This window comes from Miscanthus floridulus, chromosome 8, assembly GCF_019320115.1.
Source record: "Miscanthus floridulus cultivar M001 chromosome 8, ASM1932011v1, whole genome shotgun sequence".
NCBI classification, from domain to species: Eukaryota; Viridiplantae; Streptophyta; class Magnoliopsida; order Poales; family Poaceae; genus Miscanthus; species Miscanthus floridulus.
The window spans coordinates 15,546,385-15,615,244 of record NC_089587.1 but is presented as its reverse complement, the minus strand read 5'-3'; the positions used below and the strand labels follow the sequence as shown (position 1 = coordinate 15,615,244).

Below are 68,860 nucleotides of genomic sequence, written 5' to 3'. Positions count from 1 at the left end.
GTGAGGGGGTGAGGCTGTGAGGGGGTGTCATCCACCTTTTATATCTAGGGTTAAGTTGATATTAGGCCTAGGTTGTAAGGTTTATTGGGCTTGTTTGTGAATTTTGGTTCCTTTGGTTATTTTGGTTAACCGAGCCCAGGAACCAAAATTTGATCAATTAAATCAGTTCCAAAGAACTGAGAACTGAACAACTAACCCAAAATTTTGGTTCCGGTTCTTTCGGTTTTGGTTCCGGTTCTTTTGGTTCGGTTTTCGGTTCTTGGTTATTTTTGCCTAGCCTTACCCCTAGGAGGACTGCCAATGATATTCTGTCAACAGTTGGTGCGCCAGGTAGGGGTGTGCGTGTTGTTTCCATGACGAACAAGATGCTACACTTTTCAGGCTCTTCATCCTCTCTAAAGTCTGGCTAGATCTTTATAGTCGGATCGATCTCCTAGGTCATCAATGTTGACAGAGATGGAGAGATCATCAAGCCAGTGTAGATCGATTATGCGCCAACCACACCAACACCTACAATGGCAGATCCGATCTCGGAACCGCCTCTGAGGTCGTTTTCACCAACAACTCACCACTTGCTGCCCCGCTACTCGAGGAAGCAGGTCGGCAACAATGATTTGATCACATCCATCGATCAAGTTGGCCAGAAGCTCACCGACTGCCTCTCCCTCATGGAATTGGCTCTGACCACTATGGTTCAGTGCCAACCACCTTCCGGTTCTGATCTATCAGAATCCAATCGGCAAACTCCAAGGGATACAACCACCATCCATCAGGATGCCCTAAGGGACAAATTCACCGATCAGATTGGAGGCATCTATCCTCTTGTTGACCCGATCACCGACTAGCTCTCGCTGACTATCAACATGCTGCAAATTGGCCAACATGCTAAAGAATCCCTCCACATTATCCTAGAGGAAAATCCAGACTCTGAGTCCTAGGGCTCTACGGAGATTGTTGCCAAAACCGCTGCCATCCAGCGTCCTTTTCCACCCTTTCGTGGAGGCAGGATTTTTAATGTCAGCATCGACAGCCCTCCACGGGATGGAGAAACCGATGAGGGCCACACAGCTCGCGTCAACAGAAACACCACCCATGCGCCTCCAACAGACGCAACACTCGACAACAAGATCGGAGTCCAGCAATCTAAGAAAGCTAAGTCAAGTCGCTTCCTAATTAAATATTATTATTATACTTCCAGATATATCCATATGTATGCATGATTCGGTTGGAAGAAACCTAATCACATCTTGTTGTTGCTCGGGATTTCTAATCAGATACGCAAGATCATTTCCATGGATCACGACAACCAGCAATCAGGAAAGACGGCCGGCGATAACACGATGTGGAGCAGTGTTTCCACCAAAGATGCTAGCAACCTCACGTATCTCAGGCATGCAAGGAAGATCTTGGACTATGCCCTCACCTCGATCAGACATGCTCGAGGACTTTGCCTCCCCACGTGGATTGACTTTGTCAGGCTCTAATTACGTTCGTTCGCCTATGGCTCCGCGTACCCGTCTGACCTATCAAACGAACCATTCGAGCCGTCAAGCGAGCCACTAAACGAGCTGCCCACGTCGTCGACCAGTAACATAAGGATGACATCGCTCGGACTACTCGCTCCAATCGCCTGCTGCGTCATAATGATGACAACCGTGACCACCGCCATGATGATAGTTCGGAAAGCTCAAGGGCCAGGTAATTTCATACACGCCGACCAGATAACGCCATACGCCACCGACCAGATGTTCTGTCTAAAGCTAAGTCATGCTTTAATATTTTTCTAAATATTTTATATATCTTCTAATGTTTCTCCGAGTTGTTTTCTCCATAATTATTCTCTAAACGGCTTTTTTCTCCGTGTATACCATCTTGAAGATCACACATGCTTTCAACTCAGCAAATCCCTGAACAGTCATGTTGATGCTTGGATGTTTCCAGAGACGGCCCTGTCTCTGGCTTCTCCCTACACGTGCACGAGCACCTACCCTCTGCGTTAGGGGTGGTTGGAAGTGGCTCCTTAGCGACACCCTGCTCTTCCTACACGCACACAGGCTCCGCGCTCCACGTTATGGTTAACAGGCTAGCTAGGGCTGGAGACTCAACTACACACTAACTGGTCGGACGGTTTATATTAAATATAAACACATCTTCAGAATAACACTAAGTGTTTACACCAACTGATCACCGAGGTACATACGCTATTTCATCACCATTGAGTTTATATATTTTATTTTTACATCATATACTATATATTATACACATTTGTTTCACAGGGGCATGGCTCGGTCAATGAGCTTACGCTCAAGGACTAGACAAGATGATCATCGTTCGGGTGGTTGGACCACCTATCGGACGGACTTCACCGCCAGCCAACTGGTCGGATTGCTTGACACTCACTCCTGCTCGGCATTCACTTTGCCGCCGATCAGTTGGTTGGACTGCTCATCGCATGGGCTTCATCGTCAGCTACGCTGGGGGCTCGCTCGCTACGTTGGGGACTGCTCGGTATTTGGATTCTCTATGCAAGCGTCACCAGCTAAGCCGGGGACTCCTCGGTATCTGGATTCTTCATGCAAGCGTCTCTAGCTAAGCTAGGGACTCCCTTGGTGGTCGGATCTTGCTACGTCTCATCGGTGTGCTATTAAGTTGCTCCATGCTGTTTAGATCAGGGTATTGATCTTGGGTAGCACATCTAGGGTCTTATGAAGTACATGGCAGATGACGTTGGAAGCTTTCATTAAAAATTTCTTGACCCTGCTACAAGATATCTTCAAAATCTTCTAGTAGGCTCGGGGACTACGTGTGTACACATCATCTCGCGATGATTGTATTTATTTCTATACTAGTTTCCAGTGACATTGGGGACTGGGCCAGCACCAGAAGACTACTACTTTAGACCCTGGCATCACGTGACCACGTCACCTACTATTAGGCTCGAGGACAAAGTGGGCACACTTCACCTTACGGTGAGTGTGCTTTTTTAATCTGTTCATTGGAAGACTCCGTGCCTCCTGAAGTTGAAGAAGATTATCTTCCTTTATCGTAGTCGGACTCTAAGTGGACACACTTGGTTCACAGTGAGAAAATTTTCGATTTTGAACTTGAGCTCCTTACATCCTCCTAGCAAGCCTTATTTGGGTAAGCCGGGGCTCGGTCGGACAGTTAAGCTGGTCGGTTATGGTCTACAACTACTCGACGACTCATTAGGGTGGTCGGACTATGAATCTGACTGCTCGACTTTGTTTACACCTGCTCGGATAAACTCAAGACGATATTGAACAGCGGATACAAGGTGCTCGGGGACTAGCTGTGGGGGGTACGACCCCGAATACCCATGGCAGACTACATGGGCTACGCCGCTAGGGATGGTCCAGCCCATAAAACGAAGACTTACAGTGCACGGTACTGCTCGTGCGCGTACCGTAAGACATCAAGGGCGATTTCCTGAAGATGCTATGAGATCTGTTAGGATATGCTTGATCCCGTGATTCCTGTAATTTGTTATTACTTACCGGTTATCTCCTAAATCTAACCGACTTGTAACCCTACCCCCGGCTATATAGGGCGGGTAGGAGACACTTCAAAACACACACAATATAATACGATAGCCAATACAAACCAACAGACCACAGGAGTAGGGTATTACGTCGTGCAGACGACCCGAACCTGTCTAACTCTTGTGTCTCTGTTGCCTTCTTGTTCTTGATTACGCGCACCTCTGCCGATCAATCTACTTTCATGGGATACCTCTCGGATGACTGCCGACGATATTCTGTCGACAGGTTATCTATGCATGAAGCATATTGCTCTTGTTTACTCATATTATAATTCATTAAAGAATGCTAAGCCAATATTTTGAAAGATATAGTATTATGGTACTGCATACCATTATTAAACACACATTTATGAAAGGTGTGGTCTGAACAGTGAAGTTCAAAGGATGACTTTATGAGGGGGAATAATTTGAGTGAATCTACCTTGAATGTAATTAAAACCAATAGAATTACAAAGATCAAGTAGATCATATTTGCTAAAATATTAAAATTTATGCATAGATCATGAAGATAAATATCTATTCATAAAGAATAGAATATCCTGAAGAATACGTGACAAGAAGGTTAAATGTTGTATTCTTTTTCTCTATGTGAGTTTTTATTTGAAGGTTTCTCACACAAGATTTTTAATGACACAACATGTGCAATGTAATTAACGAATGCGATGTTCTCTTTTCTCCAAAAACTGTTTTTTCCACTGGATTTTCAGATAGAGTTTTTAACGAGGCATATGCATATCGCGGTAATCGTTCAAGGGGGAGTATTGTAAAACATACGGACTCTATCCTAGAAGGAAAAAAGAAAAATAAATTCTAATACTAATCCGTTTGTATGTAGGGTCTTACCAAACTCTTATGCCTTGACAGGACTACATATATGTAGGAGCTCTATATTATAATTTCTAATACTAAGATGAATAAAAAATAGTCTCCCTATCTTATATCTATTTAATTTTCTACTTTTATCTAAAGAGACGAAAAGAAAAAGGTCCGAATCGCTGCCAACCTGTTTTATAACAAGCAAAACGTGCATCAACGATCCGCACGCAAACGCTGCCCAAACCCTAAACGGATCCATCCGAGCTCCACGTCAGCAGGGCCCCGCTCCCCTGCCCGACTGCCCCTAGTTCCATTCAATGTGCCACGGGAATAAAAATGACGACGATGACCCAGAAAGCCAGAAGCCTACAGCCTACTCCTCCTCCCCCTTTCTCCGCGGGCCTTTCCCCACAAATCCCAAACCCCTTTTTCCTTCCCCTTTTTCCCTCGCCACCACCGCTCACCTCACCAGTCAGTACCCCCACACAGTGCCCACTCTTTCTCTCTCTACCTTTTTCACGCCCGTTGCTTGCACCCCCACGATCCCTCTCCTCCCTCCTCCTATCTCTTCCGCTGCCTGCCAGCCTTTCTCTCACTTCGCCGCCACTCCCCAGTCTCTCTCTATCTCTCCACTCCTTACAGCTAGATTCTAGAAGCCAACAAAAACAGACGGGGGCAGAGCGCAGAGAGGGAGGATCGTGCTCCGGGAAAGCAAACCTCAGAGAATCCACCTCCCCCCCCCCCCCCCCCCCCCCCCCCCCCCCCCTCTCTCTCTAGATCTACGCAAGCCGCCTCGGTATCCGCGATCGCCGCCGCGGAGGCGGCTGATGCGTCCGTGCTGCTCTGTGGCGGTGGTGCTGCGGTGCTAGCTGGTCGGTCGTCCGAGAGCCCGTTCTGCCCCCGACCGAGCGATGGGGGGCGGCCGGTGCGTCCGCCCCGGGGCGGCGCCGGTCCTCGTCCTGCTGCTGATCGCCGCTGCCGCATTGCCGCGGCGGACGCGCGCGGTCACTGACGCCGGCGACGGTAATGCGCCCTGCTCTGCTCGCCTCTCGTCTCGCTTCCTCCGCTTGATTGTAACTTGGCAGTTGGCAGTTGCCACCAGCTGCCTGCACGGGCTGCCGACTGGTTCGTCGTGCTCGCTTGAATGTTTGTCTGGTTGGGTTTTGCTGTTTGCGCGGTGATGATTGGAGTTTACTGTCGCGGAATGTGATGGAATTCGGATGCGTACTGACACGAGAAATCGGTGGGTTTTGTTTTGGTGCTGTAGTACTGTTGCACTGGGGATTGGGTGGGTGGGCGCTGAGAAATGCGGATTGATTTGGTTGCCCTGCTTGATTAAGCCGTTTCGGTAGCGCGGGTTCGCGGCTTTCTGGCTTTGTACGCGAGGGATTGATGGCGGCGTTGAATTCGTGCACGCATGCCTGTGGAAGCAACCAAAGTGATGGGATGATACGCGGCGATTGGCATGTGCTTTATGGTCCTGGAGGGATTTGGTGGCATCGGCTTCCTGTGTTATTATCAATTTATTATCGTCATCCGTGGATAGCAACGGGGGAGGAGCACGACTGCTTCCTAGAGATTCAGTACCTGTTGAAAATAGTCAAGGGCAAATAAATGTAGTATGATTTTTTGAAGGTTACCTGTGGTACATTGGGAACTTTTTTTTATCTTAGAGCGTGTTTAGTTGCCTAAATTTAGGAATTTGGGTTACTGTAGCACTTTCGTTTTTATTTGACAAATAGTGTTCCATCGTGGACTAATTAGGCTCAAAACGTTCGTCTCGCAATTTCCAACCAAACTGTGCAATTAGTTTTTTTTTTCGTCTACATTTAATACTCCATGCATGTATCGTAAGATTCGATGTGATGGGGACTGTAGCACTTTTTTGGATTTTGGGGTGGGAACTAAACACGCTCTTAGTGGTGCACTTGAGCTTACAGTCTCAGGAGTTGGTAAGTGGGGAACACAGGCTGAGCTCAGAGTGGCAGAGGGCTGGGTTTCTGGTGAATGTCAAAAGACTGAATGTCTGCTTTCACTGGCAATGTGCTCAGTACCTATTCAGACAGAGGTCTTAGCGGCAGAGAGTTAATACAAAATGTAAATGACTAAAAAGGGTTAGTTCATGACAGGGTGCTCCATACATGTTTTATACAGTTCTGAATTTTGTTTGAAGTAATTGACACCCTTAACAAATAAAGCCCTTTGGTATACATGTAGATTGCTTGACTAAGTATGGTTGCATACTTAGGCATTTGCTGTGTTTATAATGCCTCGTCATCAGTGTTTTCAAACGACAAATCGGCCCCTGGACATCGATTAAGTGAAGCGATTCATTAGTTTCCCTAGTCGCTAGTTGCTCGATCAGATGACTAAGCGTCAACTAGTAACGACTAGTTGGTGCTTTGCAGTCGAACAATCAGCCTGTAGAAAGCAACTTGGGCTTCAGTAGGTTAGCCTGGTAGCGTTCAAGGCCCATACCACCACCTATATATACTCGTTAGATACTGGATCCTCTAGTTTTGACCTAGCCGCCAGCTGAATCAAGCGAGCGTGAACCAATGAAGCTTTAGGTGCATCTCAGAATCTCAGAGGTTGTAATTTTCATAGGGCTGCTCGAGGTGATGATCCCAGTAGGAAAACAGCAGCTTCTGGTGATTCTAGTCGGCCTAAAGTGCACAATTCCCACTGCAGTTATGCAAGGAAGCGTCCGAGGAGGATGCGCTTCTTGGTGGCGGACATGATCCCACTTTTCTAACTCAGGAAGATGAAGATGAAGAAATGGAGGAGGGTGAATCTGGAGGCAGGATTGAAGAGGGGAAGGGGCTTTCCAATTGGATATTGCTTTGGATGGCTGAATGTGGATATGCTGCATGTGCTGCAAACTGGGCTTTTGATGACGACGATTGACAAGCTGTTTTTCATAGTTTCTTTTGGTATTAGTTACTATCATGAACTTTTAAGAACTTGTTAGGTTATTAAGCACTTTAATGTGCAGCAATAAGCACTCTTGTTTAGCACTTGCATGTATGGTTGGCTACCTCTTATGCTGCCTGGATGCCAATTGCTAGATGCTAATACGCTATGCTAAGTGCCTTATTTAAGCTGTGCTGGCCGACCTGTCGACGAGCCCAAAACTAATAACGACTAGTCGATGCCTAGTCACAATTAATGACCTAGTTGGTGCCCAGGCGACTAGAGTCCATATCACGATTTGAAAACATTGCTTGTCATTTGCTCATTGCTTTACTTTCAAATGCAGTTTCTGCTATAAATGGACTTTATGTTGCACTTGGATCACCAAAGCTGCCTGGATGGTCTGCTAGTGGTGGAGATCCCTGTGGTGAGAGCTGGCAGGGTGTCACATGTACCGGCTCAAGTATAACCTCAATGTATGCCAGTTATTCTATATGTCACCTTTTGCCAGTAAGACTTTTCTATTTTGTGCTTTTATCAACTCATTGTTTGCAGAGTTTTCAATGCTGCAAATTTGGGAGGACAGCTAGGCAGCCTGGGGAACTTCACTTCAATAACTGAAATGTAAGGGCATGATCTTCGCAATTTTCTTTGCCAATGGTAATGGCTGTACCAATTCTAATGTACTGTTTACACAGGTGAACAGCGGACACTTTATATACTGGTATAAGTTATGTTGTACCCGTATCTCATCAAGCTTTGTGATTGTTTGCTTTCTTGTCATTGTAGAAATCTTAGCAACAACAATATCGGTGGAACCATACCGGAAGATCTACCTGTCACACTGCAGAATTTGTATGCGTTATCCTTACTCTTGAAATTTTCTTTAGTTCTGGTTAGATGATGGGATATTTTGTTCCTTGCTACTGCAGGTTTCTCTCAGATAACCAACTAACTGGAAGCATTCCAATGTCATTATCAAAACTCCATAGTCTAACAGCCATGTAATTCCTTTTTCCTTTTCTTTTTCCTCCTAAACGACAGGACCATACATTACTGTTTTCTACTTCCATCAATTAATTTACTAAAGAGTCAAGATCCTCGTTTACCAGGTCACTGAATGATAACCATCTAGATGGAAAACTACCAGATGCATTTGATTCCCTCACGGGACTTGTAAATCTGTATGTTCTCTCTCCCTCCCTCCCTCCCTCCCTCCCTCCATGCAAACTGCTTGATGATACCTGACCTTTGTTCACAGGGATATTTCTTCCAACAACTTCAGTGGTTCATTACCACCTTCATTGGGAAGCTTGACATCACTGACTACATTGTAATTCTACAACTGTTTTCTTTTTATTTTTACCCTCTTACCTTGTACTTACTCTTTCATGATCTTCTATTGCACAGGCACATGCAAGATAATAAACTATCTGGGACCCTTAATGTCTTGCAGGATCTCCCCCTCAAAGATTTGTATGTCCACACCCTCTTCTTTGTTGTCAATTAACTTGTTCATTTATTCATCCTAATCTACAAATTAAGCAGAACATCTGCAATTATTTGGTCAGTTACCTACTGGGTTAACAAAAAAAAATGCCTGCCTCCAACTAATATTCTCTAGGTCTATTGCTTTAAACCAAAACTACAGGTTATGATGATAAGCGACTTAAATTAGCTCTAGATTTGCAATGTAGTAACTCTATGCTGTATTAGCGAAGCCACCTTGAATTTCCTCGGCAAAGGTCCATAGCCTTTTAGTGCTCTCTAAGGCTTTCAGGCTCAGAAGTATAGTGTTCACAGAATAGTTGTTGTAAATGCACATTTAGCATAGTTTTGCTAATTGGAAAAGGAAAAAAAAACATTGACAGAGTAAGTTATTTCACTGTTTTTTGTGGAGCCCTTTGCTAATATAACTGACAGGAAGCTGAGCTAGCTCAGTTGGTCAAGGCCTCAAGGGTGTGGATGTATGCCCAGACCACCCAAGTTGAAGTCCTCGTCGAGGCAAATTTGGGTGCCTATTTTCTTCTTAATTAATTAATTAATAATAAAATAAAATAAAATAAAATACCATCCAGTTCCTCCTAGGTTGGTCTAGGCTTTTTAATATAATTGACCAGTTCTGCTTTTGGGTCCAGTTATTTCCCAGGAAAGTGGATACATAACAGTTTGTTTCTTGCCTACCAGATTTCTACAACAAACAGCAGCCTTTTGCATGAATTATATACCAACATCCCTTTCACATGACGCATGGGACATATAATTGTTTTCTAGTCTAAATCCAATTGATGTTAAATTCACACTCCAAATAATTTATTATCCTAAATGTTCTGTCATGCATGCAATATTAGTACCTCTTTCTGATAATTTATGTACCTCTAAACAGAAATGTAGAGAATAATATGTTTTCTGGACCAGTTCCTCCGAAGCTGCTGAACATACCAAACTTCAAGTGAGATACTTTTCCTTCACCGATTGCAAACTTCTTGGTGCAGCCCAATTAGTCCTGTTTTTTTCTCTATATTCTGTCCTATCCTTCAACACTTTGATCATTGGACCGGTTACATATAACTCATTAACTTCTTTTGCCTACAGAAATGATGGGAATCCTTTTAATACCAGCATAGCTCCCTCTACCTCCCCCTCTTCAACACCTACAGGCTCTACACCAACACAAACACCATCGTCCTCTTCATCCCCTTCAGGATCTCCTCCACCATCTAGTGCAGCATCAAACTCTTCTAGTGGATCTACTGCTCGAAATAGCAACTCTCCATCATCCAAGAAGAACAAGTCTTCAACCCTCAGAACTGTTGGATATGTTCTTCTTGCTATTGTGCTATTCATAGTTCTAGTGCTGTTGGTAATCTTTTGCCTGTCCAAGTATCAAGAAAGACAGTCTAGACGTGATTATTCCGCGGCTCAATTAGGTAGGGTGCATCAGAGGATTGAGGAGCCAAAAAGCAAGCAAGCTTCGGTGCAGTCTAAACATGAAGCCCAAAAAGGTCAACTTTCATTGATCATTCTGCAATGTATTTATGTGTTTTCTTCTGTTGTTTTCATATCATGATACATGGTTTTCAAGTTTCACTAACAGGTTCATCTGAGGTTCCTGAAAGAAAGAAGCCCCGTGAAATAAATTTAGCTGTACCAGGTATATATGCTTTCAAATCTGACCAATCAATTCTTTTGTTACTATAATGCTGTTTCAAGTATAGATGTGCATACTAATCATGAACTGTTGGCAGTTGCCCTTGAGAAGCCTCCTGAAAAGAGAAAAGAGCATGTAATTAATTTGGAGCGAACAGAATCAGAGATCTTTGCTGCAGCGCCTCCTCCACCTCCACCTCCACCACCACCGCCCCCAACACCGCCACCGCCACCTCCACCGCCACCTCCAAAACTGCCATCACCACTTCCCGTTGAAAAAGTAACTGTAAATCCCGTTGTACGTTCGGAAAAAAGAGTTAGCACCCCGCCAAGGACTGGTCCCTCGACATCTGCAACATCCTTTTCTGTGGCATCACTTCAGCAATATACAAATAGTTTTCAAGAGCAAAATTTGATAAGGGAGAGTAGATTGGGAAAAATGTATCTGGCAGAACTTCCTGACGGCAAAGTATGTATCAAGTATTGCTTCTTTTACTCAGCGAGTGATTTATGCTGAATCTTCTTTTGTCCTATGCAGTTACTGGAAGTTATGAAGATTGATAATGCTAATGGAAGAATACCAGTAGATGACTTTCTAGAGTTGGTTGCTCGTATATCAGATATTAGACACCCTAACATTCTTGAATTAGTTGGATACTGTGCTGAGTATGAACAGCGGTTACTCGTGTATAACCACTTCAGTAGAAAAACATCACATGATGTACTACATGAAGGGGAGGATCTAGATGAACCATTATCCTGGAATGCTCGCCTCCAGATTGCTCTTCATGCAGCAAAAGCCTTAGAGTAAGCTGTATTCAACTTAGATATTATATTCATGACCTTGTTTGTGTTAAAGTTTTTCAAGAGATGCCATCACAATCTGTATATTTACTATTCACGCTTTTCTTTCAGGTATCTCCATGACACCTGTGAACCTCCTGTAGTACACCAGAATTTTGAACCAGCCAACGTGCTCCTCGACAATAGATGCTCAGTACGTGTTGCTGAATGTGGGCTGGCAGAATTGATGGCGTCTGGTTCTGTTACACAGGTAACCTCTTCTATTCAGCTTTGTAGTAATCAATAATACAAAATTGTGGCTGAAAGAACTGTACTCATGGAGCATAACACCTTCATGGTGCACGAACATGCACAGAGAGCATCCAAACATTGAGAATACTGATGCATGTATAGCTAGCAGCTCCCAACCCATGATACCTATCAGGTCTCATCAAATGATTTCCTTCCAAGCTTGGATAGCCTTTGCCACATCTTAACTATTTTATGCCATGATCTGTTGGAAAAACAATTGGAAATTGACTTACCTAGATTACTTGGTTATCATTAATACTTTTTTCTTTACTTCTTTGGGAGTATGAACGTAAAATTCCTTATAATAGTGTTTCCTTTTATTCAGCTATCAGGTCGTATGAGAGCTCTACTCAATTATGAAGCACCTGAAATCCATGAATCTGAGCCTTTTACTCATCGAAGTGACGTATATAGTTTCGGTGTGGTGATGCTAGAACTTCTTACTGGTCGTAAGCCATATGACAGGTCAGAGACCCATTGTAATATGCATGTTAAACAAGAGCCTTTTGCAATTATTTGAATCACTTCTCTCCTAAAAACTCATTTTTGCTACCTCTTTATGTTGGAATATGCAGCTCTCGTCCACGTGCTGAACAACATCTTGTTAGATGGGCTGATTCTCAGTTTCATGACATGGAGTCCCTGTCAAAGATGATTGATCCTTCTATCCGAGGAGAGTGTTCCGTGATACTGTTGTCACGTTTTGCAGACATCATCAGTGGGTGTATTCGGGTAATTCTAAGCTTCTTAACCTTACATGCTTAGGTTTCCATGCAAAACTGTTTATGCCCTATCTCTCTACAGTTAGAGCACAAACATCATAAACATTCTGGTTAACTTGCAGGAGTTTACTCATATTAGAATTAATCATATATGAAGGTCATGTCTTTCATGTTATAACCCTTGTGTTAATACTTTAGTCATATAGCATTAGTAGCTTTTGTTTATTTCAGCTAGCTGCCAACATATAGGTTGGTTTGCTCTGTTTTCTTAGAAAATAAGACTAGATCTATCTCTGAGAGCAAGTAGTATACAAGTTTGATTTTGATTGTGTTGGAGGTGTGTGTGGTGTTATAAGGGTTCTTACCCCTATTTTCTTCTTAATATAATGATATGTAGGTCTCCTGCGTGTTCGAGAGATTTTTTTTTTATTGTGCTGTAGAAATAGATGTTGGTTTACAACAGCTTATCAACACAAGTATAGAGTCTGTTCACCTGAGTTCCAGCCTTTCCGGCAAGTTGAGTGTCTGCTTCTCTCCTCTCCTGTTGGAAGTCCAAGATGTCAGACATATAAGTTATTGTATTGCATGTATATGTTTGTAGTTCTTTTTAAACGTTCCATCATGTTCAGGTGAAGTTTTTGTTTCTGTTTTTATTTTTCTATTCACTATTGCATTCTGGTTGGCACTCTTTTCTAAAAATACTAAGACACATTCAAGGCTCACGTTACTGATCTCTCAAATTTATTATGCAGCGGGAACCAGAATTCAGGCCAGCAATGTCTCAAATCGTCCAAGACCTAGCTAGGATTGTAGGTGCTAGTGGTGAGGTATCAGAGTGACAAATAAAGGAGGAACAGTAGACATCCAGCTTGTCAGTCGTGTGGCCAGTGAAGACTCCTATATCCTTAGCGCGGTGCCAGCGGTACTTCTTCATCATTTATATTGGACGAGAATGCGGCTAGTGTACATGCCATTTTGGAGCCTCATTTACTTCTGGAAAGATGTAGTGATACTGTGGTAGTATGGTGCAACCAGTGAGATATGGCTTCGCATTGTTGCTGAGCAGATTCCCGTGCTCCTCTAGACATGATAATTTCACCTGTAGGCAGTATTTCTTGTAACTAATTCAAATTTTATTACTTTATTACATTATAGCTAGTTATGTTAAATATGATGCATGTCTTGAGACTCATGTTTCTCCGGGGAAAATACTGGCTTGCTAACTCCATATGGTTTGTTAATCTTAGAAGTCTACTGTCATTGAGATTCTTTTCAGAGGCAAAGTGACCTTCCCACTTGACATGGACATGATCATCGTATTGACCTGGTGTCTTCTACCGACCTGTACATGAAGATTCTCTCCTCCTTGAAGCGAAAGCACCTTTGCTAGGTATGCAATGGTTGGTTCCTGTCTTTTCTTCCTGTGATTTATTCAAGACCTATAGAATAAATTGGGACAATGTTGAACTATGCTTGATTGGGATTAGATAAACTTGTGTATTCATCTGTTCTTAATTGATAGATGGCACCCTGTGGTTGATTGCAAGTTTGATCTGTCATGGTGCCTTGCAGCATGTACTGTCAGGTTCTGGATTTCTGGCTGTTCTACACCTTTGGCTGCTTTCTTCTTCTTTTCCCCAGCTTACACTGCTAACAGCAAAGTCGATTCTAGTGCCCGGGAGTATATTTTGGCTTACATTTTTGTATGCTTGATTGAACTGACAGTATATCATCTTGTCTTTTAGCAGAGCAAAAGCTTTGTATATCACAAAACTGTGAAAGTTTGCCCTGCTTCCAATCTTGTTGGGGGGAATGTTTGGTGATGGTGTATATGCTTGATATAATAGTTCAGCGCCTTTTGCCTTTTAGAAAAAACAAAAAGTTATATCTCAAAACTGTGAAAGCGCTGCCCTTCTTGTCTTTTGACTTTTTTTCTCGAATATGCAAAATATTTGCGTATCATTGTAATAATAAGAAGAGTTTAAACATACAGATGGCGTGCTTCTATCGAGCACCGAAGAAAGTCGACCTAAAACAGCCGTAGCTAGGCCATCCTAACAAAGGACCTCTAGTTTCGATATTACATAAATGGAACAACAACCAAAACTGACATAGCGGGGTGACCTAGGAGGTGGCCTTGCGTCTTTGCGGCTGCCTCGATGAGCCTTTGCCACCGTCTGGAAATAGCGTTTCCAGCGCTTCGGCGTTGGACGTAATCAGGTTGCCGTCAAAGATCTTGTCAAACGCCTCTAGCTCGGACGCGGATGGCGCTGATGGACTTTTGGTGTAGCTTATACGCTGCATGATCAGCACCTCACCTCGTTTGGAAGTAGGTACTCGAGAGAGGCTCTGAGCTGTCAACTGTGGACTTATGGAGGCGTGAGTAATGAAACCCAAGGCATCGCTGCTTGAGACGGACTACCTTTTAGGCTCCGTTCGCTGGTCTGAAACTGGCTGAAAAATACTGTTCTAGCTGAATTGTTGTGAGAGAAAAACACTGTTTCAACTGAAAAAATAAGCTGATCAAGCCAAATATAGGGTAAACCGAACAGGGCCTTAGTAAGACGACTTGTTTTTGAATCGATCTGTGCATTCTACAAAACCACGAGAATCATAAAGTCTGTGAGGACAATGACATGTGGCCATCTGTTTGGCCACATGAATGGCTAGTTGCCCGTTGGGTAGAGAGAGTTGCGAACTGCAGCTGTTTATAGAGAGCAGTTTATCATACCACGAGGATGGTCGCAACTGGGCAAGTTGTGTAAATGTGCAACGCACTCAGCATTTTGTGAGGCTAGCGAGTTCTTTGGCAGAGCCGCTGCCAAGTGCCAACCCCTTGTCTTCTATCCCTCTGAATCTCAGCCAGGAAAATAGAACCGTAGTATAATATATTAATATTATCTAAGCAGTATTATGTCTCTAGTGGTCCATATATATTTTGATCAGGATACCTGACGTGGCCCCCGTGGCCTCCTGATTTAGATAAGCTGGTCCACAGCTATCACATTATCCCGTGGTTGGTGTTGGAATGAATCAGGATACATACATTGAACAGTTCTCATCAGCGAAGTACTCCTACTAAAGTCACCCAACGCGACCAATATCGCGAGTACATTCGGGAACAATTGTGATCATATGCATTTCTGATTAAGTGAATAGTGCATAGCAGATCAGAGACCGCTAAATTCACAGTAAATCACATGGCACTCAAATTTTATGTGTCGGAGATATTATTAATTACTTGGGCATCTTTAATCTGTGTATGTATCAGCTCATCTACGGCATGTTCGCTTCAGCTTAAAGCGGCTGCGGCTACCACTGCAGCTTTTCAATTGTGATGTCCTGTAGCTTAGAGCTGCTCTCAGCCACAGCCGTAGCGCTTTATAGCTGTCACAACGTATCTTTGTAGACCACCACTTGGTTCTTGCCAAATAGTGGAATCCTGACCCTGCGTATCTTGGGTGTGATATCGCAGGACGGCAGGAACCACTTTCAGCTGTGCCGTCGAGCTTACTCCCAGCCTCTATTCATGATGATAGGTTATTGCCGATACGGTAAGCACAGGAAGTTCCATGCCGAAAGTTACGTGGAACGGCATGCGAACATATGGATCCACAGGCACAGGCCAACATATCCGATTATCCGTCGCCCGGCCTATTGCACAGGTGGGAGATCCTGTTGTCGCCTTGCTTTTCACTATCCATGCATCCGCTGATCCACATGACACATGTCGCTGTTGTGATGAGCAGTAATACATTGAATCGGGTTGAGACAGGGATATGAAAACTTGCACTTCATTCTTTCCAGTCTCTCGTGGCCAGCTTTGGGTTTCCTGGTTTTCCTGGTTTCCTGGGTTTCCGTGAGATCAACTCCTAGCAATTTGCATTGCGACGTACTCTACTGCTGAGATTTTTCTCTTTTGATGAGTTTATAACCGATTGGCTGGTCCGTAGATGTATCTGGCACGCAAGAATATACCAACCAATACGTGCGCTGACTTGTGGATCTAAAAAACGTGGAGGTCCTTTCGCCCTTTCGGGCTGATGGGGACCGGAGTCAGATATTTTTTTAAAAAAACAATAATATATACAGTGGTGGTACAAGGTGCAGGACTGCAGGTGCATGACTTAGCAGTTAGCACTGCATCCACAAGATATCTTTGCTCATGTGTTGCACTATGTATGCAGGTGCAACATGACTAGATGACTACATTAGGATATGCAACTTTGTACGCCCCCAGCTGATAGATCTTTCAGCAGAAGGTTTGTTTTGAATCTGCACAAAACAAAGGGAACGAGCAGGAAGGAAGGGAGGCCGGAGGTGAGGCGAGCAAGCAAATGGGCCGTCGAGAGAAAGCAAAAGCAAATCCTGGGAACAGGATACTTTATACGTAGTGCGACTGTAGTAGCCGACTACTAGCAACGATAACAACAAGGGTACAATCGGCATTTCCACTGGCCACGCACGTGCGCGTGGAACAGTACCACGCCCAACGCACGTTCCCGGCTGGGGTATCCGAATCGCTGACCCAACAACGACCCGCTGTGTGGTGTGAGACGAACGGGTGGAGGACATTGAACAGGGAGCAGTTGCAGCCTCCTTCCGGCCGGGCCCGGGACCGCCGGACCTCACCTGTCACCGACGCGCCCGTCCACGCCAGCCACAGCCAGACATCCCGCCAGGCAACGGATCGGACGTGGCGCGACGAGCCGCCTGACCGGACGAGGATCCGTCCGCGTCGCCACGACGACGACGCCACCAATGCCTCGATCCCGGACCGACCGAGCCAGTCACCGACTCACCCACCGAGCCGCGCGGGGCTGGGACCCCGAGATATTTCTGGCGGCGGGCGGGCGGGCGGAAGCGGAACCCCGGATCACCACAAGCGGGCGCGACGCGACCATAGGTCCTCCCACTTGCCTCGCGGGCGCGGCCCCCCACGGGTTGGTTGCCGCTCTGGACCGAGCGAGCGGCACCGGGCGTACGATGGGTGGTGGATCGCGCTGCCACCACACATACGCCGCGAGCGCGGGAAAAAAATCACATGCATACAGGATGCACCCAGGCAGAGTGCATACACACGCTAATCTGCTCCCACGTGGATAAATCAACAGCATCTACGCATGTGCTCATCCGGTGGCAGTTCGTAATCATCCTTGTTCTGTGATTGGCTCGGTTCTAGCTCTCGTCCGTCCATGCTGCTGGCTATCCACGTGGCAGAAGATGGATGTCTGTATGCATGGAGCCTGGGTGCATACCGTATGCGTGTGATTTTCTTCCCGAGCGCGGGCCGCGTTGGCGCCGGGATCACCACCGATCACGTGGGCGGCTGGGGCCCCGCCGCGATCGATGATACGGGTGTGCGCGCGCGCGGGGCTGGCACCGAACAACTCGTACCGCGCGTGCATGGACGCCGCCACGCCTACGGCTATCGGCTCGATCGGATGCACGGGGAGCATGATGAGACGTCGTACGTACGTAGTACGTGCCGGTTGGTTGTCGGATATTTTCCTTCTTCTTCGGCGGCGGCAGGTTGAGTGGTCTATTACGGCGCGGCGTCGACGGGACAGGACGAACGACTAAAAAACGTCCACACAGGAGACGAATGTTCTGCCTGCCACGACCCACCAGTCGTAGACCGAGCCACTGGCAGCAGCAACAACTACTTGGCTAGCTTAGCTCCCAGATATACATATCGTTAAAGCAAAGACAGTATGATTTTTTTCGAGCATCTAGTCTTGTCTCGCTAGATACGTGAACAGTTAGGCGCTGTTTAGCTATCTGCCTCTGCCTTCTGATCGACGTGTCCCAACCAAACCACGATAGGCTAATAACACATCCTGTTACTTTTTTTTTTTCCAACGAAGCACAGCCTGTTCCTAGCTGTATAGATCCTTGCAACTCGTTTCTCAGCCTACTCATATAATAGTTATCTTTTTACTAATACATGGCTTACCTTCTTCTCTCACAAAGTATCTTTGTTCCTGTGCACTGGCTGTAAACTTACAATCTGGATTCCTTCTCTTTTCTCTTCTCTTTCCTCCACCCACTTGCTCTTAGGGTGTCTGCAATGGTGCTATCTACGTAGCTTACGTGGAGGTGAGAGACAAAAGCAAAGACTATTTTATACGTTCTTATTTTTCTATATGCTATTGGATCTCACATGCTCATCTCTTAGATTTTTAGACTACGTGAAATAGATCAACTATTCCTTCGTCGCTAGTGACTATTTTCGCACCTACTTTTTTCCTGTCCACGTCATAATAGCTAACCAAATAGCTAGCCGTTGGGGATGACTTAGAAACACCACTGCAGCGTTTGGCATATTTGTATATATAGGGAAATAAAGCAGTTGGTTGGTGCACTTAAAATACATACACGCAGCGTCTCCTGCTGAACCACGAATAGAAAGCCCTGCTGCTGCACACTATCCTGCGTGCCCTGTGACCACGCGACACGCCACGAGGACCGGACGCATCTCTGGTCCGGGCTGGTGGGATAATTAAACAAGTCACATATGGTTAGCTGCTGCATCACTGCAGTGATTAGCTCGAGACTATACATAATATATAGTCCACAAGATTATTCTTATAGATCGAGACTGTATATATATTTGATTTGAGAATTGGCCAGGGATGGGGGCAAACACGACCACATGCGCCGTGCCTAGCACACACGCACGCCATTGGCTGGTTCATCTCAGCCATATATGGCATGGCATGGGCGCATGGCATGTCGACTGTCCATCCATCACCTATCCTATTACCTAACCTTCCCTTCTTCGGTTAGATATTTTTGCCATGATGACGTAACCTGGCTAGCTACCAGAGGATCGAATCGGATCGGAAGATAATTCGCTATGGCGTGATGGCATCGATCGTAGCACAAATCTGTAGCCGAGATTAGTATTCGCTGAATCTTCAAAAGACGAATGATTAAAAATGAACTACGGACCATGCATATACAGAGCTTGCCAATCGCAGCCGTTGGCTGGGCTATAAGAAAAACTCGAAATAAAGTTTGTTTTGATAGCTAACCTTTTAAAACCCCTGTTTCAATTACATGTCATGCATATGCGCTCATGAGTTACTGGATAGGATTGTTCATGGAGAATGACAAGGAAGCATTGGCGGTTGGAGTAAACACAATGCTACATATTGCAACCAAGCTGCTCAATGCAACAAGAAGGTGGGAAAAGAAGGGAGGTTGCTACCGACGTCAACAAGAAGGATTGGAGCTGTGGATGATCGGCTATCTAATGGATGTTGTTTCTGAACTTTCTCTCCGATTCTGTAATGGGTTGCTGACTCTGTGTTGAGTCATACTTTTTAGTCTGCTCGCCCATGGGCCATGGGGCATCTTTTGTTTTCTGCTTCGTTGCTAGTACGATGGAAACTGCCTGTAATAGGTAGTAGTCGTAAGTCTTCAAGTCCTTTTTTTTTTGTCTTATGAAACATCTGAAAACGAAAAAAAAATATATAGAGAGAGAGCTTCCCTGTTCGTTCGTTGCTCTGAATTAACGAACGACAAAGGGCCTCTAGTCCAACTGATTAGAGCGTCCCAGCGGTACTCCTCAGATCCTGGGTTCGACTCTCTGTGAAAATGAATTTTAAGCTGAGGATGCCACTGTGTATGGGTGGGATAGGGGTTCGAAGGTTTTCTGAATCTACATGAGAAAGTTCTTCTTCTTAATACAATGCCCGAGGTGATTTTCCTCGTGCAAGTCCAGTTTTCTAAACTATCGAACATGCGTATGGACGCACAAAATTTGCCTTTAGGGGGCACATGTCCTCATGTGCGCCACCGTTGGATACGCGCGGAGATGAGCGAGCGCATTACCAGATTAATACTCCTTGCAAATATCCAGTAGATCGATCGAACGCTTCCAAATGGAAAGAGACGATTATCCAGGTTAATAAATCCATCATATCATGTCGAAAAGTACGATCATGATGAGAAGAAGATTAGAGATTAGAAGAGAATTTCTTATTTGACACCGGAAAAATGAGTCGTTCTTTTTTTGGCCTCGAAATTTTCTCCGTTCCCTATTTGACACTCACTTCAACTTCCATCCCTAATTTGACACAACCATCAAATCCGTTAGCTAACGGTGTTAACTGGCTGTTAAAAAGACGTTTTTGCCTCTAGAAAAAAAGCGGCGAACCAAATTTGAGAGGAAAAAAAAACATGCGCCCGCCTCTGATGCATGCGCCCAGCTGCAAAAAAGGCGCAGGTTTTTTTTCCTCTCAAATTTGCTTCGCCGCTTTTTTCTCTAGGGGCAAAAACGTCTTTTTAACAGCCAGTTAACACCGTTAGCTAACGGATTTGACGGTAGTGTCAAATTAGGGATGAAAGTTGAAGTGCGTGTCAAATAGGGAACGAAGAAAATTTCAGGGCCAAAAAAACGAACGACTCATTTTTCCAGTGTCAAATAAGGAATTCTCTCATAGATTAGCTAGCATGATGATCTCACGGCAGATAACGTTTTCTAAGCAATAATTCAGGCTAGGCTAGAAGAGATTGGGATTCAGGCAGTGGCGGACCCAGGATTTTAGAGTAGGGATATACCCATGGTAAGAAAATATTTGAATGAACAACATAAAAAGTTTATCTCTGGATTTGACAAAACATAGCAAAGGCAAAAGGGATTTGAATTTTGATTACCTCTGGACGAAGAAATCAAATCGAGGTCGGACAGTCGCACTTCGGAGCAGAGAACTGGAGCAGTCGGGCTCGCCGGCCCCTGCGGCTCGGGTCGCGCCGAGCGAGCAGCTCTGGCTCCGCAGCTACCGGGGGGAGGGGGGCGCCGGCGCCGCGGTGCGATTCTGCGTCCGTCGAACGGTCCAAGCTGCTGGCTGCCCTACCCCTACGGTAGCCTGATGGGTTTGGGGGGTGGGGAATTGGGGATTTGAGAGTAGGAAGGTCAGATGGGTCATTGGGCTATCCGGCTAGGTGTGGCCTGTGGGCTGCTTTCAGTTAGACGCGAATTACAGTGAGAAAATAGTGAAGAATCATAATTTTGAGATCTTAACTATATTGTATATGTATATACCTTCAAGAACTACTAAAAATTTTCTTAAAAAATTGGATATGCCCGAAAATACCCGGGCATAACTGTAGATCCGTCCATGGATTGAAGGACATTGATTCCCCCAACGGGAACGGGATAGGTTTTAGAAAACCCGAAAAAGGGAGGGGTCCAGCTTGGCCGGCCTTCCAGAACAGGCCGGGGCCGCGGCTGGCATGGGCCCTTCGAGACGGACGAGGTTTTGTGGACAGGGATCGCTCTACGATCGCTGCCTCCCCAACCAACTGCTCCTGTTTATTTGCCTCCGCCACATCCTCACCACCTGACACGTTAAGTATGGTTTGTTTAATCTCCCACCGTTCCACCGTGGCCGCTTATATTCCACAGGTCACCTCAACCGCAAGAGGCCACAGAGTGACATAATATATATTAATATTATGATTTATGCTATTTATCTGTCAACAGATTTTATTGGCATTTATCTATCAAATTCTTGGTCGTTGATTTGTTTTCAGAATCGTGCTGTTGTATGGGTGTGCTGATGGGTCCGCCACGCTTTGACGCGTCCGCGAATAGAAACTATGAAATCCACAAAGCTGCTAATTTCGAAATCCGCGCTGGCCTTACCGTATCTCTTCGTCTCCCCCGCTGAAGCTGTTGGTGGATCCAGCCGGGGGGCAGAGCCGCTGGGGTCGTGGTTTTGTCCTCGCGCGCTGGGACGCCCTGCACCGCGTCGGTGTTTCCCTTGTCGTCGCGGGCTGGTGTATTGGGGCGCGGCTGTCCCCGACGCCCGGTCAGCGGCTGCCTGTCTCGTTGCCTCCGGAGTCCGACCAAGCACCCCTTGTCAGCGGGGCCGTGCACCGCGGGGTGCGGGCGCGCTTCGGCCTCTGCCTGCGTTGTCTGTCCGCCCGTTGTTCTGAAGCCACCGATCTGCTCTTCCCGTCTTCCTCATGCCAGCTACCTCTGCTCCAGCAGCTCATTGCGGTAGCTGTCGACCCCCACGGAGTCCAGGTTAGTACCAATCTGTCGCTGCAGAAACTGATCAACACGTAAATATTTGTAGTTTTGTCGTACGTTGTGATCGGATGTGGCCTAGCACTCAATGACACAGAGTTTATACTGGTTCAGGCAACGTGTCCTACGTCGAGTCGGTCGGTGACTTTATTCCTGAGCCCAGGTGCTCGGAGTTTGCTGTGGGGTTACAAATGGAAGGGAGAAAGATAGGGGTGCAAGAGGTCCGGTCGGACTCTGGTCTGAAGGACCGAGAGTGACAGGAGCTCCGCTGTGCGTTAAGTGTTCGAACGTCTGTTGTTCATTGAGATCCTTGGTCGTTCGGATCATGTGTGTTATTTGAGTTGTGAAGTGATCGATCGTCTTTTGTTGGGAGAGAGCACGTCCTCTTTTATAGATGAAGGGGACGACCTTACAAGTGAGAGAGAGAGAGTGTATGTATGCTAAGTCTTGTCATCCACATCGTCGGGTACAAGATGATTGTAGGCGCCCATATTACTGTTAATGTCAGATGCATGTGGGAGGTTCTGTCATCTTCTTTTGGTATAGCAGATGTCAATGCCTACCATACTGTTGATGTCCAAAGGCATGTGGGGTTTTTTACCGTGTTCACCATATATGATGGCACCCACAACACTATTGATGCCCAGAGACACGTGGGTGGAGGGGGGTTACCGTGTTCGCTTGATATGGGAGTTGATGACGTCCATGACACTGTAGGGCAAAACATCGGCGCCCACAACACTGCTTGGTTTCTAACATGCCTGGAGGTTGCAGGGCACCCTTCTAACATGCCCTGTCGGTACTATCCTATAGGTGTACAGGGTATGGTCCTCGACATTGCGGTTGACTTGAGTGTCCTGTTTTACTTGCTCTGCCCATTTCCTGGTCCTCACCGAGCGGGCGTCCCCGGTCGGTTGGTCCTAGTCGGCTCCGACTGCGCCATTCGAAGAAGAGCTCTAAGCTGAGGTTTGGTGCATCCCCGGTGGGAGACGTGGATCAGAGTTGGAAGCGACATTTGGCCAGGCCTTTCGGTCGGAGAGGCGGGCCAGAGTCAGAAGCGGGCACCGTTCCTCCTTGGCCAGGCCTTCCGGTCGGACATTGGATCGCCCTTCTGGCCTGTCGTTAGGTATTTGGGCCGGCCCAGGAGTTACGTGTCGTTCGTAATGTTGTCTGCTGGGCTGAGCTTTTACTAGGAAGTAGGTCCATGAGGGTCACCGGATTTATGAACCCGACAGGAGCCCCCGAGCCCTAGGCGATTCGGGTAGAATCATCTAGGAGATTTTTGTCTTGACAGCGGATGCACGTGAGCGCACCCGCAGGTGTAGCCTTCGAGCCCTCGGGCGATTCGGGAAGAATCGTCTAGGTTTTTTTTTTGTTTTGCTAGTGGGGAAATTTTTTGGTTTTGTCAGCGGGTGCGCGTGAGTGCACCCATGGGTGTAGCCCCCAAGCCCCCGGGTGATTCGAGCAGAATTGCCTAGGGGTTTCGTCAGCGGGCGTAAGTGTGCGCACTGTAGTGGGCATAGTCTTTTTCGGTTTTTGACCCATCATTTCCGAGAGCATGGTCCTAGGTGTTTGGTCGCGGCCGAGGCACTGGGCGAGACGGAGTTTCATCAACCGGGGCGTTGGGCGCACCAAGGGTTTGAGCGAGTCAGAGTCGCTAACCAAGGCATCAGGCGTGCCAAGGGATCGGATGAGACAAACTCGTGGATCTAGGCATTGGGCACGCCGAGGGATTGGGTGAGTCAGAGTCACGGATCCTAATGTCGGGCACGCCGTGGGATCGGGTGAGTAGGAGTCGCGGACCCAGGCGCAACCGAGGTGTTGGGCGTAGCCGATGGACAGTGGAGGGATCGGGTGAGACGGACTCATGGACCTAGGCATGCAGCCGAGGGATCATGTGAGTCAGAGTCATGGATCTAGACGTCGGGTGCGCCCTAGGATCGGGCGAGTCAGAGTCCCGAATCTAGACGTCGGGCGCGTCGTGGGATCAGGCGAGTCGGAGTCATGGACCTAGGCGCAGCCGAGGCATTAGGCGTCTTGAGCCCCTGAGCCTCATTGGGCTTGGTAGGGGTAGGTTGAGTTTTGTGTGTTACCCTGTCCGCGGTTTCTCGCAACCGAAGGGGCTGAGCTAACATTGCTTGCCTCGATGGCTCGAGTGACGCGCTCGGTGAGCTCGCTAACGGGGCACAATCGAGTGAAGTCTGGGTCTGTCGTTCATGACGGGGTCAGCATAGCCTTCATGTGGCACTCCACTGCTCCTTAACCCACATCACGGCAGATGCCTGGGTCATTTCAGAGACTGATCCAGGTGGGCCGCTGGCCTCCCCTCAATGAAGATTCTATAGGCATGGCTCAAGGATAGGATTGAACGAGAAGGTTGAGATGACCCTGTCTGCTTTGGGGCAGACTGGGCGAGGGCCGCTCGAAGCTCATCTGCGTTTTATCCCCTGCCTCTGTTTGACATGAGGTGGCCTCGAGCCCTTTCGTGGGCCAACCTTCGAACCCCAATCGATCGTTGCTCATGTTTGAATGAGGCAACTACTGCTTCATGACGCAACACGGAGCGTTGTGATGCATTTAACTGCATATGCAATGCTTCAGATGTATGGGATGAATGAATGTGTTCATGAATGTATGAATAACAGCATATGAATGAATGAAAATATAAAGAAATACTAGGGTTTGGTAATATTACCTTGATTACTCGAGTGATGGGGTTTGAGGAGCTCCTATCGGATATGTTCGACCAAGATCCACACTCGTCGTTCGTGATAGAGTCGGCATGACCCACATGGGGCATCCCTCTGCTACTTACCTGTCTCTTGGCATTTGCTTGAGCCATCCGATCGACTCAGGAAGCCCATTGGTCTCTCCTAGGCAGAGATCCCATAGTTGGGCCTTTCCAAGTCCCGCCTAGGAATGCGAAAGGCCGCATGTGCGTAGTTACGCCTTGTTTCTCGCACCCAGCATGCGGTAGTGGTGGGCCATACCCAGGCCACGTCCTGTCTGACCAGGCAATGTTCCATCTAGCAGGGTGTGTCCCATCGGTTAGGGCACGTCCCATTGTATCCCATCCGCATTGAATGAGGGAAGGAAGGGGGTTTCTCGCCCCAATCCTTTCGCCTTTCCTCAACTATTGCGCCTCCTCTTTAAATAGGGGAAGGGAGAGGGCTTCTCGCTGCAATCCTTTGCCTATTCTCCAACTGATGGCTCTCCTCCTTCCATCTCACCAAGAGTGCTTGTGTGCCATGGCGGTTCCTAAGTGAGAGAGAGGGTAAGCAAGGGGGAGAACTCACAGATCCGTTCATAAATCTAGAGCACAGTGTCGAGCTAGAGGCCACTCGAGGCGATGCTGGCCGCCTTCGCCGAGAAGGGACTGCTTCTTGCTGAAGGAAGTGGCGCACCGGATCCTACGTGGGTTCCTTGATGAGTGGGGTCTGGAGCTATGGCACCTCAATCTGACTAGGGTGCTGCGTGCCGCTGACTTTGTCACTGTCTGCGAGGCCTTCTTCGTGATGGAGCCGTTCGTGGACTCTTTTTGGCGGATCTTCATCGGGCAAGCCTGGTCGAAGGGGAAGCCGTCTAGGACTACGCCGGTGGGGGATTTCGCCCCTACAGCTACTCAGGTCAGCCAATTCATAAAGTTTGATGAGATGTCAAGGACATCCTCTAGCCATGGCGGCCATACTACGGCATGCAGCATCCCTATCTAGGGGTTGCCCTATCTGTATGGGAAAGTCTGGAGCTCCATGTTCTTCTATTGAGCATCTATGGGCACGACACCCTTGAGGAACCCGTTGCGCTTTGTCGAAGTTGAGGGAGCAGAACCGGATGGGGTCCTTACGAGCGTGATAGAAGGCATGCGTCAAGAAGACGTCACCCAACCTGCGGATGGAGTGGAGGTCAGGTCAGAAGCTTTGTCTGAGCCTAATGTTGCCCCGTTGGAGGGCGAGTAGCCTTTATCTTTGTCGGTCGTGTCATCAGCCGATGCCGCCAGGCGGCCATAGTAGAAGTAGCCAGTAGGTTTAATAGTTTTAAGTTAGTGGGGGAGCCCCCGTGTGAATAGTTCATTTTGATGAATACATCAATTTTTGTTTTGTGATGAATTTACTTCATTCAGGGAAGCTTGTCCCATCCATTCCTTATTTTTACCTTAGCATAGCTTTATTTTTATTCTTTCCTTTTTGTACCTACCCGTTCATCCCGTAGGCTACAACTTTAAGAGCTCGGACATGGTCCGTGAGGCTCAGCTACTCGTAACCATAGGTAGAGGCGGGGTGCGATCGATCGAAATGTTGAATCAAAGTTTACATAAGATAATCAAAGGAACGGACTACCCTTTCATTCGGGTAAAAATGTATTTACCATATGATAGTAAACAAGAAGAGAGGTGGTACCGCACCTTCGTGGAGCCCCTAAGTGACCTGGGCCAAAAGTGTTAGGGCTGGGGTGCTCTGTAGGAGCGAACGTTGAATGAAAAACGGTAAAACCGAATTTTTAAGGGAAAAATGACATAAATGTTCGATGTTCCAAGTGTTGGTGAGGACATCGCCGTTGTCGTCCTTCAGTCGGTAGGTGCATGGTCGGATTGCTTCGGTTACCATATAGGGTCAATCCCCACAGCCTTAGTTTCCTCGAGTGGGCGGAAGGCCATCGAGGGTGTTGGTTTGTTTGCAGTATGTGACTACTAGGGTCGACGCTTCCCTAAGCTACAGGAGCTCAGAAGAGTTGATGACCACAGTGGCAAGCTCATAATGCTCGCGGTCGCACATGAAGGCATGCGAGAAGGTGCTACCCATAGTGATGATGTCGTTTGGTCCTGACATCTTCAGCTTCAGGTAGGTGTAGTTGGGGACCGCCATGAACTTGGCGTAGCATGGCCGCCCTAAGACAGCATGGTAAGACCTCGGGAAGTCCACCACCTCGAAGGTAAGCACCTCCGAGCGGAACTTGGCTCGGTCACCAAATGTGATGGGCAAGTCGATCTACCCAAGCGGGCATGCCTGCGCTCCTAGGATCACGCCGTGGAAGGGAGAGCTCACCGGTCGGAGCTTTGACCGAGGGATGCGTATGGCGTTGAGGGTGTCGACGTAGAGGATGTTGAGGCCACTACCTTTGTCCATCAGCACCTTGGTGAGGTGCTTCTTGCAGACGATGGGGTCAACGACAAGCGGGTAGCACCCTGGTCTGGTGACATGGGATGGATAGTCCCTCTGATCAAAAGTGATCAAAGATTCCAACCAGCAAAGGAAGGAGGGGACGGCCGTTTTGGCGACGCATGCCTCTCAGTAGTGCACTTTTGTGCTGATGCTTGGAGTAGACGACGTCAGATCCCCCAAAGATCATAATGCATTCCTCAAGGTCGGGGAAACCGTCCCCATCCTTGCCCGCCGCGCCTCCTTTCTTAGCTGCTGCCTCCTTGCCCTTTCCTTCTTTTGGCCCACTGGCCTATTGGAGGAAGGGCTTGAGGAGCTCATAGTCCTTGTAGAGGTGCTTGATAGGGTAAGCATGGTTAGTGTAGGGGCTATCCATGAGCTTGCCAAAGTGATCAGGCAGGCCCTGCTGGGGCTGCTTGCCCACGCGATCAGCTACGGCAACCAACACAGAGTTGGTCAATCGGTGCCTTTCCTTCTTATTCTTCTTGCCCCTCTACGTGGAGGGGCTCACGTCTTGGTCCTTGTGCTTGGCCTTGCTCTTGTCCTGGCCTTCATTGAAGACCGCTCCGACCGCCTCCTCACTGGAGGCGTGGTTTGTGGTGACGTCGAGCAGGTTGCGGGTGGTATGGGCCTTCAGACAGCCAAGCTTGTGGATTAGGAACTCATAGGTCGTCCTAGAGAGGAATGCATTGATGATGTCCGCGTCGATGACATCAGGAAGAGAGTTGCACCGCTTTGAGAACCAGCGGATGTAATCCCGTAGGGACTCATTGGGCTCTTGCTGGCAGCTCTAGAGGTCCCAGGAGTTCCTAGGGTGGACATACATCCCCTAGAAGTTCCCGACAAAGACCCTCTTGAGGTTCGCCCAGTCGCGGATGCTGTTGTGTGGGAGGAATTTGAGCCACGCTCGAACATGTTCCCCCATGCAGATGGGGAGGTACTGAATGATGAAGTGATCATCGTCCACTCCCTCGGCTCAGCAGGCGACCAGAAGTCTTTGATCCATATTCTTGGGTTTGTCTCCCCGATATACTTGGTGATGTTGGTAGGCAATCGGAAGCGCTGTGGGAACGGTGCTCTCTGGATACGTCGACCAAAGTCCCGTGGTCCTAGGCCATCTAGGCTGGGACTCCGATCATGTGGTCGATGACGATGCCTAGGGTGCATCTCCCCAGTCTCCTCGATGGTTCAGTCAGAGCCTATGTCGTTTGCTCTCACTACCGCCCGATGGACGTCATCATCATGTCAGGCCTGATGTCGGTTGCTGATAACGTTGTGAGCATTTTGGTTCGGCCCGAGGCGTTCGCACATAGGCGGTCGGTGTGGATCGGGTGCCGGGTCAGGTTGTGGCACAGCTATGCCCTCCTATGCCACGCTTGGTGGCTATAGCAGTGAGTGGATGGAGCTATTCGTCTAGTGCGTCCGCACTCCACTGGTGGGGAGAGAGGTGCCGTGAGTTGGTGCCATGATGCGGAGCTCTCCACCTATTGAATGGCAGTAGTTTCCACCAGTGCCCGGAGGTTTCGGTGGATCGCCTATTCCTGGGGGTTGTCCAGCTTGGGAAGGCCACACAGAAGCATCGTTGCCGCGGCGATGTTTTGGCCAGCTCGAGCGAACTATGGGGGATCATTCTCTCCATCCATGATGTTACACTGGACCTGGCGGGCGTGACCCTAGGCACCACTTGCCGGGTTACGCGCACGGGGCGCATCGTGGTGTGCCGAGTGCGCTGGCGTAGGTGGCGGCTAGTTCTACCGCCTTTGTTGTAGCTCCTCACCATGTGCCTAGGCACATGCGAGGGCATCTGCACGAGAGTCTAGAGGGGTGTGGGTCTGAAGACACTCCACTACCACCGACGGCTGTCCCGAGACATCCACCATAGCGCACTCCTAGGACAGAGGGTGGCTAGGTGCCATGACATCACCAATGCTGAAGCCGTCGCTCTCAACATCATCATCCAGGAGGTCGTGAAAAGAGGTGGATTCTGCATCATATACTTTGTAGTAGCTGTACTTGTTAAATTAGCATATGGATTCTGCATCAGGTCTTATGGGTATGCTAGGTGTTGAGATTATATACGGCTCATATAATGAAGTTTTTTAGTTGTAATTTGCTTCGATGTTTCTGGTCCAGTTTATTTAGATTTCAGCTTAACTAAATCACACATTTAATTGAGGCGTTGTGTTGCGCATCTATGACTACATATTATTCTATAAGCATCCTGCAGGGTAGAATACTGTAGGTCTACACTTCTTGAGATATCATAGCTAGCCATGAGATACTTAGCTAGTTCTGTTATTTTTTGTCAGTATTCTTAGTTATTGTGCCATTACATATTTCTTAGTTAGAGGTGGCATTAGCTACTAGCTACTATGTGATTGTAGATTTCTAGTTACAGTGTCATCTAGAATTAGTGCTGTGTAGCCTGAACTTTTTGAGATGCTCGTGCTCACTCTGTCTCTGGTGTCGAGTGATCTTTGTTGCGCTGAATGATTGGAATAGGTGCCTTTGTCTACTATCTATGAGTAGGTCTTGGTTTATACGACTGAGCTTGAGTTTGTGATTTAAATCGGGTATCTGAGGGATTCTGCAGAACTGCCACTATGTTTAAATTTTGTGTGTTTGTATTGTGTTGGTCTGTCGATCTTGATGCCAATGCTAAAGTAGTTTAGGTCTGATGCCACGTCTCTAGTAGCTAGGAGCTTTGACCAGAGATGCTATGATTAGGCCAATACAAAGTTGTTTCAATGTTTCATATGTTCATAGAAACCTAGGGACGGCTTCTATATCTGTCCACAGAGCCAGTTTCTGTGATTACATTCATTCTTTATTATAATAATTATTATTAATGCTTTGCTTTTAGCTTATTTTGTTCTATCCTATGGGCACAAAAATGTGCCGAGCATACGAGCAAGCCGGAAGGGTCTACTCGATGGAGCTGGAGATCGCCAGGCTTCAACGCAGGGATGATCGATCCTATGTATTCCTCCTGAGATGTGCTAGTCAAGTTGACCCTGTAATTGAAAAGGAGAAAAAGTTTATCAGTAATTTAAGGTGGAATGTGCCAGTCTGTGCCCAGACAGTTCCAAATGTGCCGCTTCGGGAGCAGCCAGACGAGAAGAGCGACTGAATAGCCGATCCGCACAGAAATCGGCTGTTACGGACTGTAAAGCTCATGGTTAGCAATTGATTTTATGTTAACAGGTATAGTACATGTATATATAAATAAGATCATCAGCTAGGTGGATATTATCAGTATGAATTATTGAGCCGATGAATCTAACGAGAAAAGATATAACACGCGAACAAATCAACTATCTAATACAAATGGATCTACAGACGCTCTAAATCTAATCTGTTACCACCAACAGTGAGGTTCGACCAGATCGATGACAGCTATGATGGTAGTAACAAACTAAAACCGAAGAATCCGCAAAAACATCCATACTTCGATAGGTTTTTTGAAAGACATGCTATACGTGAAGGTTCGGATGAATCAGCTAAAATAGTTGATTCAGGTGAAGAGGACTACAGTGTATGAACAATCGACTATTTCACATGAACAAACCTATGGACTCCTCAGACTCAACCTGCTATCTCTAACAGTGGGGTTTGCCGGATCGATGTAGCCATGAAAAAGACAACGAATCAAACCCTTAAAGTACACAGATCTATTCACGCTTAACAGAATCATGGACGCACACCGTAGGCGTTAATGCATAGGAGATCGGCTATTTAGCCGATGCAGGCATAGCAAACAGCTAAGGTCACGCCTAACTAGGAACAAATCTACTAACTAGCATCCTCCAATCTACAGTGCCATCAGTGGGGATCGACCGGATTATTACAGACATAATGGTGAACTATAAACTAGATTCAACTAGCCATCAAACCTCTTCAAGATTATTCATGCCTTAACCGCGTACTGTGCATGATCAAGATCGAAGTAAAAATAGCCAATGAAGCATAATCCGTCGCTCAGAGTAAGAAAAATCATGTTATAGTAAAGTGAACGACGGACTGAAAGGATATAAGGCCGATCTAAATCGATCTTGACCGGACGGATTGATGTTGTTGTAAACTAATAACAATGAAAACATCAGTAAGATCGGTAACTTAATGAATCTACCCGAATGACGCCACCCTTAGATAGAGCCGATGACTTGACCTTAATCTAGTTCGAGCGGTGGAGGTCGATCGGATCGATGCAGCTGTACTTGAACTAGACAAAAGTCGATAACTAACTTATACTAGAGTTGCAGTGGAGGTCAACCGGATCGATGCAGCCGTACGAACAGAAGTATAAGTCATGACGGTACTTATAGATAAGCCGGAGGTCGGCCAGACCGATGTAGCCCTGCTTGCTAAAGAACTCATCGAGATCTACTTTACTCCTACTCCTAAGGGTTGGCCAGAGCCAAAAAAGTAAATGACTTATATTTGATCATTTGTGTGTCCTTTATAATAGCCGGGGTCCAATATTTATACCCGGAGCCTAAGCATAAATCCTACTCAAGTATGACTCATTGTAATCAGAAAAACATTCCTAACTTAAGATAACTTGGACCCTAATCTTTCCCTTTTTGTAGAGTCCGATATGTAGTTTCCTGATGCCAACCGTAGCTCATCATCGTTATCTACTGACGTTATTCAAAGAGAGCCGATTCCAGTGTAGCATCTAAATCAGCTGATATCGATCCTCATGTAATCGATTCCTTGATTGACATAATCTTGGAAGCCTTTGAGTTTCCGTGTTCTTCTCCTAAATTTTTGTGTAAACATGTCCACTTTTATGCATATGGCAGTGATGATAAAGATAAGGCTTGTTTCTCAACATTCGAAGTAGCTGCCTAAGAGCTTTTGCCCTACCAGGCTTGAGAGCTTGTGCTGTTAAATCCTTCCTTGGATGTCTGAGCCATATCTGTTCATGTCCAGCTCTTCATTTTTCAGTGCATTCTGTATATTGTGCTATTTTTATTAGCTGTTGTGCATTGCAAATGATGATAAAGTCAAGGCTTGTTTCTCTACATTCGTAGTTGCCGCCTAAGAGCTTTCGCCTTGCCAGGCTTGAGAGCTAGTGCAGCTAAATCCTTCCTTGGATGTCTGATGCAATGCAATACCCTCATGTTTGGTATTTTCCTACAAATGTTTCCTTCATTTATTTGTTTATGTGACTTGATTTCTGAGCAGTGGTGTCCTATGATGACAAAATCAAGGCTTGTTTCTCTACATTCGTAGTTGTCGCCTAAGAGCTTTTGTCCTGCTAGGCTTTGAGAGCTAATGCTGCAAAATCCTTTCTTGGATAAGTTTTTTTGGTGTGTGTGTGTGGACTTTTTTTAGTTTTTTTCCTTTACCTTCTTAGTGTCTTTGTGTGTGTGTTTTTCCTATGCGTGTGTGCGTCTCTCTCTCTCTCTCTCTTTGTCTGTGTGTGTGCGTGTTTGTGTGTGTGTGTGTTTCTGTTGTTTTTTTCTTGCCTATTTTGCTCTTTTTTGGGTGTGTGTGGGTGTGTTGGTGTGTGGGTAGGTGGGTTTTTGTGTGTCTGTGGGTGTATTTGTTTTGTGTGGGGCTGATAGGCGCCTGAGTTCTTTGTGATGATTTGGTCTAAATTTTAATGTGTGATATTTTTTGTTTTATTTTTTCCTAGGTGTGTGTCTGTGGTTGTGGGTGTAGTGTCTTTGACAACTGTTTTTGTTTGTATTTGTCTTTATGTGTGTGTTTTTGTGTGTGTGTGTCTCTCCCTCTATCTCTGTGTGTGTGTTTGTGTGTTCCCATCTTTCTCTCTCTCCCTCTGTTTGTGTGTGTGTGTGTGTTTTGTGGCTGTGGGTGTGGGTGTGGTTGTTATTGTTTATTGGGTGTGTTTATATTTAAGTTGTTCAGTTATAGATGTGCTTTGTGTATGTTTTTTGGTAGCTTTTTGTGTGTATCTGTGTGTGTGGGTGGGTGGGAGCTAGCTTTGGTGAGAGTGTGAGTGCGTCTGTGTGTGTGGTTGTATCTGTTTTTGGGGCTGATCTTTCTTTTTGTCTGTGTATCTCTTTATGGATGTTTATGTGTTTGTGCCTTTGTCTTATTGATTTTATGCATTGGTGAAATGCAGATGTACGATATCTTCCCGCTTCCCTCAGCCAAGATTCAGGTTGGAGTCTCTTTTCTTTGCTACCATGACTCCTGAGGCCCTTGAGATTATTTGTTTTCCTGTCTGTCTGTGTTTGTCTATGACTATAGGAGTAGGAGTATTTGTTCTCTCTCTCTGTTAGTGTGAGTGTGATTTTGAGGTGTGATTGTTTATTTAGTTTAGTTGTATTTTGCCTTTTGAGTTTGTTGTGTTTGGTAGCTGCACTCTCTCTCTCTCTGTCTTTTTCTTTGTATGTGTGTATGGGATTGGGTTTTTTTAGTTCGCTTCCATGTCCATGTGAGCCATGCTGTAATTAAGAGTTCTAGTTGAACCACCCAAGATATTTTCCTGTTCATTGTGGTGGAATAAACAACATATAAGTTGCTCTACTTCAAGTAGAATTTGTCATTTATTAGTTGACTTTCATTTGTATTCTCAGACTTTGAGGATGGTTATCATGATTTTGGGCAATTTGTTGTGTAGCTGGTCTTTTGTATGACTTAATCTATGTGTTTTTATTATTGTAGTGACTTTGTCACCTCTCATGGGAGTCAAGTTGTTCGCCAATCCCTAGGTGCTTTTAGTGAATCACTGATTGTTGTTGTAGTTCACGATTAGATAATTTTGTTGTTTCTTGGCCTGGGCATGCTGAAGGGAGCATTATTAATGATTGAACTGAATCCACATAATGTGACTGGCAAGTAGATTGAGACTAGAGTTTAAGAACAATGGCATCATATAATCTTATATATTTTCTATGTTTTATGACCAAGGTCTAGTTAAGCTCTATGCTTTGTAGTCACTGTAGCTTCTCAAGGTTGCAATATTTGATCCTGAGTGTACACCTTGTATCCTTTTCAGTAGTCCACAGACTTGTTCAACGTCTGTAAGTTTCCTTGACATTGTTTTTTTGCCTATGTTTGCTTATCTGTATAAGTTATTGTCCCTAGTGATTTCTCGCTGGTAGGAATGGCGTTCTTTTCCTTTTTGCAGAGATGCATAAACCACTCATGCTGTTCAAATGTTAAAGCATTTAAGAGAGATGAGGTGAGTGTGTGCATTTTTGTCTGAGTGGACCAGTTCATTTGTCATGCCATTTTGCCATTAGCAAGGCAGATCTGAGCTGTTGGAATACCACGCAGGACAAGGATGGCCATGCAATGATAACTGCTCTTACACCTATCAACAAGGACGAATAGGTATCCTATTCTTTCTTGAAATCGTTTCGATTAGGCAATCAAGGCGAGAACTTCGACTATGTATGTTGCACCTATTCTTTTCTTGAAGTTGGTTTTTACTGATGATGCAATAGTTGAAAGCTGTTGCTACTGTTGGGTGGTTGCTGGTTGAGATACTCAAGGCCAATTGGTACAGATTTATGTTCAGGTATGTTCTTTAGTTTGTTTCTAGGATGTCTATTGATGTTTTGCTTGGTTCAGTTATTGATGTGGTGATTACTTGATTTTGTGAGGGAGCATTAGAAGGTGGAGTTGACTTTTTTAGATGTAATTTTCATATCTGTGATGGTCTATTTATTTTGTGTTTTATATGTGATGATTGCTTGCAAGTGTGAGGATTTTGGTCGTTCCCTATAGGTTATATGAGTTGTGTTTTTCTTCAGTGTGTGTTGTTGCTGACATCTTTAGTATGTGGACTGCTCTGTTGCTGTTGTTGAGGCATTGGATGTGTGTGTTGAATGACTTCGCTTCTGTTTGTTTGGATGGCATTCCATCTGAGTGCCTTTTGATATGTAGGGATTGCAGTGTTTTTAGAGTATTGTCGTTTTCTATATTTTTCCTAGGTTGATTTGAGAAAATTGTTATTCTGATAATCTAATGTCATTTAATTCTGAATGTGTAAGATTAGATGTGTCGGGTTTATAAACCCAGGGTCCCTCATGTATCGGCTTCCCAGCAAAGGCTCGGCCCAGTAGACGACATTGCGAACGATGCGCAAACTCCTACACCGGCCCAAATACCTAAACGGCAGGCCAGAAGAGCGATCCAATCTTCTACTAGAAGGCCTCGCTAAAGGAGGAACGACGCTCACTTCTGACTTCGAACCGCCTCTCCGATCGGAAGGCCTGGCCAAAGAGGAACAACGCTCGCTTCTGCCTCCGGACGACCTCTCTGACCAGAAGGTCTAGCCAAACACCACTTTCGACTCCGACCCGCGTCTCCAACCGGGGATGCGCCGAACCCCTGCTTATAGCTCCTCTCCGACCGGCGTAATCAGAGCCAACTGGGACCAACCGATCGGGGATGCCCGCTCGGTGAGGACCAGGTTATGGACGAAGAAAGTAAGGCAGGGCACTCAAGTCAACCGAAATATCGAGGACCGTACCCTGTACACCAGCATGGCAGTACCAATAGGGCATGTCAGAAGGGTACCCTACAACCTTTCAGGCATGTCAGAACCCAAACAGTGTTGTGGGAGCCGACATTTGCCCTACAATGTTGTGGGTGCCCACAAACTCCCATACCAGACAAACACGGTAAAACCCCTTGCATGCCTCTAGGCATCAACAGTATGACAGGCACCGACGTCTGCCATATCACAAGACGACAACGCAATCTCCCACATGCATCTGACATTAAACAGTGTTATGGGCGCCTACAACCATCTTGTATCCGACGGTGTGGGCAACAAGACTTAGCATACATACGCTCTATCTCTCTCTCGCTTGTAAGATCATCCCCTTCATCTATAGAAGGGGGTGCACTCTCTCCCAAAGGAGAGGATCAGTGGACAACAACTCGAACAACACACACAACAGGAGAACCACTAGGTTCAAACCTCGAGCACACGCTCAAACACTTAGCACATAGCGGAGCTCCCGTCACTCTTGGCCCTTCAGACCAGAGTCCGACCGGACCTCTTGTACCCCCCATTTTTCTCCCTTCCGTTTGTAACCCCACAGCAAACTTTGAACACCTGGGCTCAGGAATAAAGTCACCGACCGACTCAAACTAGACGTAGGGCACGTTGTCTAAACCAGTATAAACCTTATGTCATTGAGTGCTAGTCCATCTCCGATCACAACGTACAACAAAACTACAAATATTTATGTGTTGGTCACTTTCTGCACCGACAAGATGATTTTTCTCAAGTTTGTAGCATGTCTGATATTAGATGTTTGTTTTAACCTTTTTGTGTTCATGTTTCGCTAGTTTTTCCTGCTATTTTTCCCTCATGGTGTATGACTGCTCGTGGCATCTTTTTGATTTTGCTGTTGTTTTCTTGGTGCTTGGTCCTTGGTCTGATGAGTAGAGGAAAAACTATGCTTTTGTTTTTTCTTCAACAAAGTCCTAGGAGTGCCTATGCTGCTTTTTGTAGTTGGTGATATTTAGTTATCAGCTTTGTTGATCCTATGCAATTGTTTGTTTTGTTCTTTTGGGTTTCTCTAATTTTTAATTGTTGATCATTTGATGATTCATTTGAGTTTAGCACTCCGCATTTTATGTTTGGACTTCCGATCTTTATCTGCATTTTCAGTGAAGTGAATCAAAATTGACCTTCTGTAGGCACTTGATTGTTTTGGCTGTCATCACATTTGTTGGCGTAACTGATTTGGCTGAAACAGAGTTATCTCTTGAAAGTCATCTGGGATGTGATTCATCCAAAACCTGGTTGAAATGTAATTTTTTCCCCATTTACTTGTTACTGTATTTTCCAAGCTAATGTTGGAAGGAGGTGCATCCAGTTTTTCTAAGACGACTGAATATGGTTGGAATCTCTGCAGGTGGAAACTTGCCGGATCTTGCCATACATGCTGGGAGGGGTCTCATAGAAGGCAACTACCTCATTCTGGTGGCATTGCTCGCCAGTGCTCGTTCATTTCTGGTGCTGGCAGCTCAACCATCAGCCTGTTTGGCTAGCGCTGATACGATCGTATATGATCGTGGATTATTACTGTTGGCTGGTTTGGTGTGAGAGAAAAATATTATTCTGGCGGGAAATTTACGATCGTTTACGACCCAGCGAACAGGCTGCATGTGCATGATTCTGCCCAGAAGGTACAGCTGTTGAGGCTCCTGGGAGGCCATTCGCGATGATCAGAAGCTGATCCATGTGTTCTTGTTTTGAAACTGATATCTGACAGTTGAGTTCTTCAGGAAAGCATGAGGCTGGTTCTCCTGCAGTTGTTGGTTTCTCAGTCTTGTGCTCAGTTCCTCTGGCAGACATCAATGCTCGAATGCTCTTAGAGGGTGTTTGATTCTTTAGTCGCTTCTAAAATTCATGTCACATCGAATATTTAGATACTAATAAGGAGCACTAAATATAGATTAATTATAAAACCAATTACATAGATAGAGGCTAATTTGCGAGACGATTTTTTAAGCCTAATTAATATATCATTAGTACATGTTTACTGTAGCACCACGTTGTCAAATCATGGACTAATTAGGCTTAAAAGATTCGTCTCGCAAATTAGTCGAAAGTTATGCAATTAGTTTCGTAATTAGTCTATATTTAATACTCCATACATGTGTTCAAATATTCAATATGACAGGAATTTTAGGAGAAACTGCTGGAACCAAAGAGGACCCAGTGGGGTTCACCAGAGACTCCAGAACTTACGTATTGACAGCAACAGATGACCAGCTGGACAGTGCAGAGTGCTTTTGCACAGCAGCGCGCACATTTGCTGAAAGGTTCAACTCATCCTGAGATGCCACAAGGATTAAGAGAGCAATTCAGTGCATTGCAAATAGAAACATCAAAGAATAAGATATTTCAGAGCACTAGGCCTCCTGTGTTAGCGGCTGCTGTATCTGCATGGACTACTATTCGTTCATGGAGGATCAGCGTTCTCTGTTTTCTTCCTGTTGGATGTTTGTTCACACTAATGTATCGATGGAAAGAGTGATTTGTTAACGGGTTTTGGTTCTTTGTCTTTGGGTATTTGAACCCTGTTATGCAAATATGACAGATTTGGCTTTGTAGAGTCTGTCTGGGCAGATGTGTCAGCTTTTGATTTGTCAAAAATTTGATAGATTTTGAGGTGACAAATCTGTCAACAGTTATCTAGTCAATCCCTAATATTATATAGTCCAAGTGCATGTGAAAAGTACACCTGATGAGCGCGCTAGTGCCGGTTTAATTTGGTTGCCGATAGATACATCGATCGCAAGTGGCAATTTCTTTTCTCTCAATCGAAGGATATGCTAGAGATCAAAGCTGCAGCAGCTGCAGCGTGATATTTAATCACGTGTGTGGTCAATTATCTACGAGGACAAGCTTTCGAAGCACATGTAGGCGGACTTTAGAGTTTGTATGAAATGGGAGCTTATTAGTGATTAATAATACAGTTTTTTCCGTTATAGCCATTCGCAAATGCTTGCATATGATCGTCCGTCCCGTCCGGGCGTGTGCCTTCCAGGGTCTGCGTAGCGGACAGGTCCAACAGCACCTCTACGCGTCTTCTTTCTCTAAAAATTTTCTCACTCGCACTCGCATCAGTGTCGCGGCGTCACCGCGCATACACCCGCCGCGCTCCGCCTTGCCGTGCCCCCTTTCCCCACAGCACGCCGTCCGCCGCCGTGTCGTGCCCCCCCCCCCCCCCCCCCCCCCCCACCACCACAGCGCCGTGCCCCATCACCACCGTGCCGCGCCCTATCTCCCACGAGCGGACGGCGCTGGACAACTACAACAAGCAGCGGTGGTGCTAGAGAAGCCGCACCGATGAGGCACGAGTTTGGGCAGCGAGCGGGTGCAGGAGAATCACAGGAGGAGCGATGGGCCGACATCCTGCAGCGGACACGCTAGGCCGACGTCCCCCCTACCCCGACCTTGCTGGCTATTGCAGTTCCCCACCAGGTAGGCCGTGGTTCAAGTGCTTCAGGCGTTCCGACTTATGTTTCAAGTGTTTGATTTGTTCGTTGCAAAAGTATATCTAAGATGTTGCATGTATTGAAATAACAATATATGCATGTTGCAAGCGTATTTTTCAGTGTTTCATGTGTTTCGGACGTATGTTTCAAGTGATTTTATCTCTATGTCGCAAAAATAGATCTGGGTGTTACATATACACGCATGTTGCAAAAGTATGTTTAAAGTGTTTCAGGTGTTTCGTAAATACGTTGCAAATGTCATGCCGTTAGCCATTGCGTCATAGATTTTTGCCGTTTGTTGACACTGTTTTGCAACAAATCTCATTCCGTTGACTAAACGTTGTTGATCTCAAGCATTTCTAGCACACTTGTGACTTAATATTGGCAGCTTAAGGCAATGTGCTGCTTTATTATCTTGTGTGCATATAAGATTAGGCTGTTGTACCAAACAAATTTACTGTGCGCACTTGCAAATATGGATACGACTTTATATGACTTGCTTCTCTTATAATCCGTACTTTTCAGCTTCTTTTTTAGGCGGAACAATGTTTTTCTCTCAGAACAAATCAACTGGAACAGCGTTTTGGTTTGTTTTTTCAACGAAACGAACGGGCAGTAAACAATATATAGGGGGGAAAAGATCTCAGCAGGTACTGTACAGTACGAGTCAAAACGGAACCTTTTCCGCCCGTTCATTCGCTGAAATATGGTACCGTGCACGGCCGGTGAGCACGACCTGCACCGAGACCACAGAGAGGAAGGAAGAGGAAGCGTTCAACAACATTTCCCAACACGCCCAGAATCAACCGCACCTGGCGCTGGCGCCACATTCTTTTCCCCGGTCCCTCTCCAGCTTCCACCACACCAACGATGCGAATTGCGAAGAGCGAGAGAGTCAGAGGGGAAAAGTCCAATCGCGACTCCTTTGCTTGCTTGCTAGTTGCTACTAGTACATGTGTGATGTGTGGTGGCCGGCGAGTGAGCACGACCAGCCCACGGTCAGTAGCCATCGGCCACTACCAGCCGGTGGTGGCTCGGGCGCGGCCCCTTTAAATGCCGGCCATACGCGCAGCCCAAAGCCTCCAAACAAACAAATCCGAAGCCGCCTCCGCCCGCGAGCCCGCGCCCACGGTTTCCATCCACCCCCCGCCGACTTCCCACTTGCACCGGCCGGTTTCGCCGAAGGACGACGAACGCCTCGCGCCCGCCCGCCCGCCCGCGGAGACTTGTATATAAAGCCGGCCGCGTGGCGTCCGGTGCTCCCAAGACCTGGAAGGAGCGAGCGAGCGAGGGAGGCGATCAATTCATCAGCCACTGAACACCACCAGCTGTCCAGCTCCGCGCGCGGAGGTCGGAGGTCTACGACGAGGCGACGAACACCAAGGCTCCTGAGTCCGAGGGGAAGGCCCATCAAGGAGGCAGGCAGGCAGGAAGCGGGAAGGCAACGGGAATGGGTGTGGCTGGTGACGTGGCGGCGGCGGGCAGGAAGCGCGGCACCGGCACGCGGTGCGAGCTCTGCGGGGGCGCGGCGGCGGTGCACTGCGCCGCGGACTCGGCGTTCCTCTGCCTGCGTTGCGACGCCAAGGTGCACGGCGCCAACTTCCTGGCGTCCAGGCACCTGAGGCGCCGCCTGCCGCGCCCGGCCGCCGCCGCCGAGTCCGGGCGGGCGTCGTCGGCGTCGTCCACGTTCAGCAGCTCCTGCGTGTCCACGGCCGACTCCGCGGAGTCAACCGCTGCGGCGCCAGCGAGGGCGGCGCCGGCGTCCGCGGGGAGGGCTCCGGCGCGGCGGCGGCCGCGAGCGGAGGCGGTGCTGGAAGGGTGGGCCAAGCAGATGGGGTTCGCAGCGGGGCCCGCGCGCCGGCGCGCCGCGGCTGCCACCGCCGCGCTCCGGGCGCTGGGCCGGGGCGTGGCCGCCGCCCGCGTCCCGCTCCGCGTCGCGATGGCCGCCGCGCTCTGGTCCGAGGTCACCCCCGCCCCCGCCGGGTGCCGCGGAAATGGAGGAGACGACGCGCTGCTCCGCCGGCTGGAGGCCGCCGCGCACGTGCCGGCCAGGCTGGTGCTCACCGTCGCGTCGTGGATGGCGCGCGCGAGCTGCCCGGCCGCCCTCGCGGCGGACGCGGACGGCCAGGACCACGAGGAGGGATGGGCCGAGTGCTCCTGAATTCCTGATCCAGCCGGGCCCACATCCGTTGCTGCCGCTGCTGCACCTGCACTGTACGTAGAAAATGTCAGCCTGTTCGGTTTTGGCTTTAGACTGTATCGTGGATTATTTACTGCTCACTAATTTAGCTGGTTTGGTGTGAAAGAAAAATACTATTCTAACTTATAATTCATGATCGTATACGATCGTTTACGGCCTACTGAATAGGTTGTGTAGCAACAACATGTGGGCGACGTTTGTTTGTTCTTTTCCTCACCAATTAATTATTATTATAACTGATAATAATAGGAGTATACGAGCGAAGGTCCAAGAGATCGTCAGCCGGTTCGTTTCGGCTTATTCACTCATATTTGGTTTATAATCCATGATTTAAATAGTGTTTTTCTCTCATATCAAATCAGCCAGCAGTATTTTTAGCCATGACTTATAAACCAATTCAGTCGAAACGTGTAATTGGCCGCCTGTTGTGCTATTAACAAAAGCCGATTTTATTTTATTACACACACATACACACTCATGTGGTCTAGGATGATGCTGTGGTGGGGGCCAAGGCCAAGGTATTGGCTGGATATTTTCTTTTGCTAATTGTGTGCCTAATGCGTACACATCAACGTTGTTAATCGGGACTAAACCCACATGTGGACCGTGTGTGCTAGCTTCGGCGGCAAGAAGGTCTTCTGGATGCTTTGCTCTCTCAACCATGATTTTTAAAGGGGAGAAGAAAAGGGTCGCTGTCGGCTGTCATCCAGGAGTTCTCACCGACCGTCCAGCCTTCTCTCGATCCCCTGGCCGCTCGTTTGGAGGTAGTGGTTGCGGCGTGGGCCTTCGAATTTCATATTATTACTAGGGCACGGTGAACCGGTACACGCCTCGTGGAATCGTTCGAAAGCGGTGAGGTGCAGTGCACCACAGGAACGGCCACTGCTCGTCTCTGAGTTCTGAGAACGCGTGGGCGTGCGCAGGGCGGTAAGCGTGGAATCACCCGCCTGCCCGGACGCGTCGTGCACGGGGTCTCGTGCAGTGGTGGTCGGGGGACGGACTCCCCAACCCGAAGGCTGGCCGCCCGCGCTGTCGGCCCGGGAGCCACACGACTCGAGACGGCGAACGCGTCGACAAATCGCCATCGCGCGCCGCGTGCGTGGCCACTGTCCAGTGGCGAGACCGACCGAGACCGAGTCTCGTGCGCGAGCCTGCGGCAGACACCAGACGGCCAGCGGAGCGATGCGGGGACCGCCGGCGTGACTGGCTTCGCTCTGGTCCAGTCCGGGAGGCCGCACGCGCCAACCAAGCCAACCGCCCAGCCCCCCACCTCAGCCCAGATATATCAAGTTCATTTAGCGTGCATCCTCAGCCCACGTACAGTAACATATTCGGCCTCATTTCTATATTTTTTAAAGTTGTTTTTTATAAGAATAAATGTCTACAAGTAAAAAAAAATCTGTAAATATAATCTTTTGTCGTCGATTGGGTCGGCGGTATTCAATTCCCGCCGATTAGAGTCACGGTAAAAAGTACTACAGGCTACGGAAGGCCTTTTCCGTAGAACAACAACGTACTCGATACCGCTGGTATAGAAGTAGTGGCAACATTGGACAAGATAGTTGTAGAATAAATAAATATATTAGTTTTCAAATGGAGTTAAATGAAGACAAATTTTATAGAAAATGATGAATTCTAAAAATTCTTAGTTGATGACTTTTTCATTTGAGATTGATTAGGAGCTCAGATATATATTATATTAAGTTCTCAAATCTTGAAATTCAAATTTACAAATGTTTCAAATGACCTTGGATCAAGGCGCACACTGTATCAAAGTTGTAGTGCTCGGCGATATTTAAAACTTCATAGTTGAATTTTTTCACTATTATTTAGGACCTAAAATATTCAATACAATATTTGTACATGTCTCATATGGTTTTTTAGACTATTCCATGTGTGCCACTAGTAACTAACGGTGTCAGTCACGAAGTTAACAAGGTTTTTAAGCGTGTTTACTAGACCGAGGGCCGTGCATTGGTAGTGCGATAGTAAAGCCAGTTGCACGATACACCTTATGGTCTTATTATAAAAAAAACTCGACCCGCGGGGTCTATGATAGCCCTCCCTCCTGGACAGAAGATATTCTCATACATGTTGAGAAAACCCCCGAACTCCTGCCCCCCTCCTCCATACACAGCGACACCATGGCTCCAGTGAGACTGGGCTGGTCTTAGACCTGTGCTTTGCGTATTATTGTCGGGGACCAAATACTGCGGTACCCAAAGAGGATGAGCTAATAACCATCAAACGTTGATGCTTCCGAACATACAAGAACGCAACTACATTTCTTGCCCAACGACCGAAGGTTGGCTCCGCCTCGCCCGACCCCCGAGGGCTGGACTCTGCCTCGCACAACGTCTGGGTGCAGACTCCGCCTCGCCCGACAGCTGAGGGCAGGCTCCGCCTCACCCGACGTCTGGGGCAGACTCCGTCTCACCCGATGTCCGAGGGCTGGCTCCGCCTCGCTCGACCCTCGATGGCTGGACTCCGTCTCTCCCGACGTCTGGGGGCAGACTCCGCCTCGCCAGACGAATGAGGGCTGGCTCCGCCTAGCCTGACGTCTAGGGGCAGGCTCCGCCTCGCCCGACGTCCGAAGGCTGGCTCCGTTTCGCCCGACGTCCGAGGGCTGGCTCCGCCTCGCCCGACGTCCAGGGGCTAGGCTCCGCCTCACCCGACGTCTAGGGGCAGACTCCACCTCGCCCGACATCTGAGGGCAGACTCCGTCTCGCCCGACGTCTGAGGGCAGACTCCGCCTCGCTCGACGTCTGGGGACAGACTCTGTCTCGCCCCGACATCTATGCTCTACTCCTTCATAACGACGTGTGCAGATAAGGCGGGGCGTTAAAGTCAACCGCAATACCGAGGACTATACCCTGGACGCCCGCAGAAAGGTACCGTCAGGATATGACAAGACAGGCACTTTAAGCCCTTGCAGGCATGTTAGAGCCCAAACAGCGTTGTGGGCGCCGACATTTGTCTTACAGTATTATGGGCGCCGGCATTTGCCCTCGGACACGAATCCTGACGGGGACATACGACAACCACTACGGTCTAGGAGGAAACTTATATCATCTATAGTAACGAACGTGGGGCCTCTACGTCGTCTGCTCCCCGTAGGGTCGTGATTCGGCGCCCTGGTGCGTCGCACCGCCCGTCGGGGCAGGATAGGACGTGATCACTTGCTGAACGAAGCCAGAGCATAGCCCTATCAGGATTAGTGGACATGCTATCCCTGGCACTGTCTGCCGTGTCAGGGGGACTCGCTTAGAGGAAAAGGAGGACTCAGCATCGTTGAAGGATCTCCTTGGCCTCTGGTTTTTCTTCCTTCTCCTATTTGTAAATCCCTGCTTCCCCCTTGGTCTATAAAAGAAGAAGGTAGGGCACCCCACTAGAGAGACCGATCGATTCAATACATCATACATCACATAACATATAGCTAAGCAGCATCCAAGACCTCAGCACCCGTGCGACATTTCCATCAGAGACTTGGGACCTGTCCCTCTCTCGCCCGTTTATACCCCCTACTATGAACCTTTTGGTGCAAATAACATGAGCAGCAACCACGAACTAGATGTAGGGACATTCTGCCTAAACCAGTATAAACCTTGTGTCTTTTTAGCACATCATCCAGGCCAAACGCGCAATAATACAAATTTACTCGTTGGTGTTTACTCGAAACACCGACAGTTGGTGCGCCAAATAGGGGACCTTTGCGCATTCTGACATTAACATCAGGCCATGGATGGTTAGCCATGGTATCAGCTAGGTCCCAGGTGCACACTTGCGCTTTGGGGACTTGGACTTTGTCATCACGGTGGGAGGAGAGTTGGCGTTGGCTCACGACACCATCCAACCTCTCCCCTCCATTGGCCTCAACTACGAGAGGCTTGAGCGCCAGCTCGGTGTCTCCCTGGGACCCCAGCAGTCCAGGGATGACCAGTGCCGCCTCACCTTTTCCAATGCCAATAGCATGGCATGGCTCGCCGGAGGAGAACCTCTCTCTCCGAAATGCCACATACGAAGCGCCCCGACAGTGCTTCCATTCGGTCTTCGCAGCGCTGCGGCGATCGTTAGCCACCTTGCGGCACGACGCATGGTTCCGCCGCCCATGAATGATGAATTCGTGGGGGTGATCGAATATGTCACGGAATCTCTCCATGACCTCCTTGTAGAGGAGCCAGGGTCACACAAGATGAGGATCACACAAGCCATGAGCAATCCACTAGAGTACCTTTTGGCGCTCTACCGGAGAAAGGTCAAGAACCCCTCACAATCACCACGATCGGAGCCGGAGACAATCACCACCTCCGCTCGACGATCCTCGCTGCTCTAAGCCGTCTAGGTGGCGGCAACTACCAAGAGTAACAAGCGAAATCTGCAGCGAAACACGATCACTAAGTGCCTCTAGATGCAATCACTCAAGCAATGCACTTGGATCACTCCCAATCTCACTATGATGATGAATCAATGATGTAGATGAGTGGGAGTCCTTTGGCTAGGCTCACAAGGTTGCTATGTCAATGAAAATGTGCAAAGGTTATTCCTTGAGCCGGCCATGGGGCTATATATAGAGCCCCTATCAAATAGAGCCGTTATACCCTTTCACTGGGCAAAACGCGCTCTGACCGGACGCTCCGGTCATACTGACCGGACGCTGGCTCTCAGCGTCCGGTCGCCCGATGGACGCCACGTGTCATCGCCTTCAAACGCTGTTCGTCAGATTCTAACGGTTATGACGCTGACCGGACGCTCCGGTCAAAACTAACCGGACGCTGAAGCCCCAGCGTCCGGTCGTTTCCAGTAAGCTCCCCGAGGCATGTTTTTCCGACCGGACGCATCCGGTCCACCTTGACCGGACGCAGCCAGCGTCCGGTGCTCAACCCTAGCCTACTATGCCGTCTGACAGCTCGACCGGACGCAGCCTTTCAGCGTCCGGTCGCTGAGTGACCCAGCGTCCGGTCAGTAGACCGACGCCAGCATCATTTCGACCAACTCCATTTCAACTCTAACTTCTTCACCCTTGCTCAAATGTGCCAACCACCAAGAATTTTGCATCCAACGCAATAGAAAATAGACATTTCATTTTTCCAAAAGCGCCGAATGTTAGCATATGTGTTAGCATATTTTCACAAATGTTATCAAGGGTGTTAGCACTCCACTAGATCCTAAATGCATATGCAATAAGTTAGAGCATCTAGTGGCACTTTGATAACCGCATTCCGATACGAGTTTCACCCCTCTTAATAGTACGGCTATCAAACCTAAATGTGATCACACTCTCTAAGTGTCTTGATCACCAAAACAAAATAGCTCCTACAATTTATACCTTTGCCTTGAGCTTTTTGTTTTTCTCTTTCTTCTCTTCAAGTTTAAGCCCTTGATCATCTCCATGCTATCACCATTGTCATGTTATGATCTTCATTTGCTTCTCTACTTAAAGTGTGCTACCTATCTCATGATCACTTGATGAACTAGGTTAGCACTTAGGGTTTCATCAATTCACCAAAACCAAACTAGAGCTTTCACTGGGCCAGGAATTCGACCCACAACACGCACCCCGCACCACTCCATCTAGGCTAGCTTTTGGCCCAGCAAGTGCTGGCCATTGATCTCAAATCTGACGGCAGGGCATGGATCTCGGGCAAATAAAACCGCTCAGCATGGGCTCCACCCGTAACCCTAGTTCATTTGCTCTCTTTCCTTTCTCTCGTGCGCACCGCGTCCTCTCTCTCGCGCTGCATAGGTGTCTGCGGCGGTGGCCATGGTGGCCATCAGCATCGGTGAGGAAGGCAGCCACCGAAGCAAGTCTGGTTCCCCTTCGTCCTCTTCATTTCCCTTCCCTTTCCCCTTCTCTTCCTTAGCACCGCAGTAAAAAATGACCATGACGCGATGGTAGCCCATGACGACCGGAGAAAAGGAAGGTGGCGGCGTGGTTGTGGGGCCCCTCGTCGACGCGAACACTCGCCCTAGGCTTTTTATGCCGCCATCGAGTGACCTAACAGTTGCGCCTTGACCCCGAAGCCCGACGTGTAGGTCGTGCGGTGGCGTGACCTCTCGGCCGGCGACTCGAATCTTCTTCACTCGCGCTGGTGGATACGACGACGTGGTCTGCTTCCTGTGCTACCACGGTGGTGTCTGTGGCGAAAGAGCCCTGGTAGGTACCCTCATCGCTTTGTCCTTCTTCTGCTAGGGTTAGGTCTTAGGGTTCAGGTTTGGCCGGACCCACTGTTCATCTTCCCCGCCTACACTACGTGGGTTAGGGTTTGAGTTCATCTCAAAACCGAGACCCCTTTCCACTTTCATTTCTTCACCCGATTAGGGTTAGGGTTTGTGTCTGGGTCGATCTGAATCAAGCCAAATCGAGCCCTCTTTCTTCTGTTGTTTTATCCGAATTGGATCTCTCACCTCCTTCTAATTGTTGCTACCTCAAACTAGATCTACAAACTAGCAACCTTAGCTCTGGTACCATTGTTGGAATCGAAAACTCTTCTAGGTGTAGATCAGTGAGTTGTTCTTAGATTAATGCATGAATCGAGAGAGGGAGACTTGGTGATGTACTTCATCATACGGCCACGGCGCCACAATGACATGGCCACTGGAGTCGTAGTAGCAGTGTAGTGATGGTACGCGACGACGAGGCGAAATGTAGCTGCTCGGTGGTGGCATTGCAGAGGCGACGGTTAAGTCGGTGGCGGCTTCCCGTCGCTTGCAGCACCCTCTCTTTAGATCGGGTTAGAGTTGGGATAGAGGTGGGGCGTCTAGCGGCTCAGGGAACCTCGACCGTGTGCCCCGGCCCCCACCTCCCTTTTATGGTGTTGTGCGATGGGGGCCCACCAACCAGGGAGCGGTTGGTGCCCCCAATCAGGGCGCGGATCCAAGGGCCCAATTAGCCGTTGGACCAATTGGTGGATATCAAACTAACAGTATCATCACCCAGCCTTGCGCCTATCGTCCCCCACAGCCTTCTCAGGTTTGTGTCATCAAAGCTTCATACACAAATTCATTTAAGAGAAAAGGCTCAATCAGCATCACAGGTAGGTCATATGTATACAAACTTTTTATGTCCAATTGCAACAACTAAATTTTAGCTTTTGAAACCTGGTAGATAATTATTGACATGCAGTGACTCATATATAAGGTGATATCGACTCGTAAAGATTGAAAATTCATCTCGACTTCATCATCGGCTCATATTCAAATCTAAGCATAATGAACTTCAAGGACCTTTCTTGTCTATTTTAGTTTTCAGGGGAAAATAAAATTGATAATAGGATAGCTTTGAATAATAAAGCTCACCATCCCTTGAAGAAGATATATGGGGCAAAAAATTTCGCCGCAGACATCAAGTAATTCAAGCTTCGGTTGAGTTTACTGTGGTACTCTGTGAGGTGCCTGCAAAGTAGCAGACAATTCGCTACATAAAGCACCTATTCATGATAAGATATTTTCACATGATCATCACATCATCTTGATGAAGAATATTTTACTATTGAAATTTTTTAACCCTACATGTGGAACGAATAAAGAAAAATGTGTACCTGCATTCGTGTTTTATAAGCTACAACCGTATATGTATAGAAATACACATATCTACTAAATAATAGAGGCCTTTTATGTTGAATAATGGTCTCTTGTCATCCCTCACACGTGGATTGATCAAACAGTAGGCATATGTTGATTCCTCTATAAACATGACAGAGGGTTTTGGAGTGCGAAGTCACATGGTAAACTACTTGAGTTCCCACATCATTGTTGTGAGTTGCCATTGACTGTGTAATTCTAAAAAAAAAAAATTAAGCATACATTTTCATAGAATTAAGTTTGCATACTATTCCAATAATATGGATGTTTTCTTAATTATCCTATTCAACAATATGACCGAATCATTGGACTGCCAATGAAACATGGAAGCCTTTTGCTCATAGCTGGCAACAATTATTTCGACGTCGTGGGCGCCCCGAGCGAGCACGTGGCAGGCCTGATTTTGCTATATCCACCGAGGAAACCGGACTAAAAAGGATTTTCCTAGGGAATAAAATTGTGTGGATCATGGATCCAAATCTCTCACATGGACCCCTTGCCTTGATGGATGACAGGTGACATCCTAAAACACTCATGTGGTCAACAAATCTATCAATTACATGCTTAAATTTGGTTCCACAAAGTATTACCTTATTTAGATCAGTAGATTAGCCGTGTGATTAATTTCAGATACATATCGTCAATTCAAGAATAGGGAGAGAATTGGACGCGGATGCATGCAATTTAATTCCTTTCCTAGACCCCAATTCATAAGCACCACGAACTCGTTCCAAACCAAACCAAAACAGGTCCGGGCCTGTTATAGTTAGTAGAAGGCCCCAGCAGCCCGCGAAACACACAACTCTCTAGAGCCTGTAAAACAGCTTCCGGCCCATGAGTCCTCCGCATCGCTCACCCAGCCACACCCACGACTCGGCCTCGTGCCCACGAACCCGAACCCGAACCCGAACCCGAACCCACCTGCTCGTGCGACGCCGTCTTCCCCCTTTACCTTCCTTCCCCGGCGACAGAAGCCGACAACCCCAGCCTCGCCATGGACTCTCTCCTCGCCAGCTACGCCTCTTCCGACGAAGACGCCGACGAGGCCCCACCTGCTCCTGCTCCTGCTCCTGCCCTTTCCCCCGCCCCCGCCGCCAGCGGCGCAGGCGGACTCTTCTCCTCGCTCCCGCAACCCAAGTCCGCCCCCGCCCCGCTCTTCTCCTCCCTCCCGGCGCCCAAATCCACCCCGGCGCCGCTCTTCTCCTCTCTCTCGGCTCCCAAATCCTCCCTCTCCCCCGCCCCCGCCCCCGCCCCTACCCCCACCCCCACCTTCTCCTCCATCCCGGCGCCCAAGTCTTCCGGAGGAAACCCTAAGCGCGTCGTCCAGTACCGCCCGCAGCCGATCCGGCAGCCCACAGGCGACAGCTCCGACGAGGACGAGGACGACGCCAAGAAGCGCCGCGCCAGCAACAACGAGGCGCGCTTACCACCCGTGTCGGCTGGCTCGGGGCCCGTGTCCTCGTTCCTCCCGCCGCCGAAGCACTCGCTCGGGCTCGTCGCCGGCTCTGGCGCCGGAGCCAGGAGGTCGGCAATCGATACGGCTGCACCGGAGAAGCCAAATCTCGGCGCTGCCGTACCTTCAAGCTCGGTTGCCAACACAGGAGCCCCGGAAAGGCCCGACAGTGACGCGTCTGATGACGACGATTCGGACAATAGCGGCAATGAGGAGGACATGCCTGCTCCAGAGCTGGAGGAGGAACACCAAGAACAGCAAAGTTTTAGTGCTGCAGCTGCAGAGCAGCAGCAAGGCCATGATGCTGGAGCTGGGAGCACTAGTGGATATGAAGCCTATGCATGGGATCCAAACTACTATGACCAATACGGTGCGAACTATGGCTGGGATCCTAGCGCCAGTGCAAATTATGTGGATGGAACACATTATGCCACTGGCGCCAGTGCAAATTATGCGGATGGAACACATTATGCAGCATATGGAGGAGGGCAAAGTGGAGGGTATGCTAGTTCGCAAGGAGGGGAGCATGGCAGCGGATACGACCATGTTGCGGCAGTGCCATATGGAGTAGATTATACTGGAGGGTATGGTCATGAGGTAGCATCAACCACGTTGCCACTGGTGCAAGAACCAGTACTGCCACCAGAGATGGGTAGGATTGGAGGGAAGAGAGGTAGGAATGATATGCCGGCCCAGATTTTAGAGGTAAATCAAGCAGAGCTGATGAAGAACAGACCAAAGGAGGATAAGTCCAAGCTCACAGGGTTGGCCTTTGGTCCTAGTTATCAGGTACAGATTCATCACTCTTTGCTAATGTTTTCTACTTTTGTTGAGCACCTTTATGCTTTATTAGCTTATTATATGCTTGTGTTTCAATAGCTTAGTGCTAAATCCATTAGATAGAAGTGGGATGGCAAAGCTAGATTATTTGCTCTATTCTCATATTCCTCAAACACCAGAAACTAAAGCTACTCCTGTGTGTCGTGAGCCAGTATCAGATACTGTAGCCCAGTGCTTAATGACACAATCACACAATAGTATTTGTGCAGAAGCAATAATGGGTATGATACTAGTTCCCAAGCAATGATTCTTGAAAAATAGGCACACATATGCCACACTATTTTTATTTTTATTTTCATTGTAATTTTGATTTATCATGAAGCAAATAAAATACTTGACTACCAAAAATCTATGTTAGGTTGTGAAGTCATATTGTCAATGGTTTGATTGCCAGTTCTTAAGTGGAGTAGCCGTAAAATAAAGTTCTTTAGTGGAATAAATGGCTACATTTTGTACTTTAATGAAGTGAAAAATCATTCTATTTGCACATTATTTTATTAAAACGTTTGCCATATGAATAGTTATGCTTGTTAAGCTTGCTTATGGTCATCCAGAATTACAGGCAAATGGTATTTGTATTGTGTCTTACTTTTTTTGGGAGTGATTTCACAGCTTTATGCTTAAGTAAATTTTATTGTCACAAATAAAATGAAAGGGTTGATGCTTTGATCCTACAACCCTTGAAGAGATTTGCACAAATTTAGGAGCAAGGTTAAGTAGCTGGAATCCACCCTTGCTTTGTGGATTATGATACACACAACTCTCAAGGGGTGTAGGGGTGTAGCATGTAACGAAGTATATGTTTCTCCAGCTAACAAGTTGATACGTTTTCCCTCCTATGGGATTTCGGCACATGGAGAAATTGATGATGCACCAAGCCAAACTAGGTTTAGGCCATACAGTATACTCTTGAAATAAGAATAGGCTAAGAGTTTATTTTTGACTTTCTTTAAATTGGTCAATGGACAGAGATTAGCCTTTGTAAAAAAAAAGAATTGGTTTGGTTGCCTGAACAATAAATTCACTTATGAAGTACTCTAGCTAGAAGGTCAGCATGTATCACCCTATGGTTCCACTGTTTCAGTAACGTGTAGTAGTCAGGAAAATATTGATGCACTCCCATACAGTTCTGCAATGGGGACCATGTTTTTGCATATCCAGCATTCCCAAGTAGTACAGCAGTACGCTTGTTTTGCTGAATGACTATAAGAGAGCTCAAAATATTTATGTTCATCATTGTCCATTCAATCCATCCTTTTGCATGAAGAAAATGTACTGTATAAATACATCAATGTTGTTATGGTCCTTACCCAAGATTTCACCTTGTGAACAGCCTGCCCCTTCCGCGAAAGGAAAGCCATCCAAGTTGCATAAAAGGAAACACCAGATCAGTTCTCTGTACTTCGACATGAAGTCAAAGGAGATGGAGCTTGCGGAGAGGCGTTCTAAAGGCATTCTCACGAAAGCAGAAACTCAAGCAAAATATGGCTGGTGAGCATGTAAGAAAAACTCAGGATATCTGTATGGGATCCGTTGAATTGAAATGTGCGGATTGTATGGGATCCGTTGAATTGAAATGTGCGGAATTTTGTTGCAAATTTTGTTGTAACTTTTACGGACTTTGTAAACCCAATGCAAAACAAATAGTTCAATGGTCAGTCAATATCGAGTCAACACTTGTGCTACCCAGCTTTTCTTTTTCTACTTGTGCTCCCAACTTGTATTGTGATGTTGCTATGAATAGTACATACTTAAAAGCATGCAGGTAGTGTACTAGTGTGTCCACTGTCCATCCCAACGGCGATAGGAAGTGATGTAAAAAAATAAAAAAAAATAAAAAAACTGCAATAGGATGTGTTGTAAAAAAATGCAATATGAAGTGTTATAAAAAAATGCGATAGGAATAGGAAGGAACCACGAGGAAATGGCTGCATACATACCAGGTGGTATACTGCTCATTTGAGTTAACAGTCACGTGCAAACCAAAACTGTCATATACATTGGTTTCAATTAGTGAACGCAAAAGTAATAGCTGAAGAGGCATACAACGACGATAACACCACGATGGTTCAGCAATGCAGCCAAATATGACTGAAGTCTGGAGCATATAAATTACAAAAAAGACTTGTACTCAATTACTGAAAACGTTTTTAATCACAATGCATGCACTTTTTAGTTTGAAGTTGCTTATGACAAGATGCTGAGGAACATAACAATAAGCTGGACAGTTTCTTGCTGTCTGGGTACAAAATAAACGATCAAATTAACATGACTCCAGTAGCTCATCAGCAGAAGAAAATAAAAGCCATTAGCCTGAATGGACCCCAGGAAAGCCACCAGTCCTGACACAAATAGAAAGAACAGGTGTCACATAATGGTCTTCAATTGGAAGGTAGAACAAACTTTACATCGATAAACACCCAAGTGGTCAATTAGTAACATCCTAACAGTAACAGGCACAGAAGATGCACAGACAAATGGGCGGAAGACACCGTCTGCGACACAGCACATACAAGGTCTTGCCAAAAACTGTGCATTTTCACGGATATCATAGTCTGGAACATTAACCTCTTATGTCCTTTCTTTTTCAATAAGTCCTTTCTAAGTCACGTTAAGCAAACACTTTTAATCCATTTCGTTGAAGTCAATACCATAGTTGCGAAACCATCCCTCCCAGAATGGAACGACGATATTCACACATAATAAGCAGCATTTAGCGACCACTTTTATTCCATTTCATTGATGTCAATGCCACTGGCTATTTGGCCTATATAAACAGATTTATTTTCTCACTTCAAAAGACACAGAACCTACAGATCAATGGTACATTTGTTGGAAGTGAAACAAAATTCTGGAATCAACTTGCAGGAAATACTGTCTTCATAACGTTTGTTCAACAAGGCAGTAAACCATTTTGCTATCTATCCATTTCACATATCTCTGGATGTTGACTCAAAACTTTTACACTCAACAAGACGAGTAGCACACATTTGAAGTGAATTAAGGAGATAGATCCCTATATTAGGACAAACTAAGCAGGATTTCATTGTTGCACTGTGATATGGCAGTCACACACAATACAGATAAACAAAAAGACAACACTGCGATCAGTAAAAAGATGTGATCGCAAGCCAACAGTTAGATGCAATCCATGAACGCCAAATTTAAATTTGTCTGCATTCAACAACTAATCTTTGCACCCCTTGCAGGCAGAAGAGGTGTGAAGGATATCTCAAAATCTGTAGGGAGATATGCACTATCCGATTTCACATTTCAATTAGGCGTGCACAAACACAGGCAAATAATCATCGCTAACACAAATCACCACAGGCAATTACTAATGACAACAAACAAATTGATCTGTAGCCAGCAGAGCTCTGCACCTAGGCCTACCGCGCTCCAAATGTACAGGGATTGAACCCCTCCATCCAGATGCATATGCAATTAGTCGAGAGCAAGCCGGTCGGAGCGATCCACGTTGGGACAGGCAAGACCGATCGGATCCGATACGGCAGGGTGAGACTGGGAGCCGCAGACTCACCTCCGGCCCTGCCGGCGAGGGACGGGGCGGCGGATCTAGTGCTTCCCGCCGGTCCTCTCCATCTCCTCGAGGTGGGCGAGGTGGGCGCGCTCCCAGGGCAGATTGACGAGGTAGGAGAAGGCCATCCCTCCGAAGCAGACGTGGAAGAGCGGGTCCGGCGAGCTCGTGTCGATGTACTTCTCGATGTAGCGGTCGACGGCCTGGTCAGCGCTCTTCTTGACGTTGTCCCAGGTCAAGCGCGGCTTCAGGTAAGCCGGCACCTCGCGGACCTTCATGCCCCGGATCTCGTTGTACAGCGCACGCAGCGCCATGGCTGATCTCCTCTCGGCTCCGGCTCTCGCTCGCTAGGGTTTGCTCGTCGGCGTGGGTGGGTGGGGCTGCGGAGGAAGGGGAAGGCGAATTTGTTCGAGGAATGGAGAGCTGGGGTTGTTGGGCCGGGCCGGGCTTGTGTTACACTGGTGCAGTTGCTGGGGCACGGGCCGGGCTTGTGTTGACTAGTGCAGTTGCTGGGGCATGGCTTTTTTGGGCCATGAGGCGCACGTGATGCCCAGATGGCAGAGGGGGCGGCGGGCGTCTTCGTCCTCCTCCCTCCCGCGCATACCGGTCCGAGGAGATACAAATGGCGGCAACGCATCTGCCTCTCTTTCTCCCTCTGCTGGAGCACCGCCACCGACCGCAGGCTAAAATTAGCGAGAGAGGTGTGCGGTGGGCAGGCAGGCAGGGTATGGGGGGAAGCAGCAGGGGGTGGCGGCGAGGTGGCATTACCGATTGGAAGAAGGGAGGGAAGAGGAGGCGAGGTGAGGGAGGACGAAGAGGGCGCATTGTGGGTTGGGTGATCACGGCCTGATGGGGTCGTGGCGCAAGGCCTACGGCGCCCTCAAGGACTCCACCACGGTTGGCCTCGCCAAGGTCAACAGCGAATTCAAGGTGAGCCATGGCGATGACGATCCGATTTCTGTGGATTCTAAACTCTCATCATCTGATTTCTGTGGATTCTGAATTCTCAACTGTTTGATGCTCTCTGTTTGTCTGAGAAAAGGAATTGGATATTGCAATTGTGAGGGCAACCAACCACGTCGAATGCCCTCCCAAGGAACGGCACGTTAGAAGTGAGTAGTCATCATGTTCCTCCTTACTCTTGTACATTAATTGAATCTCCACGCCCCCAATTTCTGTGGTATTCTGATCTTCGTCTTGCGACGCAGAAATATTCTTGGCAACCTCAGCAAATTGCCCTCGCGCAGACGTCTCGTACTGCATATATGCATTGTCAAGGAGATTGTCCAAGACAAAGAACTGGATAGTGCGTGCTGTTCCTCGTTGCCAATTACTGATGATTCATCCACTTTGTTCGGTCTCCGTGTGTGGAATTCATCATGCCTTTAATTAACGCATATTCTATGTTTGCAGGTTGCGCTCAAGACATTGATAGTGGTACATAGGCTTCTGAGAGAGGGTGATCCCACATTCAAGGAAGAGTTTCTGACCTACTCATCCAGGGGGAACATTTTGCATATAGCCAATTTCAAGGATGACTCTAGCCAATCAGGTGAGTTCTTGTACATCCTCCTGGGAATTTCTTTAATGTTCCTTCCCTGTGAACTATGAATGATGAATCAATTCATCCATCCTTAATTTGTCAGCTTGGGATTGCTCCGCATGGGTTCGCACCTATGCATTCTTCCTGGAGGAACGGCTCGAGTGCTTTAGGGTTCTCAAATACGACATCGAAACTGAGCGTCTTGTGAGATATCCCCAGACTTCTAGCAAGGTTCTTTTTTTTTGTCTTCTGAAATTTGCTGCACAGCATTTTGATGATATATAGAGATTTTGTCTCTCTTCTTTTTTATTATTAGAGATTTTGTCTTATGACTGCGTACATGTTTTGTAATCCTGACAAAAACAGGCACACAGTAAAACCAGGACCCTACCTAGCCCAGACCTTTTGGAACAGTTGCCTGCACTGCAGCAGCTGCTTTTCAGGGTTGTAGGCGTCCAGGTCTGACATGCCAAACCTCTACTGCTAAGCTTTCTTAAGTTGTTTAAGCTTGTTGAATGTCTGGTGTTCACTAGTTACATCCTTGTTGTCAATTCCAGCCTGAAGGTGCTGCCTGCTCAAATTACCTTATTCAGTATGCTCTAGCCCTGGTAAGCTGCAAACATCTTATTTCTTACAAATTATTCCCCTCTTGTAAGACATTTTTTTTGTTCTAAGTCTCTTATTCAGCTCTTGCATTCCTTAGGTTCTGAAGGAGAGCTTCAAGATCTACTGTTCAATTAATGATGGCATCATCAATCTCGTTGATATGGTAAAGTAGCAATTCTACCACATGAGTTTCTTTGTCGCTGAATCATAATCATAATTTTCTTACTCCGGCTGGTCTGGTCCAGTTCTTCGATATGCCAAAGTATGATGCAATCAACGCTCTGGCAATTTACAAACGAGCTGGCCTGCAGGTGTGTCAGCATTTTTGTGATACTGAATTGAAGCTTAGCATGCCAAGCTTACCAAATAATTCTCAGAAGAAAATAGTTTTGATTTATCAAATTCATTCACAGGCAGAAAACCTTGCTGAGTTCTATGACTTCTGCAAACAACTTGAGCTTGCCAGGACATTCCAGTTTCCTACTCTCAGGCAGGTTAGTTAATTTGTCTCTACATCTTACCGTCTTGATTTAGAGCTGTTATTAGGAAGCTTTAGCTTAAAAGTTGAGTTTAAGTAATGCGCTCATCACTACTGTTCTGCAGCCACCTGCATCGTTTCTTGCAACAATGGAAGAGTACATCAGAGAAGCACCCCGACCCTCAATCAAGAGTGAGGTGAGTGCATCTCCTTTTGAGAAACAAGTACTAGATTTGTTTTGTTTTGTAACTCTTGATGCTCCTAAAGCAGGAGAGCGAGGAGCCGAAGCTACTGACCTATGACGAAGAAGCTCCAGAGGAACCCGAAAATCCAGTGGAAGAGGAGAAAGTAGAACCTGAAGAAGAACCAGAACCTGTGCCTGATCCAGAACCCCACCCACAGCAAACAACTGGGGATCTACTAGTATTCTCCAATCTTTTACCTGATTCATTTCTGCTTAGAAAAACTCTCGTGTACGTTTATCTGAATCGCTTTGTGTTCTTGGGTTTGCGTGAATGCAGAACCTGGATGCAGAGGTGAATCCTTCGATTGCGGAACTCGAAGAAAGCAATGCATTGGCACTTGCTATTGTAGCACCAGGTATCGTATGCACAATTTCGAAGAAAGCACTACTATTGACACAATTGAATACCAAACTATCAAATAATCTTTGATCTGCATTGCTGGCTTGCTGCTATTAAGCGATGAAACGAGAAGGAAATACCAATAGTTTTTCTGGTTTTGCTGGTAGGTGACTACAAGGCGTCAGCAACTCAAAGTATGTTTGATGTCAATTCGTCTGGGTGGGAGCTGGCACTGGTCACTGCTCCAAGCACACATACAAGCCAAGCAGTTCAGACCAACTTGGTATGTACAATCATTGCTCTATAAGCTGCTTTTCAGATATCCACCTTGGGGGGCAAATTCAGAGTAACCCAGAGATAAAATCACTTACAGATAGAATTTCATCTGATCAACAGGCTGGAGGCTTTGATAAGCTGCTACTTGACAGCCTCTATGAAGACGAGGCAAGGAGGCGGCAGATCGCCAGCGTGACCTACACCGGTAGCCTAGGAGCACCCAACCCTTTCGGCGCCAGTGCCAACGATCCGTTCGCCATGTCCAGCAGCTTCGCACCACCGGCTCATGTGCAATTGACACTGATGACTCAGAACCAACAGCAGTACTACCAGGCGCAGCAGTATTTCCAGCCACAGCAGCAGTTTCTCCAGCCACAGCATCAGCAGCAGTACTTTCAGCAGCATCAACAGACGTCGGCAATGCCAACACTAAACATGTACCACCACCAGTATCAGTACTCTGTGCCTCCATCTGGAGCTTCAAACCCGTTTGGTGATCCTTTCAGTGACCTTGCCCCAATGGGTGCTCCTGGAAAACAGAGCAACTCAGTTTTTCTCTGAACTTGTTGCTACTTCTGATCATTAATTGAGTAGGGCAGCAAACCTGTACAGCACGAGTTTCTTCGCTGAGTGGAGGTGTTGTATATTAACTTTTTTTTGCAATATCCAAATCTTGAAATTGACATGGGCCTTGTTTAGATCACCTCCAAATTCAGTTTTTTCACTCTCTCTCCATCACATCAATTTTTAGCCGCTTGCATGGAGCATTAAATGTAGGTAAAAAAAAAAACTAATTGCACAGTTTAGTTGAAAATCACGAGATGAATCTTTTGAGCTTAGTTGGTCCACGATTGGACAATATTTACCAAATAAGACGAAAGCGCTACTATTCATCGGGTTGCAATTTTTTGCAATCTAAACATGGCCATGATTAGTACGAGTTCTATGCTGAATAGTTTTTAGGAACTAGAAGTTTCAGTGTATAATGAAACCATGCTGCCAGACTCATCAGAAGAGTACAACTGTCACTGGAACTCACAACAAGACCAGGTTAAACTATAACGTGTAACTGATTTCATAATCTCTCGTGTCTACAAAAGAATTAACCTTATAATAACAGTAAGAACTGACAAAACCCCTGTTACTCAGGATATGGGAGCTAGGAATCTAAGAATGAGATAGAGAGTGAGGAGAGAGAAAGAAGTGAAGGGCTAACAGAAACATACAGTCATACAGAGGGCACCACGAATGACAGGGAGGGCAGCGTCAATACTAAACAAACAGCACCTCAGCCCTACCAAAGGACTCAGAATTGCATCACTGGCCCTGGATCTGTAACTCTGTGTTAAGCCTCTAAGTATTAATTTCACAATTTACATGAAGCGAAAAAAAAATCCTAGGGGAATCTCCTAGGCCAAATGCCAAAAAAAAATCATGTAGAACTCAAGCCGATGTGTAACTGGAGAATAGCTTCAGCAGGTTGTTCAGAGATTCTGGGTAAAACTTTCTAGCAAAAAGGTAGCATGGTCTTTTTGTTCCATTCCACATACATGGGGTCCGTGTCATAACTTTCTGCAATGAAGAAAAAGCAATACATCAATATTCCATAAAGATGCTACAACACAGCCACGTGTCATCCATCCAAGGTAAGAGTCCATGGGAGAGAACTGGACCCCGGATCCATACAATTTTATTCCGTGTTTTCAAGTTCAAAATCTGCTGAATTATTTGAGCGGGACATTCTTCAGCATGCCAAGTAAGATAGATGCTACGATACAGTATTTTTCAAGTTCAAAATCTGCAGAATTACTTGAGTGGGACATTCTTCCGCATACCAGCTAGCGGTTGGAATCAAGTATCATTTTTAAAGGAGAATTAAGTATTCTAATGCACCATCAAAAAAAGGCTAATCACATGCATTTACTTTGAAACAGGCCTATATTAACTATCCAAATACAAAGGTTGACACCTTGAGTGCAAGGCATATGAAAACATCAAATATTCTTTGGTGTTCTTGTATAACTACAGTAACGCAGCAATCATTACCAAATCCTAGTAAAGAGGTAATAGCAAATTCCTATGTTGTGCTTGAGAGATAAGGAGGAACTGATATGCTTACCTTATCATCACTCGTAATGTGGAAATTCTCATTGACAGACTGCACAAAGTAAGGCAAACAAATCAGTATGAAGCACAATGAGTTGAGGGCAAGTGGGAACATATTTTTTCCAATAGCAAGATAAAGGCATACCGTTATGTTCTTTAAGAGTTGATAGGTAACATCTGCAGCTCTATATGACCTTGGATGCCATTTTCCCTCGGACCAATCAACATGAGTCACTGACCAGTTAGCTATTCCACCAGGATCGACCATCTGAAGATTAAAGCACAACTATACTAAAAAAGGAAAGCAAGGGATCGAGGAGAAAAAAAAGGCAAAGAACAGTGAAAAGAATTACTAACATTGAAGAGGGTTGGCAAATAATGTTCATCAGCAATACAGTTGCGTCCCTCTGCTGGCTGCAAATAACAAAAGCAAAGACATTGCTTAGCTAAAACCAAGTTTTAAGATGTCATGAATTGTTCTAATACGGTTAAACCCATGACAACTGGTTGTAGTAACAAATATATGTAGCATGGACATGATGCTGGTAGCCTGTCATGTGACAATTGGTATGAGATGTAACATACTCAGCTCTGTCAGTTATTAATCAAGCCTGTCTGCTGTAGTTGCACACTAACACAATAAATGAAAAGGGAACTCTCTTTGGGTTTTGTGAGGGTATGCTCAAAGCATACTCCCCTTTTAACTCACTAGCCTCATTGCCAGAAGCAGTTAGAACCACAGGACATAAGTTTTTTCCCCAATTTTCCTAATTTTAGGCCACCTATAAACTACTATACTGAAGTTCCATGATGATATGTCTAAACTGCAGATCTAAAAGAAGTCCTAGCTCTGTTGTCAACTTATTTGTAGTTAGCATACGAAACATAGTGATCATCACCAAGCACTATAAGCAAATATTTGCATAACTTGCATCCAGTTTCATTCAATTAAAGAATACCTATGTGAGGGAACATACCTTGCAGTACAGCTTGAACTTATTGTAGTAAAGGTTGTCTGCCAGAATCAATAAAGCGTGCCTTCGTGTTATAGCAAACCACTACAGCAAGCACAAAAAATTATTCAACAAAAGCATTAAAAAAAATGTGATCACACATCAATATGAACTACCATGTCCTGATTATAAGACGGCAGAATTATGAATACTTTGAAGCACCAATCATTCTATTAAACATGTACCTGGGCACCCTTCCTGAAGTCCCTCTGTTCTATTTCAGGAAGCATTTCCATCGAATACCTTCCAGTTCCATGTGGACCAGGATCGAGGAAGCTGATAACATTGACAAGATCAGAATAAACATGTGAACTTATTTTCATTTCAGTTAATGAAGTTAGATAAAACTGGGATAACTCATTGATTTACTCTTTATTAGAACAAAATGCATATCTTATCTAGGCTATCATTATTACATCATGCATGCATTCCATTTTAGTAACATATGCCAAGAATACCATTGTCCCTGAAAAACAGTGTGTGATAGAACATAGAAGTATTCCTAACTAAAATATAAATAAAATTTACCACAAAAATAGGACTTCAAGTGAATTTGAAATAGGTGTCTCATCAGCAATAGGGGAAATAAGCAGAAGTTTCACTAGTTTTCAAATATACATGTATTCCTGTTGACATAAGAATCGAGAATATAAGTTGTAGCAAGTAGTAATCTTACCAATCAATGAAGCTGACATTGGTTCCCATCAGATAATTATATATGTAATCAAATGTATGTAGTGGAACACAGCTGTCACACAAGAAAAAAGTTTTATTAAATTACTAGCAAAAGAATTGAGAAAAGAGCTCTTTTGCCTGCAAAATCATTTAGAACCTGTCAGAAAGCAAGACGAAAAATTGATTATCAACATCTTCCAATGCATTTGCTAACAGCCTCTTCTCTGCATCAACCATCGAAATCCTCCCCCATAGTACCTACAGTTCAGTGACATTTAAGTGTTACATTCCACAGAAGCAAACATGTAGCAAAAAAATAATAGAATAATGTCAGAGAAAAGGAAGCAACATGGACAAGAAATGGTAAGGATCATTTGTATCAGTGAAACTTTAGAAGACAGGATTCAATGCATTCCATAAAGGCTAAAACAAAAGTTGAAGCTAGATTAAAAGCTTACCCATATTTAAGTCCATTCAATGCAAAAGTAATCTCACTTATAGCCCTCGAAAACTAACACAGCTGCTTTTAGATCATTTCAGTTTCCCCTCACGTATTGGCCTTTCTTTTTCTCTACTCTCAGTGTTATACCATCCAATCTTCCCCTGTCTCACCGTTGTTAACTCCCAGTGCCTTAACAACTAATGGACCTAACTCCATTGTTTCATTTAAATCCCATTGTAGCTTCATAAAGCGTGTAAGAAAAACTCTTAACAATACAGACATTAAAAATAAAGTACTCTATACATGTCAGGCTGAGAAACTTGGTCGCTAAGATGGGCAGCATAAAACCTCTCTTTTTCCTAGGACTGTCTGGGTTGATTTCTGTAATATAGTTAGCAACTTAGCATAATTATGCTCTACTTTAAATAGACATTGTTGAATCACGTGGAATTGAATCTAGAGACTCATCTACACAATGGCAGCCTTAGACAGATAGGCTCTACTAAAGTTTCTGGCAACAAAATGGTCGATCTATTAGTGTTATAAATGTCCACTAAAAGGACAATATGAAGAAAAAATGATGCACCATTTTCTGTTCTTTTTTAGCAGAGGTAAACCCTGCTTTTATAGAAAGCATATAAGAGTACAAACAATGTTTAAACTCACACAAAAGCTACGGCTGGGGTTACCAGCTTACAAGATTCGCACGCCAGAAGGACAGGAAATGCAACATTTTCTTCTTCCTCAACAATCACAAGAATGGTCAAGGCATGATTACATGTTTACAGATAAAGCAAACTAAAGCACTTGTAAAGGGGTGAGGGAGTACCTTTTCACTGTGAATTTCGCGCCCAACAAACAGAGAGCTAGAATGTACAGGTTTTTCACGAGATGCATGGATATAGATGGAATATCGACCATCATGACCCTGTGCAAAGAATTTCGAGCAAACTAAATAAACTATTACAAAATGGTGACGGTACAGCAGACATAATACAAACTTCATATTTATTAACTCCAAAATTAGATGATGGGTATATTAAGAACCACACCTGTAAAAATTTCTCCCACAACCTCTCAAAAGGCAATGTACCTGGTGTCAAGAACATAAAGGCAATCTTTGGGTTCTTTGACACAGCCATAGGCATCGAAAGAAGATCCCTAATAACCACTGATGAAACTATCTCTTCATCAGTTTTCTCCCGAGCAACAGCAGGTAGCCAATCCTTGAACGGAGTACAGACACTCGAAGCAAAGAAGTAGCATGCGGAGTAGCGTCGTGGTGGGTAGACATAGGCCCCCATAAGGGCAACACAAACCAATGACAATAGCACTATGATCCACATGGGCTTCTTAGCAGTGCCTCGGTGGCGCGGAGGGGGCATGGCTGTCATGTCCTTGCTGCTCCGCCCCCACACCTGTTTCATCTCCTTGCCATTGACAAATCACAACATATGCCTTGTGGTGACAGCCTCCACCAATAATACAATACTACATGCCACGCAGTAACCTGTAACCAAGGTGAAGTACGTTGTGCCCCAGAGTTGCCTCTTTTTTCTGCAATGCAAGGTACCCACAGCGTTAATCCACGAACTGGGAAAGCTCCAAGTCACGCCACTATCAAAAACAGCAAGCAAATTGTGATGCAATACTACAAGCCTATAGCACATCACCCCTCTACTACAACCTACGAGATCTGCTACTTGTCTTACGTCGGTTTAACACGATTCGAACGGCCAAAACCAATAGTTCCAAATCGTTTAACTGTCCCATCGATCAGAACAACAAAAACAGTTGGCGATCCCCCTTGCACAAATCAAATCATACCCACAATAGAAGGTGGACGAGTCCAAACACTTGGCACCCAAAAGTCAACTCCTAGCTACATCCCACGCTGCCAACAGCAACACGCTCCGCGTTCCAAATCCAAACCCAGGCATGACCACCCCAAACGAACCAAATCAAACGCTCAAGCTGAAATCGCCTCGATAATTCACGCGAAAACCGAAACGCCACGACCAAGACACACAGGAGCAAGCATGAAGCCTCTACAGAACGAAACCGTCCCCGGAGCACCCCCCAGCCAATGCGAGGAGGGTAGCAGGAGGGCCTGGTCGAGCTCAACCGTCGCGTGAAACTTACCCTGGCCCGGGCGTGCTGCAGCGCGAGGAGCGGTGAATCCGGCGGGGTGCGTCCCGGGGCGCAACGGGCGGCGGGATCTGGTGCCTGCCGCCGGCGAGATCGGGCTAGGGCTCGCGCGCGGCGGTGGGGTGTGTGTGTGTGTGTGTGGGGGGGGGGGGGGGGGGGGGGGGGGGGGGGGGGGCGACGAGGTGGAGGTGGTGGTAGTGGAGGCCTCTGAGGGGAAGGGGAGAGGAAGGAGAGGGATTTAAGCAGTGGGATTAATTAACGGCAGAGTGGATTTAACTATTCTGTTAAGGCGTGGCTTATGGCTAGCCCCCACGGGCGGGTTACACACGGTTTTTTATCGACTGTGGCTTTAAAATCTCCTGCCCAATATTTCTATATTTATATCTGTACCTCTGTCTCTGCATCTGTATCTATATCTATATCTATAGTTATTTTTTTCGTCCATCCATTTTTTTTCGTCCACATCTCTCTAACTACCGATAGTTGAGTTTCTTCCATCTGAACTTATATATATAACCCGTGCTCATATGAATTAGAATAGCTCTTGTCTAGCATGATACAGGGTCCGATTACAAAATATATTGTGTTATGTATGATCTATGCTTAACCAAAGATTCCATACTCATGCGCAAAAGCAGTCCATACCCAATACGATTACTATATAAAAACATTCGATTGCTATATGTAGTAAATTTGTTTTTTTTTCCTTTTCATATTCTGTTCAGCCTTTTATGTTTTTTTACTATCTCCGATCAGCCGATCCGTTTTTCATTTTCATATTCGTTTCATTTTTTTCCTGATTTTCTCTTTTTGTTTTTTCTTCTCTTTTTTTTTTCTTTTTTTCTCTTTTTTGGACTATCAGGTCCGTTTCATGCCATTTCTCTTATTATTTTGCATGTCATTTTGTTTTCCCGATTCTCTCATGATTTTTCTTATAAACATAAAAATAAATAATAAACACAATATTATGGATCTTTGATCCTTCGTCCTTCCCTAATCCTTAATAATTAAATATTCCTACTACTAAATTATTGATGTAATTTGATTAAGAATAAAAATTATTTTTATTATAACCTAGATCAGCTAATGGTCTAATTAATTAAATCATGAATAGAAATCTTTGACAGTTCATTGTCCAATCTAACTGGGAAGCGATAACGGGGTTGCGCCGCCAGCAGATGTGGCGTCGCGAGAGGCGGTGGCGACTGGGCGCCTAGACGGCCACGAGGACCTGTTTGGGGTGGAGAGGCGAGCAGAGAAGGCGAAGGGTGGGGAGCAAGTGGCGGACATCGACAGCAGCAACAGCGAAGCAGGCGTAGATGCTAGGGCCCCGCCCTAGTGAGCGAGGCGGGATGTTGCAGGGATTCTTTTCTGCTAAACTTTTCCCCTAATTAAATATGTTTATATATTTAATTCAAAACAATACATGTTTATATATTTCTACTTATTTTGCACGATATAAGGAATTTGCTAATTTGGCTGGTGTTGGTATTTATTAACATGTCACTTGTTTTAGTAGCCACCTAATGAATGTCTACATCTCTTAATATTACTTTACCAGGTTGTCATCCCTAGTAATTATGCCAGAGATGCTTGTTGGTACTACTTAGCATTACTACTAGAATAATACTAAGTAGTTCTTTATTATTTTATGTGACTAGGAAGAATATATATAAAAGGGATCTGCAAGCGCACCAATAATATATCATTGTAGCACTTCACCCGGGAGTATTCCAAATATTGTTATTTAAATTTTTGCCATAGAGAAGGTCTGGCAAGGACATGTGTTGATAACTTATGTTATTATTGGAGAAGTAAACCATAACCAATATTCTACTCATAACAGGGGTAAGTCAAGAGGTAAATATATATATGAATGGTGCATAATAACTAATCTTTGATCACTCAGAGTACTTCTTTCTAAGGAATTAACATGGTTAAGTAGAATATTAGAGGAATAGTTCCTAAGTCATTCTTAATTATAAGTCAAAACATACATTGATTAGTACAATTACACTTAGTAATCATGGCTAAGATCAACTTCATATCTACACTTAAGGGATATTACTAAGGAAGATTAAGAACATAGCTTGTCTTCCTTTGTAACTAGATTCTACTTGTCCTATATTCGGGGAGTGGACTACAAAAGACTCAACGGGAGTGTCACATCCGCGATCTACCACATGACCAGAAATATAGGGTGCATCCGTAGGTAAACAACGTATAAGCACCACGCTTACACAATATCGACCACTCACCCCGTGTACACCAGAGCGAGCGCTATACAAACTTATGCATGAATATATTGATAATCCAACTATACTAAACATATAATCAAAGTAGACAATGAACATGATAACTAGGAACATAAACGATATGAATAATAATATCATAACAATTGTAGCAAACATATAAAAGTAATAAGAGATACAAAAGAGAGAGGGGTACAAAGATTATACCAAACCACGCTCTTGACACGATCAAGAATCCAAGCAAAACATGCTTGCCTCCCACTAGACCTAGCCTAACTAGATATGCCCTAGAATATGATGGAGCTTTGAGAATGATTACAGTTTCTGTCTTCTCAAATAACTTATATCTTAGGGGGTGGCAGGGAGTAGTATATATAGGCCAGAGCGTCAATCCTGAGCCATCGAATCAAACTGACTTGAATAAACGACATAGATGCAATCCTTAAGGTAGTGGAGAACCGATGTAGCGAGGCGAAGGCTGACAGGTGGGGCCTCAGACCGGCGGGCCCCACCTGGCGGCCTCTCGCCCTCCGCTTCGGTGTGGTGTTCTCTGGAACCTTCTAGAGTTGTTTATCCCGCAGATAATCATGATTAAGTCTGACATCTAGGTCCACCTTGATGGTTTTTTAGATAAACCCTGTAGAAAATACAGATTCACCAAAACTCATAGAATTTGTTAGTTTAAACCCCTAGACTTTTGTTAGTGATCATATTTATGCCCTTATACATGTTATATTGATAGTTTATAATGTTTGTTAACTACCGTCAACAAACTCTCCCAAGCTTAACCTTTGCTAGTCCCTTAGCAAAGCTAAATTCAGTAAATAGACTAGGAGTTTTAAGATTTTTGAAAACATTGAAGCAACTCCTCAAAGGTACACATGCGTTCAAACAAAAATTCTCCTCCAGATTAGAATGAACCGATTTGATTTTCAAACTTACTCATATTACCTTCAACCATGAGGCTTCTTAACCTTCACTTGGGTCTTTAGCAATTGAAAGACAGAACAATCAAGTCAAGCGCTATGTCTTAAGTTCTTTGCTCAACCATTATTCCATAGTTTTTATGGGGTTTCAAAATAAAATTCAGAGCTTTCTTTATATGACACTCTCAAATCTCTCAATATATGTGGTATTTGTGAATCCTCACCAAGGCAATAGTGACGTTATATGTTTCTCTTCCTACAACTAAGGCTTATGTAGAGCTTATAGGAATGGAGAAAGCATAAAAGAGCATACTTGCAATACATATATTGTAAAGTCAAACCTTAGATCCAAAGAGAATTGAGTCATACAATTAAATCAAGATGTGCATATGTATGGATGTATATGGTGAATATATATGGTGGCTAACTGAAAGGACCTAGGATGTCGCCTAGAGGGGGGTGAATAGGCGTTTCTGAAAAATCAACACCTTTAAAAGCGGAAACGATTAGTAATAGGAGTTTCCAAAATGGAAACTCCAAATCAAAGTAATACAACCCCTCACAAGTTAGCCACAAAGTATATAAAAGGTACTAGATAAACCTAGGGAGCCAAACAGCGGCAACCAAAGAGTTGAATCAAAATGCACTAGTCAGTTAATGTCGGAAGTCCCGACAGTTTGGGTCAGAACTTCCAACGTGTCAGAAGTCCCGACGTTTGGGTCAGCACTTCCGACCCCTACGGGAAATGAACTACAAGTGCTAAAATGAACTTTGTGATGCCGATATCTTATAAACCCACT

The 68,860-nt window shown here is 46.1% G+C and overlaps 6 protein-coding genes and 4 non-coding genes across 15 annotated transcripts; 8 read left to right on the top strand and 2 right to left on the bottom strand.

Annotated features, from left to right (window-relative positions):
• The first annotated feature begins 4,902 nt into the window (after positions 1-4,902).
• Positions 4,903-13,443, top strand: LOC136475827 (protein STRUBBELIG-RECEPTOR FAMILY 3-like). Of its 2 annotated transcripts, XM_066473459.1 has the most exons (17): positions 4,903-5,398; positions 7,635-7,764; positions 7,844-7,912; positions 8,078-8,143; positions 8,221-8,292; positions 8,401-8,472; positions 8,550-8,621; positions 8,699-8,764; positions 9,675-9,740; positions 9,884-10,293; positions 10,386-10,442; positions 10,537-10,907; positions 10,977-11,245; positions 11,354-11,492; positions 11,859-11,998; positions 12,109-12,265; positions 13,008-13,443. In XM_066473459.1, the coding sequence occupies exons 1-17, from the start codon at positions 5,287-5,289 to the stop codon at positions 13,092-13,094; spliced, it is 2,355 nt and encodes a 784-aa protein (XP_066329556.1). In that variant the 5' UTR covers positions 4,903-5,286; the 3' UTR covers positions 13,095-13,443. The 2 variants fall into 2 exon arrangements, with proteins under 2 accessions (XP_066329556.1, XP_066329557.1); XM_066473460.1 differs by lacking the exon at positions 4,903-5,398 and having other exon boundaries at positions 7,721-7,764; positions 7,987-8,143.
• A 16,681-nt stretch (positions 13,444-30,124) lies between these two features.
• LOC136478912 (small nucleolar RNA snoR2/U65) lies at positions 30,125-30,275 on the top strand. The gene has a single exon (XR_010764569.1). It is a non-coding gene; the product is annotated as a small nucleolar RNA snoR2/U65 (small nucleolar RNA).
• A 1,977-nt stretch (positions 30,276-32,252) lies between these two features.
• Positions 32,253-32,371, top strand: LOC136478546 (small nucleolar RNA SNORD14). Its single transcript, XR_010764274.1, has one exon. It is a non-coding gene; the product is annotated as a small nucleolar RNA SNORD14 (small nucleolar RNA).
• A 74-nt stretch (positions 32,372-32,445) lies between these two features.
• On the top strand, positions 32,446-32,564 carry LOC136478941 (small nucleolar RNA SNORD14). The gene has a single exon (XR_010764587.1). It is a non-coding gene; the product is annotated as a small nucleolar RNA SNORD14 (small nucleolar RNA).
• Positions 32,565-32,647: 83 nt separating this feature from the next.
• Positions 32,648-32,762, top strand: LOC136478551 (small nucleolar RNA SNORD14). The gene has a single exon (XR_010764277.1). It is a non-coding gene; the product is annotated as a small nucleolar RNA SNORD14 (small nucleolar RNA).
• A 7,714-nt stretch (positions 32,763-40,476) lies between these two features.
• Positions 40,477-41,899, top strand: LOC136475826 (B-box zinc finger protein 32-like). The gene has a single exon (XM_066473458.1). It carries the CDS (start codon positions 40,850-40,852, stop codon positions 41,558-41,560), a length of 711 nt encoding a protein of 236 aa, XP_066329555.1. The 5' UTR covers positions 40,477-40,849; the 3' UTR covers positions 41,561-41,899.
• A 114-nt stretch (positions 41,900-42,013) lies between these two features.
• On the top strand, positions 42,014-53,196 carry LOC136475825 (uncharacterized). 2 transcript variants are annotated; one of them, XM_066473457.1, is made up of 3 exons: positions 42,014-42,117; positions 42,217-51,422; positions 52,807-53,196. In XM_066473457.1, exons 2-3 carry the CDS (start codon positions 50,175-50,177, stop codon positions 52,966-52,968), a joined length of 1,410 nt encoding a protein of 469 aa, XP_066329554.1. In that variant the 5' UTR covers positions 42,014-42,117; positions 42,217-50,174; the 3' UTR covers positions 52,969-53,196. The 2 variants fall into 2 exon arrangements, with proteins under 2 accessions (XP_066329554.1, XP_066329553.1); XM_066473456.1 differs by having other exon boundaries at positions 42,040-51,422.
• A 257-nt stretch (positions 53,197-53,453) lies between these two features.
• LOC136475824 (uncharacterized) lies at positions 53,454-55,423 on the bottom strand. Its single transcript, XM_066473455.1, has 2 exons — positions 55,015-55,423; positions 53,454-53,815 (listed from the first exon to the last, which is right to left on the bottom strand). The coding sequence occupies exon 1, from the start codon at positions 55,323-55,325 to the stop codon at positions 55,050-55,052; it is 276 nt and encodes a 91-aa protein (XP_066329552.1). The 5' UTR covers positions 55,326-55,423; the 3' UTR covers positions 53,454-53,815; positions 55,015-55,049.
• Positions 55,424-55,497: 74 nt separating this feature from the next.
• On the top strand, positions 55,498-59,189 carry LOC136475823 (putative clathrin assembly protein At5g57200). Of its 4 annotated transcripts, none has more exons than XM_066473452.1 (15): positions 55,499-55,941; positions 56,054-56,123; positions 56,220-56,317; positions 56,425-56,563; positions 56,658-56,758; positions 56,921-57,013; positions 57,112-57,162; positions 57,258-57,323; positions 57,406-57,471; positions 57,574-57,654; positions 57,764-57,835; positions 57,906-58,061; positions 58,160-58,238; positions 58,390-58,505; positions 58,619-59,189. In XM_066473452.1, the coding sequence occupies exons 1-15, from the start codon at positions 55,861-55,863 to the stop codon at positions 59,057-59,059; spliced, it is 1,710 nt and encodes a 569-aa protein (XP_066329549.1). In that variant the 5' UTR covers positions 55,499-55,860; the 3' UTR covers positions 59,060-59,189. The 4 variants fall into 4 exon arrangements, with proteins under 4 accessions (XP_066329551.1, XP_066329549.1, XP_066329547.1 ...); XM_066473450.1 differs by having other exon boundaries at positions 55,500-55,941; positions 56,658-56,785; XM_066473451.1 differs by having other exon boundaries at positions 55,502-55,941; positions 56,658-56,785; positions 57,909-58,061.
• A 343-nt stretch (positions 59,190-59,532) lies between these two features.
• LOC136471200 (glycosyltransferase BC10-like) lies at positions 59,533-65,015 on the bottom strand. The gene is made up of 11 exons (XM_066468941.1): positions 64,877-65,015; positions 63,787-64,291; positions 63,564-63,662; positions 62,450-62,550; positions 62,294-62,365; positions 61,803-61,893; positions 61,582-61,662; positions 60,962-61,018; positions 60,750-60,872; positions 60,618-60,656; positions 59,533-60,070 (listed from the first exon to the last, which is right to left on the bottom strand). Exons 2-11 carry the CDS (start codon positions 64,159-64,161, stop codon positions 59,942-59,944), a joined length of 1,167 nt encoding a protein of 388 aa, XP_066325038.1. The 5' UTR covers positions 64,162-64,291; positions 64,877-65,015; the 3' UTR covers positions 59,533-59,941.
• Between the last annotated feature and the right edge of the window lie 3,845 nt (positions 65,016-68,860).

What these genes read in the sequence shown, in the direction of transcription:
- LOC136475827 (XM_066473459.1), top strand. Translation starts at nt 5,287, where the DNA reads ATGGGGGGCGGCCGGTGCGTCCGCCCCGGGGCGGCGCCGGTCCTCGTC. An exon ending in TTGACATCACTGACTACATT is followed by an intron (nt 8,622 to 8,698) that starts GTAATTCTACAA and finishes TCTATTGCACAG; the next exon opens with GCACATGCAAGATAATAAAC. An exon ending in AATAAATTTAGCTGTACCAG is followed by an intron (nt 10,443 to 10,536) that starts GTATATATGCTT and finishes AACTGTTGGCAG; the next exon opens with TTGCCCTTGAGAAGCCTCCT.
- LOC136475826 (XM_066473458.1), top strand. Translation starts at nt 40,850, where the DNA reads ATGGGTGTGGCTGGTGACGTGGCGGCGGCGGGCAGGAAGCGCGGCACC.
- LOC136475825 (XM_066473457.1), top strand. Translation starts at nt 50,175, where the DNA reads ATGGACTCTCTCCTCGCCAGCTACGCCTCTTCCGACGAAGACGCCGAC. An exon ending in CCTTTGGTCCTAGTTATCAG is followed by an intron (nt 51,423 to 52,806) that starts GTACAGATTCAT and finishes CCTTGTGAACAG; the next exon opens with CCTGCCCCTTCCGCGAAAGG.
- LOC136475824 (XM_066473455.1), bottom strand. Translation starts at nt 55,325, where the DNA reads ATGGCGCTGCGTGCGCTGTACAACGAGATCCGGGGCATGAAGGTCCGC.
- LOC136475823 (XM_066473450.1), top strand. Translation starts at nt 55,861, where the DNA reads ATGGGGTCGTGGCGCAAGGCCTACGGCGCCCTCAAGGACTCCACCACG. An exon ending in CAAGGAACGGCACGTTAGAA is followed by an intron (nt 56,124 to 56,219) that starts GTGAGTAGTCAT and finishes CTTGCGACGCAG; the next exon opens with AAATATTCTTGGCAACCTCA. An exon ending in ATCCCCAGACTTCTAGCAAG is followed by an intron (nt 56,786 to 56,920) that starts GTTCTTTTTTTT and finishes TGACAAAAACAG; the next exon opens with GCACACAGTAAAACCAGGAC.
- LOC136471200 (XM_066468941.1), bottom strand. Translation starts at nt 64,161, where the DNA reads ATGAAACAGGTGTGGGGGCGGAGCAGCAAGGACATGACAGCCATGCCC. An exon ending in ACTTCAGGAAGGGTGCCCAG is followed by an intron (nt 61,663 to 61,802) that starts GTACATGTTTAA and finishes TGCTTGCTGTAG; the next exon opens with TGGTTTGCTATAACACGAAG. An exon ending in ACATTACGAGTGATGATAAG is followed by an intron (nt 60,071 to 60,617) that starts GTAAGCATATCA and finishes TCTTCATTGCAG; the next exon opens with AAAGTTATGACACGGACCCC.